This window comes from Oryzias melastigma, linkage group LG9 (assembly GCF_002922805.2).
Source record: "Oryzias melastigma strain HK-1 linkage group LG9, ASM292280v2, whole genome shotgun sequence".
In the NCBI taxonomy this organism is placed as follows: Eukaryota; Metazoa; Chordata; class Actinopteri; order Beloniformes; family Adrianichthyidae; genus Oryzias; species Oryzias melastigma.
In genome coordinates this window covers 18,246,087-18,298,358 of record NC_050520.1, presented here as the reverse complement: position 1 = coordinate 18,298,358, position 52,272 = coordinate 18,246,087, and the positions used below count along the sequence as shown (strand labels likewise).

The following is a 52,272-nucleotide window of genomic DNA, read 5'->3' as shown; positions in this document are numbered from 1 at the left end:
AGCACTGGACATGAAAAAAAAAAAAAACTAAAGCGCATGGAGGAGAGGGAGGAGAGCTGCTACTCGTTTACAATCTCACTCTCAGTCGCCTTCCTCCTCCCTCGCTACTGTTCAGGCGCTGCAGCAGACAGCTTCGGTACCCGTGCAAAGATGTTGGTGCAGTGTGCCTGTGCACGGTAGACTCAGTCTGGGAGCCAGGGTTACTTCATGTCACTTTCTGACTGTTAGCTGTAAAGTACGATCCAAAAAAATAATTGATATTTATTCAGTCCTTTTTCAAATCATTCATAGTTTTATCCAACAAAAAGAATTTATAAATGCAAATCAAATATAGAATATGGTTACAGATGATACACAATGTGCCAAAAACAAGTACAGCCGAAAACGAGTGCTAATGGAGTCGGCACCTGTTTACTTGCTGTGCCTCCCTCTGGCTCTTGCTCCCTCCCTCCCTCCCCTCCTGCTCTCCTCTCCTCCCTTTGAAAGTGCTGACGCAGGCAAAAAAAAAATCCTTTAACATCTCTGTTTGCCTGGCTCTCCATACATCACACATACAGTTCACACTGTTACTGTAGACATAAAAACACACACATATATTGCACATGCCAGCATGCGCTTCAGTGAGTGCATACATGCATCCAAAAAAAAAGTCATTAAATCACGTAATGTAAGTACTCTACGGTCATGTCACATGTAATTACTTTGCAGCAGTCTCATTTAAAGATCTTAAAGTCCCACTCTGACCTTCCTTTGATCTATCAATTTTGATTATGTCGTCCTGAGGCAAAACCAAAAAACCTTTTTGTTTTCTATGACAGTTTCTGCAGTAGGTCATTAAAAATTTGCCTCCAAGTTGTGGGCAGAGTAAGCTCGCCGCTGCTTCCCAACATCTTTTCATTTCCACTCTCTCCCACTAGCTTACAGCCCCTCACAACTCCAATCTAATATTAGTGAGGCAACGACTATGGTTAGCAATATATCCAGCCGTACAATTGAGTAAGGAAAAATTGATTTGGCGATATATCACAATATTTTGCATTCCAATACTTGTGTCAATTTAAAATGCTGAAGATGATATTTAATTAAATATTTATAAGCGTCCTTTAGAGTTAAACTTTTGTTTCGCACCTAAACCCCCGGTCGCTAGTTGGCAGCTCAGCACACTGAGCCTCCATGAGCAGCTCTACACCGCGACCAAAACAACTACGAGATCTCGAGAGAACCAGCTTGTTGTGTTAAATGTTCAGTCAGCCATTAAACACCCCTAGTTGTCAGCTAGATGCCAGCCCAGACGAAGAAAACAAAGCATGGATTGATCACAAAACACTCTTCTTCCAATGGAATTTTTTTCATTTCATTCATCATGGTTTGAAAAAAAAAACTGAAAAAGTTGTTTTTCTTTATGCATGTCCTCCATCATTTTCCTATATTTACAATATTATTTTTAATCAGCTAACTGATTTAAATCAATAACATATAGTTAAACAAGCTCACGTGTTCTTTTTCTCTAATGATGAACTTGAATGCATTTTTAGAAAAACAACTGAATTTTACTTCTTATCTGGAACTGCCTTCTGCTCAAAAATCATTTTTTCCTCTGCACCAGCATCAAGGCTTCCCCTGATCTGATAGCAGCCTTCTGTATACTGCAGAATACTAATGAATTTTAGTGGTGAAATAGCCTTCTGTCTGCCTTTTGCTACTATACAAATCACTTGTTCAAGTGGTCTGGCAATGACACAAACCAACACAAATACTTATGGTCTGACAGCTCTTTGGCAGTAGATTTGTCACAGTATGGAACCCCCTAGGGAAAGTGTCAAAATGAATCACCATAAAAGCATACTGCAAAGTTTAAGAGAATTTTTGCTAAGGTCTTGTGGCCATTGGAAGTTACCGAGGGACCAATAAAGGGTCATCTTATATTATTTTATAGGAGTGCAACAATTAATTGATGAAGCGTTTTTTTTTTCCCCATGATCCAACCAGATCAATCTGTTTGAGCCAGAATCAAATCAGCCTATGCCATTTTGAGAATTGATCCAAAATGAAATAAATCGAATCGATATTGGAAAATACCACATGGAATAGGTGGTCACATAGATCCTGTGATCTTTGTACACAGTGAAGTCTTTTGCAGAACTAACAGACAGGAGTATTTGGATCAAAAAGCTTTTCAAAGTCTTTCCACAAATACAAAGTATTTTGTTTTTTGTTGAACTTATTTAAAGGAAGTTTCTTTTGGGCTTTATTGTCGATCTTCTTCAAGTCCAACTCAGAAAAAGGTTGGCAAAATCTCATTAAATTACATCACTTAAGGTTACTGTCATGCTGCAACCAAGCATGAAGGAGACAGCAGCCAAGGCCACTTTGAAGAAGAGAAGCTCTTCAACTTTGGCTGCGTAGAAATTACTTCAGGTAGGAACTCTCCATAAGTGTGCACATAAACCAGATAAAGAAGAAACAACTTTGGAGTTCATACTGGAATTCTAAGACAAACAAGTCAGCTTCTTCTTTTTAGCATATGTGAAACTCCATTTAAGCTCGTTTCTGTTCATCTAATAATGGAAGTCCTAAGCTTTGTCGGGTTAGTTCACTTTTCAAATTTCATATTTTATTTATTTTTGATTTTATGTACACATTTCAGCTAAAGTGGGAGGATAAACCCCTAGAGATGGAACATCTTATTTTTAAGGGGGTCCTTCATTTCAAGAAGTAATAATAAAAAATGACAGAGTAGGAACCAAACAAAATAGTACAAAGATTAAATACACATAACAAACACTCACTCACACACACATAGAAGTACAGGCTCTCTATATCCACCAATATGCATTTCAGAAAGTTTAAAAAAAATCTTACAAAAACTGAGCTGGAAAAAAAAAATTCCGACCAATTTTGAACTTCTCTATCAATGTCAGCTGTAACATTTTTTACTGCTACTGGTACTGCAGAGACATGCAGCAAGGCGGTTAGTGAGGTGACAGCTAAGTAGTCATGTTGACGAGTGATTATGACATGTAGTTGCGTGACCCCAGGTCCCACTGCAAGCGTTACAGCGCCGATGCGACTGCTGGAGACTTTAAGTAACTTTAAAAGCGCGAGAGGAACCCTCACTGCATTCTATCACACCTGACCTCTGCCAACTTTTTGCATATAGTTTTTTTAAACAAAGTCTTCTGGCTTTTAGCATAAATTGTTGTACTTCTTATGCAAGTTTTAGGTGTCTTCTAACAAGCAATGGTGTAATTATATTAAAATATACTGATCATGTAATAATGATTTAGTATAAAAGGACAAAACGATATGCAAATGTTGAGTATGTTCTTATTTAAATTGTTACCGTTGACATTAAATTTCTATTTGCTGCTAAATCTCATTGTTCTCAGCTACACTGAAGGCTTAAATCTTCTAAATTATTATTCTTACAATTAGAAAACCCACTAGAATGTTTATCCACCAACTACAAGATTAGTTTTCCGTAAAATCTCCCCATTCCAACTCCTGATAGAGGAGGTTCCAGTTGACACCTCAGCCAGTTTCTCTCAATAGGGGAGCAGCAGATTCACTTCAGGCTCCACTTATCTGGTTGAACTTCACATATAAACCTAAAGGAAACTCCAACTACCCAGTAAAAGAAGCCTCTCACCTGTGAACAGAACTTCAATCTGCACTTTTAAGATGTCTTGTATTACTCCTGAGACTAGAGCATGACATAGGGATCAGGGGATCTGCCCTCCAGTGGTTTGAATCCTATTTATCTGATAGATACCAGTTTGTTAATGTAAATGGACAGTCCTCTCATTGTACTAGAGTTACCTACGGAGTCCCTCAGGGCTCAGTTCTAGGGCCCATCCTGTTCATGCTTTACATGCTTTCCTTAGGAAACATAATCAGGAAACATAACATTCATTTTCACTGTTATGCAGATGATACACAGTTGTATTTATCCATTAAACCAGACCAGAATGACCACCTAGAGAAACTGAATTCATGTATGAGAGACATTAAGACCTGGATGACAATTAATTACCTCCGCCTAAACCCGGAAAAAAACTGAGATCATGATACCGGGTCCTAAACACCTGAGAGATGCTCTCTCAGATCAGATAGTCTCCCTGGATGGTGTAAATGTTGCCTCCAATTCTTCAGTCAGAAACTTAGAGGTTTTATTTGACCAGGATTTATCATTTGAGGCTCACATATCTCAAGCTTGTAAAACTGTATTTTTTCACTTACGCAATATAGCTAGGATCAGAAATATGTTATCTAAAAGTGATGCTGAAAAACTCATCCATGCATTTGCTACGTCCAGACTGGATACTGTAACTCTTTACTAACAGCATGCCCGAAAAGGTTCTTTAAAAAGTTTTCAGCTTGTCTAGAATGCAGCAGCAACATTATTAGCAGGAACTAGAAAGAAAATCACTCCTGATTTTCTTTCAGAATAACCTCTTTATATTGTGCATTTGTTTGTTGTGGTGACAAAATACTCCTTTCTTAAAGGAATAAACCCAGCAGAACCAGAAATTAGAGCTTACAGGATCTGGCATTCCCTCCTGACCTCTCATTCAAACTTGGACTCAAAGCTCAAGTAAGAATTGGCATGTTTTCTTATTTTTATACGTCTTGTAAGTTCAACTCCCTCCTGACATAGGTGGTCCTGCCCAGGACACAACGGGGTAAACTGTGTAGACCTGATGGGGGGGGGCTAATGCCTGAACTCTTTTTAGCGTGACGGCCAGCAGCACATTAACCGCTCCAATGCTCTTCTAAAATCAGTGGATGGAACATGGCAGACCTCCCACCTCAACCAAACACACACAGACATGAGATGTTACAGTAACCTTTGAGACCTAATTCTAGCCCATAAAACAACAACAATATATTATAACTAATCCAGCTTAACTACTCATTTACTTCTTTTACTGGTTAGTTTAAATTACAATCCTTTGCATTAGCACTTTCTTTGGTGCACAGTCGCTGCTTCCATTGAAGTCCCACTCCAATCATCTTTGATTTATTTTTAAAGCATTCCCAATGGTCTTTTAATTGTGATTATGTCAGTTTAAGGCAAAAATCAGAAAACCTGTGTTGCTTTCTAGAACATAGTATCTGCAGAGCGGCAGTAGTACATCAGAAATTCACCTCTAAGTTGTAGGCGGGACTGTTGGTGCAGAGTAAACCTGCACTCATTTCCTATCATCCCTTTGCTTAGACTCTCTAGCTTACAACCCTTCAAACACCCAACCTAACTTTAGCGGTGCAACAAAAATGGCAATTAATACTGGAGCTGTACAGTTTTGAGCCAAATTTCAGCTTGGATGAGGAAAACAAGGATAAACATGGATCTATTTGTCTGCAAGTGGATAAATCAGAATGGAACGGAGCAGTGCGTGACCCACTAATTGTAGTTTCTTTCATAACAACTAAAAGCACTTTCAAATAGTTTTTTTTCATCTGCTACTGATACAAAATTATTTGAATAAAATAAAAACTCAGAAATTTAGTTTTAAGATTAACTTTCTTCATTTATCCAATCCATTATAAGAAAAATGGAACAAGATCATGCAAAAACAACAAAAACACAATTTTCATTAGAGTGAATCTTTAAACCTTATGAAGGTTTCAGAAAAAGTCCTGTCCAGGTAAAAATGAAACGTCACAATTGAAAGTCTAGATTAATTTAACACTATGTACTCCTGACATTTAGTGAAACACTTGAGCATAAGAACGTTTGTTGGAACTGCAATAATGCTGAAGTCATGCAAACACAACGGCAAAAGCATCAGGCACAACCACTGGTGCTGCAGCATTTAACCGTGCTGCTCATGTTGAAAACTGCCCATCATTTCCAACAGATTCCAGTGTGCTTGCTGGCATTGGTCCACACCCTAGAGTGAGATACAGTATTCTGCAAACCCATGCAATCCTCTGCACTTTACACTGAAGCTTCCAGCAGAGTTATTTTAGCATCCGTGTTAGTCACTACAAGCCAAAATTGAACCAGGGGATGAACAAAAATGTTCTATCACAAAGAGGCAAGAAATATCCCCCTTTACAATTGCACAAGTTAAAATGAACAAATAATTTTCCTTCTGGGGCTAAAGCATGTATTATAGATGACTATCAAAGGTAAAATACCCATTAATAAAATAGTGAAGCTCTGAGAGAAAAGCAAAATTGCACCCTCTACTGATGAAAAAGTCCCACTGTAACCTGAAGGGGAAAAAGAAATTCATTTTACAGGTTTAATGTTCAAAATGGAAGATCCAGATTATAGTGTTCTGTTTAAATGTATTTGATTGAAAGGTTCTTTTCATACAAAACACAATAATTGGTATTCAGAGAAACAAGCTTCAGTGAAATCTTAAAAAAAAATAATATTCACGATTGTTGAGGCAGATAGGAGACGTGCGGCAGAGCCTACAGCAATCCATACAAGTGATTACACAATGGATCTTCCCACCCAGCGTGGATGACAATTTTGTGAGGAAAAACACACACACACACACACACACACATTCTCACGTGTACACATAAAGCTCAACCCTGCACTGCACCACGCAGCCAACTCAGAGCAACTCCACAGGACTGCACAGCTCACTGCTGCTCTGGTGTGAAAACAATGCATTCAGACACGTTCCACTTCACAAACAACAGGAGCATTTCATAATTTAGCAATTATTATATTAGTGTAAACATCTTTTTACTGATTTATGCCTTTCATCTTGACTAAACCAGAAAAAAAATGCATCCCTAGATGTTAAATCTCTCTTGCAAAAATGTCTCCAGCAGGTCAATCAATAACAGTTATACAACAATAGAAAAAAATCCATGCAGCCTTTTAAACAAGGTAAATATATATACTACACTGGAGAATGAAACAGAAGTAAAAATGAAAAATAGTTGAGGAAGCAGTATGAACAAAAACATTTTCAAAAACAGGACTCTAAAAGGACAGACTTAAAGATAAATGAATATTGGAAACAGAGAAAAATCCTATTCCATCTGTTAAATAATTTTAGTCCTCAGGTAAGAAAGGAACACAGGGAAAGGGTGTAATGCTGTTGAATCCAGTGGAGCAAGTTTATGAGGTTTCTCTGTGCTCCACCCTCCAGGAAGACAGTTAAATCTCAACTCTGCAATGCCTGCTTGAACTGCAAAACCATTAACATGTGCATGAAAGGTACGCGTCTGTTTTCCCTACAGGGAAAAGCAAAGCTAAGTTGGAAATTATTTCTGTAAAAATTTCAGCTTTTGCTCACATTTCACCACTTGCTGAATAATGAGCAGATCTATCATAACACACTGACTCAGCCTGAAAGCTTTGGAAGGTAAAAAATGAACTCGTTTCATCCATATGCATTAAGCCTTAAATCACAAAATAAGTTTTAAATCACACAAAGCAATTGCAGAGTGATAATAAAAGCTAACGACAGATGACAGAGAGCCAACTAAGAAGCTGCCAAAGATTAGACAGGTCACTCACTTTGCAGAAATTTGGCATGACAAATAAAATCACAGTTTGCAATTTTTAAAACAAATATTTGTGGTGAATTTTCTTAAATTATAACACTGATTTAAAGTAGGGGTAGGAAAAAATTCAGATGTGGCAACAGATCATCTTGCTACTTTGTGCAACAGCAGAGTTGGTAAGATACAGCCAGACATCTGTCACAAATGTGTTTGTTGAAGGATCTTAATTTTGGAGACCGGATGGAGGAAACCATTCTGTAAAAAAATTCAATAAAAACAAACCAGAATAAAACGCCAAAAACAAATGAATCAGAACTTGACAGTAAAAAAACTAAAATAGAACCAAATGAAACCGAGGTCAATAAAGTAATATGACAATCTGATTGTAAACAGTTGAAACCACAGGCCTTGATAAACTGAAACTGCAATGAAACAATAGGAAGCAGCTGTGGAAATAACTTTACTCCAGATGTCAACAATTAAACGCATGAGGAGGAACAAAACAAGAAACCACAAGGAAACTAAACGCAGAAACTCTTACACAGTAAACATAGAAAAAAATAAAACCATGAAAAAAACAGACTAACAAGTCTGCATCTGTGTTTAGAGAAACACGAAAAAAATGCAATATATATTACTTTCCAGCATCACTTGTATTAGTTTGAAGAAAGTTCAAGTATAAGTTGACAAAAAACAGAAATCAAAAGTTTGTAGTAGTATTGTTGTCCCACTCCTATGCTCTTCTGATCTATTGTAACAGTGTTTTCTGTGGTCTTAATTATGATTATGCCATTTTTAGCCAAAATCAAAAAACTTGTGTTGTAGTCGCAAGTGGATGCATCAGAACGGAGCGGAACAAGGAGTTTGTGGCCTGCTGATAGCAGCTTTGACATCCCAACTACAAGCTTTTTTATTCGTCTGGTTCCGATTCACAGCAATGTGTATAAAAAAATACTTAGAAATGCAATTTTTGGTTTAATTTTTATTCTATATATCCTCCATCATCAGAAAAAATACCATCAGAACATGTTAAAAACAACAAAACACAATTTTAATTAGAGTGGGTTTATAATTACTGCAGAATGACTGATGGTCACATGATAGTTTGCTGTGAAGTGAACTTTATTTCCCATCACTAATTACTACCAAGCACAAAATAAAGTGAGTTTTAACAGAAGAAAATCATTGATGTAGGATTCCTTCAAAAAAAAAAAAAAGTCCAGTTTTTAAGGGAAGTTTTGTCATCAAAACCTAAAGAAAAACTAAAGTTACTCAAAAAGAACTTAACATCACAACCAGCTGTCATAGTTTATTGTTTCACCAAATGTATTAGCTACTGAACATTTAGCTCCCCAAACATTTGCATTGAGGATCATGAAGGAAGGACATTAAATCAAAGATTTTTCTTTTCTTTTCTGGCTCTCTCACACACACTCTTCCTCTCTGCTGGATCTGCACCAGCAGAGACAGGACTGATTGGGAAAGCCATATGGCAGGTAACAAACCAAGGGCAGGCTTTATGACAACACTGTGCCGTGCAGGCTCTCTGCTGCTTCATCCAAAGGCTAATCTGACTTAGCTGTGCCTTCTAGGGATGAATGTGGATCAGCGTAAATATGCTGTAAGAGTTAGTAAAGCTGCAGCGTCATCACCTCAACGGTGTGAACAGATTCTGAGTGGGAATATGATCACACCAGCGGGGAAACTCACTGAGTTCAGACTGAATGACAATCACCGCTCTAGCACATTCACCAAAACATTGAATAGCAGGCAAAACAAACAGAAATAGATGCAAATTTTCTCTTAGGGGATGCAACAAGAACACAACTCCTGCTTCAAAATAAGGGTCTCTTTGATTAAATCCTTTGTTTTTGTAAAGAATCCAGAAGAAATCCTGAAAGTGCTGTTGGTAGAAGCAGGATAAAAATGTCACATGCAAGCAAAAATAATTTTAATAAGAAGGAATTGTCTAAATATCTTATTTACAAACACCAGTGGGTAATCAAGATCTCATCTGATAGTAGCCAGATCATAAAAAAAGACTGTTTCTAAAATACGAAGTGCTGCATGTTTTCATAACGGTCTCTCTTTAATTACTAAATACAGGCAAGATAAGCAGAGAGGCTGCAGTGTGAGCCTAAAAAGGGGATGAGGGGTAGGAGTTTATACAGGGAACTTCTGCCATCTAGTGGCATCACGGTACATATGAAGTCCTGCTGAGCAAAGAGACTCACACATCATGTATTCTTTAAAAAGTAATTAGGTGTATGTAGTAAACAATCTAACAAGCACTAATGTTAGAGAACAGTCCCCTTCTCTCCTCATTAGTACACAATCGAAAATAAATGTTGCCTTACAAAACTTAGTAACTTGAATAATCTCCATTATTTTATATTGAAATATTTTTGCTTTAATCCAGGTTGTTCAGTAGTGAGCCGTCATAAATGAGTGAAGAGTCAGTCAGCAATTTGTTTTAGAATACACTCTATGACCTGAACAGCAAGGGATGGGAATGTGGATTTGAAACAGTTATAAACAGTGTTAGGTAAAGATAATACTAAATGAAAACTATTATATTAGTATTTTAAGTTAAATCAGTTTATTAATATGAAGCTTTATCATGACCACATTCTAACATGGCACCAAACATTAAAAGCTCAAACAAAACAAAAGCAATTAACCCTGGTGCTATCTTAGGCATGTTTACTTTCATTCTTAGACTCTTAGACATTTTCTTTCTATATCCTAGATTTGACACAGATTGTTTAAAATGTGGAGCCAGGGAGCTCTGATTAACTATGGAGGAGTCACAGGAGGTGCTCAGAGCAAACACCACCACCTTAATGATATCCAAATTTAAAAAGCTCAGAGCTGTTCAGTCTTTGATGTCTTAGCCCAATGAGGCAAATTGAATTTGTGATATTGGGCTATATAAATAAAATTGAATTGAATTGAATTGAATTAGAAATGACTAAAAATTGAGGGACAAACCAACATTTTTAAATTGGTAAATACAACTGCTGTCGTCAGCATAACAATAAGGAAAATGTGTTTTCTCAGGATGAATACAAATGGAAAAAAATGGTTTGGATAGAACAAAAGAGGTCCTTAAATAGAGCCCTGTGTAACCCCAAACAACAGTGGAGCAGTGGAAGAAAAACATCCTGAAATTCACACAAGTTTAGTGTATCTGTGCTTAAAACAAATGTCATTTCATAACTTTTCTGGTATCAGAAAGACCTTTTCAAGTGTGGCTGATTGGTGGGGGAGCAGTTAATGTCTCATAAGTCTCTTCTTGGTTCAGATTTCTAAGGAAAAGTAAGGCTCTGCTTGTGTGCAATAGCTTTTCAAAACTCAAAAGCAGAGGTCTACTTTGGGGCTGTGGGAGAAGAGAAGCAGTACTCTGAAATAACCCATGACTCAACACAGAGAGTCCCCAACAGGCAGGAACATAAACCAGGACCTTCAGTCTGTCAGACAACAGCATCAACCACTAACCTGAGTAGATTTTCTTTGCAAAATCTTTCTATTCACAATAGAGCTAAATGAAGTTGATTGCAGTCAGTGAAAACTTGACACAGATGTATCCAGTCTACATGCTTTTGAAAATTACCACTCCTCCTCTTGCTAAACAAATGGGATTTGCAATGACTAGCTGAAATTGTGATGTAAGTTTGTTAAGTAACCACTAGGTGTCAGAATTGAGTAACAGATTAAAACTTCAAGGCTGACAGACTGAGAATAAAAGACAAAGTATACAAATACAAAATCTTCATTCAGAGAATTAATAAAGTTTCACTTTGTAGCTTTTAATATAATGTCAACAGGAAAGGAAACAACATAAGTCAATGATCTCATAAATATATAAACAAAAAAACAATTAAATTCCTATGGGGGGGAAATATTGACACAAAAATAAAATATAAGAAATTCAAACCGATAATAACTAATAATTTAATTTTTACAGTGTTCAATGAAAATCGATGACAATTTTCTGTATTAATGCAGTAATTAGAGATTTTATCACTTAGAAAAGATCTTCTGAAGCTATTTTGATCCAGAAAACCTAAAGAAGCCTCTGTTACAATCATTATGGCCTAAAACTGGGATAAGCAACAGTCCTTACGTGTCAATATCAGCGATATTTTTCTTTCAAAAAAGAAAAAAAAAACTTGCACTGTATATTAGCTAAACCTACTTTTCTATATCTTAATGTTTCACAGTTCCAATATTTTGACTTTAGTTGAGTACATTTAAACTTTTTATAAACAACTTTGTAAACATAGGAACAATTTCTAACAATGTGACAATTTCTCAGAAGAACTTATTTTCACTTTTGATAAAGAACAGATTATTCTCATACTCTTTCTTCCTCTCTATTATACATTTTATCTCAGGTTCTTAAAAAAAACTAGAAAAACAGAAGAAAAAAAACAATTAAATACAGTTGGAAAACAGTTTGGTTAATAGTAAATTACTTTTTTATTGCAACTTTCACCAAATACAATAATTTAGACAAATATTTCAGGTTATAAATTTGGGCATCTGAATAAATCACTAAAACATTTGCTGGACCAAACAAGTTTAACTGAGAAGACTCGGAGATCTCGCTTTGAGCAAAAAAAAAAAAAAAAAACAACAAGAATGAGAGGCGCAAAGACAGAAAATTAAGAGAAGGAAGGAAATAGAGTAGGAAGTGCAGAGGAGGAGGAGGCCGGAGGCTGGTGTCCCCCCAGCAGTCAAGACACGTCCCTGTGGGTCCAATTCCCTTCCTCTCAATTCTCCCTCCTGTCATTCCTCATCTCCTCCTGAAACCCACATCTCATATGTCTGTGGGTTTTTCTTCCAGAGATTCCTTGAACATGGCCCCTTCCAACCCTTCTTTAAGGAAATTATTCCACCCTCCCTTCATGTCTGTCCGTCTTATCCTCACAGGTGGCAAAAGAACACACAAAGCGAAAACGTCTTCAGCTTCTGGAGCCGCTAAAGTTGACCCGCCAACAGTTTGGTGAACATAAAGCCAAAGACAAGAGCATCTGGTGATGTTGTTTACAACTTAAAAAAACTCCAGATTGTGACACTATACCCTCTGTGAGACGTTAATGTAATTACTGGTTATCTTTTACAAGGTGTAACTGAGCCAAAAAAGAACGAGTCCCCACTTTGTCCCAATCTGCTCCTTTGGATGTACGGCCCGCCTCTTTCCACCTGTCTCCTATTCTTCCTTTCTAATCAGGCGTCCCTGCCAATCAATTTGATTGCCATGACAACATTTCATGCAACGCCCCCTCCAAACACTGCCGCCACCAACCCCTATAAACAAAAACAAAACAAAAAAACCAAGCTAAATTCCGACAGCTCAGGATTGATGAGGGGGAGTGCTGTCAAAGGCCAGAAATTAGATTAGGATAAAGCATGTGCACGTGCACACACACATACACACAAACACGCACGCGCACACACACATACCCATCACAGCTCTGAGGCAGCAGGTGCTTTTGGGTAAACCTTAATTACATGATCTCTGATTTCTCTAATTGATATGGTAATGACTATGTAATTAATGCAAAAGCAGAAATACCAGCAGCTCCCTTAATTAATGGATTTATTTGATTAGATATCCTGCAAATTTATGCAGACTGGTATACAGCAAGGCAAAAATAGTTGTTTGTTAGTGTTGCTACTACTGACACACCATGACAAGCCTTACTCAAACACAAACTTACGTGAAGTTGATGAAAACATTCACCAACTGAAAATACATGAAACTTAACCGTTTTTTAACATCAGCTCTGAGCAGATAGGTGGCACTATTGTGCTACTTGCTAACTAGCTGACATATAATTTCAAATTATTATTGATAAAAACAAAAAATGTAAAAGCTTTAGTTTAAAAAATGGTTTAGGAAAATCTGAAGTCATCGCCGCACATAAAGGAACAGGAAAAGTTAAACCCTAGGAGATTGCGGATGCTAAAGATTAATTGTGTCAACTATAGGTTAACTACTCAAGTCAAGTGAAAACATGTGTGGAGACAAGAATAAATGTGGAAATTTGAGCTCTGAGCATTAATAATAATCACTGCCAAATCTGTAATATTGTTTAAAAGGGTCAACAAAAGAATGACTTGAAAAATATAAATTAAATCTAATTTTAAAGAATTCAGATGATCATATAGAAAAAGTCACAAAAATCTCAAATAAGAACATTTAAAATCTCAGCTACAGTTAGAGAGTATGTGCTTAGTGATCAATTGACTATCAATTAATTGATTTCTATTCCTACGATCCGATTGATCTGCCTATAAATAAAATCCACCTTTTACATTATAAATTTGTTTTAAAATGATAAATAATATTTGTATAGAGACATGGAAGGCTTATTTTACTATAATATAAAATCAAACCAAGTACCATCACAGCACACAACCCAAAAATGAAGCATCATACTTTGAATTTATGTGGCTATAAAGTCTTGTTTAATGTTCTAATAATGTTCCGTTGATGTGGAAAAAAACAACAGTGGGCTGAACTTAGTGAAACTAAAATGTGAATGGATTTGCTATCAACTTGTTTGCACACATATTACTTGATTATCTTAGAAGAAATAAAAGGAATGTGGAAAACTTCACTTGCACTGTTCCGTATCAGGTCTTTATCTCTGAGTCACACCAGTTGAATTTTTGGCAAAAAAAAGGCCTGAATGTCCTCAAAATTGGATCAATCAAAAAGAATCAAGAATGTATCAACAACCACAAATTATGATATAAATCGAAAAATGAATTCTTACACCTTTATTAAGTAATGATACTTAGGGAAAGCAATTATCTAATACACAAAATCAGCCAATTTAGTCTTTTTCTAAGACTTACTGTGTGAACCACTAATTAAATCAAGTGAAAACACGTGTGGAGACAAGACACACGTGCAAACACGCTGTAAAAATGTAAATATAATTAATAAGTTTTGTTGTTAGTTTTCTACCCTCCAAAGCTGAATTTTATAGTTTTATTTAAAATAAAATAGGGAAAAAAAACACTCCTTAAATAGTGACACCTGAAAGTCACGTTTGGAGACCATTGAAGAGGCTCCTGGACAGCACAGCAGTAATGAATGGTGGAGAGTTAGTCGGTTAACTAACTTACCTCTGAATAATGTGTTTCTTACGGGGCCGCTCAGGCCACGCTTGATGGATGGCCTTACAGAAGCCGGGTCAATTAGCCAGCCTGCATTTGCCTTCATGTAGCTGCAGACAGCATTGGGAGAGCTCCCACCTCTGTCACGCGGCCTGGCTGTAATTAATCACCAGCGCGAGGCCTTCTCACCTCACGCAGCCGCGCGCTCAAACAAGCGATACATACATTTGGCCTAAATTACATCTGTATTCCTCTAATCCGGCTAATTGTCAGTATATAGAAGACATAAAACGCTCCCTGCCAACAGATCTGCTCCACTTTACTACCCTCAACGTGGGTAAGTGCTGTGAACATCTCAGCTAACTCCTGTTCAGCCAGAATTTTCAAAATAAAATCCCAACATTTAAAATTGAGGGTTCTTTTTAAATATAGGCCTAAGATAAAGCTTTTTCAAATGATTAGTTTGTTTGATGGGATGTCTGTGTAATGAAAAATTATTTAAAAAACACAAAAAGTCATGTTTTATTTAGGGGTAAAAATGTTTTTCATCCATGAACTTGTTTCTAATGCTCTTCATCCTCAAAGAATTGAATGATTTGGAGTCTGAATGCATCCCTGTGTAAGCAAAACTCACTCCTGTGGTCTGGACCAAAGTAGCAGGATGACAGATAATGTTTGGGTTGTGGATATATGAGTTGTTACTGTATTGTGTGTGGCGCTCATGCACTAGGTTTGAGCCCATGTGTGTGCATTAATTGTGAATGCTCTGTGTGTTTGTGCACATGTGTATTTTCTGTTAGTGGTGGTCTCCTGGGGCAGCTCTGTGTCTGTCCCATCTGCCACCCCACTCTACTGACACCCAAGGGAATGGCAGGGAGAGGGAGGGGGGTTCATTTTGGGGAGGGAGAAAAAAGAAAATAATCGGGCTCCATTGGTCTAATGGGCAACAATGCAGCTTTTACTGATGGGCCAAAGGCAAAGGACACTGGCTGCGTTTGTGGAAGCCAATCTACCAATCTATCTGACAAAACAGCAGGCCACCCCTGTCAAGCTCTGCTTCAGTATACCTAATAAGGCAGCACACCCCTAAAATTATGCCTCAAATAAGAAAGGGGGTGTCTTTTAAGCACATGCATGCAGACACCACACACACACTCGGGGCTAATGTCAGCCTAATGCCTGGCCATGCTGTGGCCGCAGGGCTAATTGGGTATATAAACACAAACACATCCCTTGAGAGGGAAGAAGGGAAGGACTATTTTATGCACCTTCCATCGTGTGGGGGGGAAACACAATGCTTCAACTCCAAGAAAAAACTCATCATATTTTAGCAGTTGCTATTATGAAAGATGACACGCTTGTGCTCTCGTACACCCGGCAGCTGGATGCTCTGATGTGAATGTGTGATGTGGAATGACTCGGTGGCAGGTGGCATCTCATGCTGTCTTTATACAAACTGTGATCAGAAAAACGGTAAATGGCACCGCTGCGCTCGCGAGAACGGCAACAAACAAAACAGTCATGTGAAAGTGGAGCATATGGCTCCTGCACCACTGGGCAGAAGGAGCACTCAGCAAGACGAATGCTTGGGTGCTGGCAACAAAGCTGACTTTAACTTGTCAAATTAACAGCATATCAAAGGAGAGACAAGAAGGAGGATGCAGGTGCCAAGTGTTCCTTGCGGTGACACCGAGAGAAGCTGCGACCAACGCAGCCGAGGTCAGATCAGACTCCCGAAATACAGTTTGCACACTTACAAACACTCAGAGTTTGAGTCGGTGCAGACATGTGTCCACCGGGTACCACCCAACCCCCGCACTGCTTTGAGGGCTATGTTAATGAAACAGTTGCTGTTTCCTGGCATAACATTAATTACCCGATCAAAATAGAGTGGGTAATTAACTGCCCTTCTTTAGCAGTGCTAATTACATTAACAGAGAAGGGCCACAGCAAGAGAAAGGAGAGGAAGAAAAGAAGGGATGAAGCGGTACCTAACAAAGACGGAGAAAAAAAAAAGCCCCTCCAAGTGTGTGGGTGAGTTTTTAAAGGAGAGGAAGGGGCCGTGATGGAGGGAGACTCGCGGTTCTCACTTGGGCCCCCAGAGGCTCGGTCCTCCGAGAGAAGCAGGCTTATTGGAGAGGAGCGAGATGGGAAGGAGGGGGGGAGTTGTTTATCTTGACATGCTCTACTCAGTCTTTAACGCTCGCATCACAATTAAGATGCTGCAGCTCATCAACTATGTGTACAAAACAAAGTAACAGTCTGCACGAGCACACAGGTGATGGGCACAGTCAAAAATAGATCCAGCCACACCTTGAGATATGGAGTGAACCTTGCAGGAGCATCTTGATGTACAGAAAATGTAGCATAAAAACACAACAGCATTTGCTCTTTAAATAATTAACAGATTTTTCGTTTGTTGTTTTTTTCATGTTTTATTTCGACCACAAAATATAGTTACACCTTAAAATTTACAAATCACATTTGCACCAATAGTTTGTACTGTTGCTTAAAGAAGGATGGCTTTAAAAAATAATAATAATAATAATAAATTGCTAATAATTATTTAAATAAATAACCGTGTTCTACAAAAAAAGAAAATTTGCACATGTCATCTACTCTTTGTTTTTGTGTCCTGAGAAAGCAGTTTGTGTTGTGATGACAAAATGAATAATAACGGTAAGAACAGGCTAATAAGGGTCAGAGATCACCTTATGCACCTGCGTCTTTTCTTTCAAGCTGCTGTGCTTATAGTTTCCATACTGCATAGTGACTTCTCTCCTTGTAATGGTTTGTGATGTTGTGAAGAAATCCTGAAAAATCTATAACTAATTGTGAATAAATTGGAAATGTTGGTGTACAAAGCATGCATTTTAAGTAAACTTTAAAAGGATAAGGCAAACTAACATTTTCTTTCACACAAAGGGCCACAATTTTTGTAATTGTGGGCGTAAAGTATGTATTTTGCTACAAGGAAAACCTAAAATTTAGGATGTTTTTCTTTCATTACTGGAAAAAGAAAATTTCAATGATCATTTATCAAACTTGCTGCCAATTTCTGAAAAACTTTGTGTCAATAATAACTGGAAAAAGAACCACTTTGTAAAAACACATTTATATTATTCCCTAAACTAACTATAATAAGTTAAATTGCTTGTTTTTAAATAAATCAATATATGAATTTCTTTAGTAATAACCCATGAGAGAAAGGTTTTACCCTCGACAAACCATGGAGATTAGAAAAGAAAAAATAAAGGGACTATTCTTCTGGAATGTAAATTGACTTAGAAAAGTCTAATACAAAAAAAAATCTGTCACTAGCTCACAGACAGTGGTACACACATGCCTTTTCAGGTGTCCGTCCTCTAACAAAATAGCACCCTGCTTATTGGAGTGGTTGTCTGCCACCTGTCAACTCTCAGTGCGCCTGTTCAGCGCATCTTCTAAGTCTGATCGAGGTTAGTGTAGATCCTGAAGCTCCAGGTAAGATCGGAAGTCTCTCTCCTTTTTGTTTCCTTTCCGATGCTGCACAGAAACAGCTGTTTTCCGGTCCAGTCTGATGCGGTTTGCTGAGAAGTGTCTCTGAAATTGTTGGTTCTGCTCTTCCTCTGGAGAAGAAGGCTCCTCTTTGGACTTTTTTATTCCTCGTTCTGTTTATTGGTCTGGATGACGACAGGACTGAGTTTGACAGCTGGAGGAGGAAAGTTATACAAGAGCGCTAGGGATGAAATTCCCATTTTTCCCTGCCCCCACAGCGGCAAAAGAAGGGCTAAATCAAGCAGCGGTCTGGGGCAGAATGGGGTAGCTACATCGGGGGGACAACCAGGCCCGTCATCGCTGGAGAGAAAAACATATACAAAAGCTATCATTCTAGCCTGGCAGGTCTTTCGTTAATGTACATCCAGCAAGCGTTTTCTGTCTGGTTCAGTCATAGCTTTCCAGTTTGTTAGTAGAGGGGGTTAGACTGCATTCGTGAGTTCAGACAGCGGCGTCAGATAGTGAGTTGGATGGCTACCTCTGAAGGTGTTCCCCGCTGAAGCGGGACAGGCAGGGGAGGGAGAACCTTGGGGTCTGAGGACAGGAGCAAAAGCGCTTTTCTGTTTAGCAGCTGACGGGAAGGAGGAGAAAGGCAAAAGAGAGGATGAGGAGCTGGAGCTTCCTGGTATGGTGGGGCTGGAGGGCATTACTGTGGAACAAAGGTCAAATGTTAAACCGGAATTTCACAGAAGAAGCAGAATCAGCCAAGAGATGAGGAGGTTCTTACTGTATGGAGAGCTTGTAGGAGAAGCACTGCTGAAGCCAGGAGATCCTGGAACTCCTAAACTTGTCATGGGGACAGTCCCATATCCTCCAGTCATCCCCCCACTGCTGCCATAGCTTGACTGCTGGGGGGTGGAAGCAGATGGGTAACCCCTGGGAGACAAACTGCTGGGGTTTCGGATGTAACCTGGAAGAGTAATTCAGATTCAGTTACATTCTTCAAAATGAACAGAACTATTTTTGGGATTCGCTCATTCACCTTGACTGCTCTGTCCTGGCTCTCCGATGCTAACACCGAGCTGAGAGGGATAGGAGCCCAGACCCATGACGCTGCCATGTGCTGGGGAGCTGGGAAGAGCCTGCAGCTGGCTGTGAGGACGGGGGACGCTGTAGAGAGCCTCAGCGATGTCAGCGGCTCGTTTCAGCAGCATGTCCTACAGGAAGTCAAGTACAGTGATCAGCAACGTAAAACTCTCATGGAATATGAAAGCATTCCCAGCTTCTGATGGGCTGACAGTGTCGTTCTTGCTGGCAAACAGGACAGCGGACAGCTCTAATTATTCTCTAAAAATGAGGATGTGTAAGCAACACCCAATTAGGCCATTAAGTACAAGTTACTCATACAGTTCTGCTGACAATTTTCTGACTCATTCTGTTGCACTCAAGTGTTTTCATTTCATTGGCGGAGTGAGAACCTGCTGCCAAACAACCAGGTGTCTGCCACAAACTAAAAGTGCAGTGTCGTGTTTCCATATTGTTTTATTTAATGAGCTTTATCCTGACAACACAGCATCACCATAAACTGGTCTGACAAAGCGTCTCGACTACAAACCTTTACAAAACTAAATTAACTAAGAAAGTGTACAAACACAGGCTACAAATGCAATCTTTTTTTTTTTTTCAACACGTCAGGAAATTTGTGTCAATCCAGAAATGTACCTGATTACTGTGTGGATTTCCATACAGAGCCTCCACCAGATCTGCCGCTCTTTTCAGGAGAATCTCCTGTGAAGTAAATATTCTGTTTAATTTATTCCATGACAATGTAAGCTTGACAAGCGTTTAAGAATTTCTCACCTTTGCAAGTTTCTCTGGATCGCCTGGATGTCGAGGAATCACTTTCTGAAGGCGCTGGAAACCGTAGTCTATGGTTGGCTCATTAAGTGCTGAAAAAGTATTCAGCGTGTCAATCATAAAAACATCCCAAACTTCAAATCTGTAAAATTTCTCAAAAAGGAGGACAACAAAGCAATGTAATTAATACCTGTGTAGATGAAGCGCCCGGGTGCTCCCTTACAGAACTGCTTGGATTTGTAAGACAGCGTGACCTCCACGACCCCCGGGATGTGGCGAGGAGGCGTTTGGACTCGTATGGCATGAGGAGTGATCAGCTGAGTACAAAAAAAAGCGAAGCAGTGTCACAAACCGCCCTCCGCAGACCCTGTAAATATTTACGCTCACAAAACACTTTGGTGAGATTAATGTGCCCGTAAATCATCCCGACGGTGAGACAAAGCATATGTTGTGTATTTCATTTCAAAATATGTACCCTATATGTAGTCGAGATGTGAGATAACTCTTACCTCACTCCACACTAGCATGCTTCCAAACACCACCTGCAGCCCGTCGAAGAAGTTCTCCCCGATGACTATGACCATGGCCCCGCCGGTGGTCCAGCCCTCGCTGGGACTGATGGCTTTGATACATGGCGTAGCTTAAAAGGACAGCAGAGCGTGATTTACTCGAAACAAGATGTGCCTCGGTTAGAAAAACATCAGGTCAAGGCTTGTTGTGAGGCTGATACGAAAAGTTTGAAAAGCAAAGTTAGTGTTTACATTTGTGGCACTTAAAGGTTATTTTGGCACTGATCCTTGAAATGACTCAAAACCTTAAGGCAGTAGGAAAGTAAAATACAGGACACAAATGGAACTATCCGAGGAAAAACAAGAATAAACTGAGTTTTTGTAACTTTAGCTCAAAGATGGATGTTCACCAAATCATTCACCTTTACCTTTAATTTTTGTTCACATGCAGTTTAAATAAAGAGACAAGTGCTAAATCTTCGTTGTCTTCCCTAAACGTCCCCCCAGCACCACTGATGATGCCTGGAATAGCTATTAACGGGACTATGAATGGACATTATGCAGCTCAGGTACATTCTTTGGATGAATTTGCCCCATGTTCCTAGGTGTGAGTGACGGCAGAGACATGTAATAAAAAGAAATCAGATGAATGAGGTGTTGCTGTACAGCAGTAGAGAGTAGCCTTACCGTATTCCATAGAATTCTCCACAGACTCTCCTGGCTCCAGTCTTCTGGCTCTCCGACCGTGTTTTGAGTTGTTGTGGACAAACATGTTGTCCGACACGGCGAGAACGTGTCCATCTACGCTAACGGTGCTTGATAAGACCACCTGGGCGAGAGAAGAGCAAAGAGGAAGCACACGTTAGACTGCAAACTGTGTCCAAAGCTCTGGTTACTCTTTGGGAATCCCTAAGAAACTATTTGTTTCAGGGATTACGTTTCTGAGACACATTTTCTGAATCATTTCTCTCCATGGTTAATGTTGGGATTTCCATACTATGTCTGCATTCCGGGGATGACACAGAACATCCATCCCTCAACTCCTCCTTTAGCTTTCCATATGGCCCGTCCACTGCCTCTTGCCTAACATTTGATTCACACAGCATGCTGCAAACTAGTTGTTGTCTCCTACAAATCCCGCAGTGACACTAAACATATGGAACAAATCCACTATTTAAGCCAACCGTTAAAGTAGTAAATGATTTATGGTGTCTCTAATTTGATTTTGTGGCTGTTGTATGTGTGAGTTCCTCAGCAGTTATTAAGAGGAAACATGAATGTAATGATACTTGTTCTTTTATGCATGCACATACTTCATATATACATGTGTGTTTAGGGCAGAAATGCAGTTTGTGGCAAAAGCAAAATATTAAAATATTCAAAAAAGGAACCGATCACCTTTTAACCTTCAGATGAAAGTCTTAGGCCCCCGGGTTCATAACTTCTCAGCATGTGTCACAAGAGTTAAAACAAACATGGTGGGAGATAGAAGGAGCAAGAAAGAGGAGAAAAGACGGAGAGAAAATGCCAGACTGAGGCCTCTGGTGCTGAAAGACGGTAGAGGAAGTAAGGCGGGAGTGTCCCCTGTGACCACTTCCTGGGTCATAGAGCATGACCTCCTTCATCTGGAGCCAATCACTCAATTCTTGACAACTTCCTGAAACACCTCAGCCCATTTCCTGTTCCCCAGCAACCCCAAAGATCATGTCTCCCACATATCTAACCCTTTTCGTTTGTCTTTCCATCGCTTTGACTTCTCATTGATTTCCGACTTTCACCTTTAACTCCCTCCTCTAGGATCCCTTTTCCAGGAATATTTTTCCAAAGGAAAAATAAGAAAAAGGTGCAGATTTGTGATTGAATGCTGTTGTGATGTTTACCAACTTATTTTAATTTATTTTATTCCTACTGCCATATTTATCATGCTGCTTTTTTTCCGGCATTGTACTTGCTCACATTCACAAACATGTTCTGCTTTTTTGTACCTGAAATCTCCTCATATCCCTTGGGTTTCCGGCTGTCTTCAGACAATTCTGGTTACATTTCAGGAAAAACTTCAAGAAGAACCTGAGAGGGCAAACAAAAGGGCGTACATTAAACATCAGAAACAAATGTTACACAAGCAAAATAAAATCCCATGAGTGATTATTTGCCGTCCTGGAAAATAACAACATTCTAGGGAGATGTTGTTTTCCCACATAGTCTGTGTTCATGTTGGCAGGTGTGTTGTGATGCTATGGCTCTGCCAACAGTCAGAGCTTTTTATCTGTAATAGACTTCAAATCAAGTAATGAGATTTTGAAACACAGAAGTATGAAAAGTGCTGCAATATTTCAAAGTAAAGTAGCGACAGTGATGTAGGCCAGCAGACTCAAGGGATCCCCCAACAATGTTTTCAACCCCCACCTGGGAATGGGGAGGGAACCGAGGCAGGGACAGCCGCAGAGAATGAGGAAGTAAGGAGGTGGAGGGACGGAGGTACTTATAAAAATACTTACACACTTCTATGGATGTGAATTTTGTTTTCTGGTTAGAGGAGTCTCACCGCATATTTAAATTTGCATTTCATTGGAGCTGACTGTGATTGCGATAGCCTCTGCTGTACGGTAGAAAACCTGAAAAGCTAGAATAAAAAGGAGGAAGGGAGACTACGGGGAGAGACTCCAAGTCCCAGGTGTACGGAGTTCGGAAACACAGCCAGCTGCCATGGCAACACAGCTCTGCCGCAATCCCAAAGTCCCAATGCTGAGAGGCAAAGACAGGAATGGGGAAAAGAAGGCAACAACAAGAGCACATTCCATCAGTGAAATCCAGCAAGAACGTAGAAGGAGGCTTTGCACTCTGAGAGCTTCTCCAGCAGGTGTGGATGAGAGCAGCAGGGAAATTTAGCAGATTTGAATTTAAAATAAATTATTATAGTCTGCTTTGTGATATAATTATGGAAGATGTGTTACGCTTTTTCCAATTCTCCACTCCCCTTCCACAAAACACTCCTGATTTATCTAAAACTCCCCTATAAATCAGCAGTGAAGTGGAACAGAGTACAGAGTACTCTTGTACTCATTAAAGTACTTGCAGCATATGCTAAGTCACTGTTAAATATTTAGGTTACACTTCTCATGGAGATGAATAATTACTTGTTGATGTTTCAGGTTTTATGTTGATGTTGCAAAACTGAGCAATGAATCAGAATAATCCTCCACTCTTGACGCTGCATTCACAGATTTTCATTTTACATTTTTGCTTCCAGTCCGTTTATCTCAGAAGAAAACATGTAGCAGCTGCAGTCACATTTTTAGATGCTTTCAAAATTTAGTTTTAAACACTTATTTGCTCAAATTTAACACATTTTCCAAAACTCCAAAGACAAAAACAAAGAATCATTAAATTTAGTCATCTTTCTATCATTGATATTACATAAACCTGTAAACGAAAGCAAACAGATCCAATGACAGGGTAAACACACATCATTTTATTTTTTTACATTAAAAAATGTACAAATACCCATTCCAATCATCTTTTAATCTATTGTTTTATCATGATTCAAATTCAATTTTTAGCTGAGTTTTCTTAATATATGTTCTCCATCGTCAAAAAAACACAATTTTCACTAAAGTGTGTCTCATATTATTTGTCAGAATTTAAATTTCCGTAGGTAACAGATCTGTTCTTAAGTCACGCCAGTCAAGCACACAGTTTGTGTGCTTGAACCTGTAGTTTTAGGTCATGCAGAATGAGGTCTAACATCATCCTGCTGAAACAGCTAAGGACCTCCTGGGACAAGAATTAGCTTAAAAAGTAACATGTGTACAGCTGCAAACACACTTGTGCATTATTTTTGTCATAGTACAGATACAACCTTGCATCACCAAGTCATACTGACCTTAGTAATACTTTCTCAGAGAAGGGCACAATAGTGTCCACTCCTGAGTATTTTTACAAGTTAGCACTTCAAGTTAATGTCTTATTAACTACTTCCATCACTCACATTTTTCCACAAATGCTAACACTAAAGAGAAAAAAGCCGCAAAAGATGGTTAGAACTTTTTTTGGCAAGTCTCAATCCCACCCACATTGTGCTCTCAATAAGTCATCTTAATGTAGTTTTTTTTCAATGGGGAACTTCAAATTGCACCCAAAGCAATGAATCCTCCCAACAAATTCTAATCTCTCTCTCATTTTTCTTCAGCTTTTACTCATTTTTCTTTCATCCCGTGTGAAAAGGACTTAGCTTTAAACTGGTTCGGTTCCAAGAGCCTTTCAATGTTTTCCCTTTAAAATATGTGGTCAGTGGACAATCAATATTATTGTTGGCATAAAAGTATTACGATTTATCAGTGGGAACCTGGAAGCCTTAAAACGACCATACATCCCAGTTTTAAATGAAACCATATGAGAGGACACATCCATGTCTTTAATCTTTCTGACTTTTTTTACCTTCTTCATTGTCATAAATGTGGGAGTCATGACTAAGGCTTGTTAGGATTAAAATTCCTGACATAACAAATTCCTCTCACAATGTTTTTGATTTTTTTTTATCCTACGTGCAAAATATACTTTAAGTTATAGAATACAATATTGTGTGACATTTCAAAGATCTTCCAATTCGTATTTATAACACAATGGAAACTAAACCTTTACTGACGACTTGTTTTCTATCACAGTTAGCTGTGACAGGACAAATGCCAATAACATGCCGATAAAATCAAACCTAGGAATACAATGTACAGCACTAACTTAAAGAGTGTCTACATTTAAAAGAGCGTCCATCTAACCATCCATGCCATCACCCACCCTCGCCAACATCCATCCCATTTTTCATTTTTAGATAACCCAATGATCCATCCAGATATCATCATGTCATAAATTTAACCATCCATCCCATCATCTCCATCATCCATCCCAACATCCATCCTAACATAATTTCCAGCATCCATCCCATCATCTCCATCCTCCATCCCAGCATTATCTCCATTAATCCATCCCAGCATCCATCCTAACATCATCTTCATCATCCATCCCAACATCATCTCCATTAATCCATCCCAGCATCCATCCCAACATCCATCCTAACATCCTCTTCATCATCCATACCAACATCATCTTCATTAATCCATCCCAACATCCATCCTAACATCATCTTCATCATCCATCCCATCATCATCTCCATTGATCTATCCCAACATCCATCCCAACATCCATCCTAACATCATCTTCATCATCCATCCCAACATCATCTCCATTAATCCATCCCAACATCCATCCTAACATCATCTTCATCATCCATCCTAACATCATCTCCATTAATCCATGCAAACATCCACCCCAACATCCATCCTAATATCATCTCCAATAATCCATCCCAACATCCATCCCAACTTCCATCCTACCATCATCTCCATTAATCCATCCCAGTATCATCTCCATCATCCATCCCATCATCCATCCCAGCATCCATCCTAACATCATCTCCATCATCCATCTCAACATCCCCATCATCCATTCAACATCCACTCACAATCTCCATCCTCCATTTAAGCATCCATCCCTGCATCTCAATCCTCTATCTTAGCATCCATCCCAGCATCTCCATCATCCATTTCAGCATCCATTCCAGCTTCTTCATTGTCCATTTCAGCATCCATCCCTGCATCTCCAGGATGCATCCCAGTATCTCCATCATCCATTTCAGCATCCCCATCATCGGTTTCAGCATCCATCCAAGCATCTCTATTATCAATTTTAGCATCCATCCCAGCATCTCTATTGTCTATGTCAGCATCGTCCCAGCTTCTCATTGTCCATTTCGGTATCCATCCCAGCATCTTTGTCATCTATCCCAGCATCTCTGTCACTCATTTCAGCACCCATCATAGCTTCTTCATTGTCCATTTCAGCATCCATCCCAGCATCTCTATCAGCAATTTATCATCCATTCAAGCATCTCCATCATCCATCTCAGCATCCATTCCTTCATCCATCTCTGGCATTGTGGACTTTATCAGGGTTCTTGACTTTGTTGACTTGGTCTTATCATTTACTGTCCACATGATCTTTTCTGCATACATGCACACTTAAATGTCCACATATGTGCATACACTTTTATTGTAATGACAACAACCCTCCCCTGATTTTAGTCAACTTTTCACCCCCCCTCTTAGTTAGTTCGGACGCATACAGCTGCAAATGCTGAAATTAAAGCGAGACATTGATGCATACATTTGCATGTATTAGCTGGTTCCCCCTGCCCACTTAACATGCAAATCTCCCAGCCCCGTCGCCTCACACCTTCTGCCACACATTCATTTGCTGAATTATAATTAGACTAATCTTGCATAATTAATAAGAAGTCGAGGACCCTCTGTTTTTTATCCCCCCTTCTCTATTGTGGTTGCAAAAGTTGAATATTGCCGTTGTTTGTTTTTGTTGTTTGGGTAAAGTAACACACCCACACATCCTCATCCAGTGAGGGGAACATGCAAAGAACCCATTTGATCCTGGTGTCAGCATGAGGTTGAAGATAAAGGCTGTTTTTAGAGAACTCTGCTGGTACAACTGTATCTATGGTTTAAGAATTGGTGGTTAAACAGTCATTCATTGTATAATTTCTCAAAACAAGTAGTAAATTTGTCAGGGATGGTGAAAATGTGAATCATGAAGTTATGAATAAACTTTTGTACCAACTGCAAAAAAAATGTAAAAACGTGTTGTTAGAAATAAGAATTTCCACATGACTTTCTATTTTCCATTTTTTTCAATAAATAAAAATATTGTTTTTAGTATGTTGCATGTGGTCATTGATGTAAGCTAAGCTTTGTAAAATTTTCACATTTAAATCAGGAAAAACAAATAAACACCCAAACCTAGAGATCATTTTACACCGTGGCACCACAGGGAGTATGTTTTTTTTTCCTTTTCTGTCTTCACTTCAACAGCTCTGTCAGAGCCTTCAATCCCTTTTGTCTGCATATGCATCAGTTCCCAAGACAAAACACAGGCCTCGCAGCAGGAGCCCAGCATCCCAGTTGCAACAACTTGCTTAACTAAAACTAGTTCAATAACCTAACAGAGAGTCGTGACACTCAAAACAAAGGGCTAGTAGTTATTTTTTTTAAAGCTTCGCTCTTTAAAGCGAGTGATGGGTTTCACATTTCTCAGAACACGGGGCATCTGTTACACATAAGTGTTTCTCACTCTGCTTTACATATGGCACTAATCATGCTGTGAGCACCTAAGCTGGACAAAAAATTTCATTGGCATTCATCAGCACTAATCACTGTTGACTTAAACTGCCTTTTCACATAGTCATAAAACACATCGCCCTCTGTGCTGATTGTAAATACAGGTTTACTGTTGGTGGCCGCTCTTGATGTGGTGTTAAAGGTCTAATGCAGAGTGTGGGTTAGCAGCAGAACGACATTTCTGAAGAAAGAAATTTTATTTTTGAGCTAAAGTGAGCATTGAAGTTGAATTTGGTCATCAAAGATACATACGTTCTGACTTCAGAATGAATTAATGTAAAGTAAAAAAATAAAAAGTCAGATTTTTCAATGGGGACTTGCCTCTATTGCCTTATATGTGTAAAAAAAATAACAAAATAAAAGAAAAATGAAGAAGAAGAGACAAAGGAAGAGAGGGGGTATGTGGATGTCCTGTATGCTGGGCCATCACTCATCAGACATCCCCTCTATCTCAGCACACCCCCCTACAGCCGCCACCCTGAAAAAACAAAACAGTGTCCTGACATGGTGGTGGAAGGGAGCTGGAGGGAGGGCTGGAAAATTAAGAAACCAGATGTGAGGCATTAAAACATACTGACATGCTAAGGGGCTTGCTCTGCCACGCTCACACAATGAGAGCACTAACTCATCCAGCAGGCCGAGATACATGTGTCGCACAAACCCCATGCACATGCATGAGCTCAGAGCCCGGTGTACCTAGGCCGGCAGCTATTTGTGCACAACTTTTCTATAAAAGCATATACAAAAATGTTACTCAGCAATATCTAAATGCTGCACGTGTAAGCTGACTTTAATAAAATATGTCTGCAGTGGGTGAAAGCAGCCTGCTTAGTTAGTGTAAATGCAAATAAATACATATATCATCATATATAACGGTATGGATGTGAATTTACATACCCAGGTTGAGGAGTGACAGAGGGTGATTTGTTTACCTCCATGAGGAGAATTGTGTTTGGGGGGTTGTGCATAAGTGTGTTTGTGGGATGGGGGTAGGGGTGGAGGTAGGTAATAAATACCCCTGGACCAGGGTCTCCTGGCAGACTGGAAGCTAGACTGGTCACCAGGGTTAACACCCGGGGCACATGACCTCTGACACTGCTAATGGGGCACAGAGAACCCTCCACGAACTGATACCCCCGCTGTCGCATACCACCACGGGACCTTTCACACCGGCCCTCCAAGTCCACACTCCCCTCCTCCTCCGAAAACATACAGGGATATCTGTGGCATCAGCTTCACTCCTCCAAGCAAACATCCCACGGAGAAACCAATGTTTCTGCCTCTTTCCGCGTAATGTCTTTACCATCAGTCACCCAAAACTGCATTTTTATTTATTTTTTATTCATCTCAACTCATTTCGACTGATAAATCTGTTTCTCAGTAGGAGTTGTGCATCACCTGAATAAACTGGACGAGTTCCAAAATCATTAATGCACACTATATGGCAAACTGTATCATGACAAATTTAATTTTACATCTTAAAAGGATTAATTTCTTCCAAATATGGTCGGTTTAGCAAAGCAACTGTAACTACAGCCATGTGAAATGGATAAAAGGGCAACACTTTTATATTTCAATGACTATTATAGTTGAAGCAAAAGCATAAAAAATATTATAAAAAATATTTTTAATGTTTCTTTATAATGATCATAAGGGTGATAGTTTTAGTCATGTTATGCTTCTGCAATGTGAGATCAGCTCTTGTTAACTGGGCCTACAGTGCCTTGCTCCTTGTATTCTCCTCTCCGTTGCCTCCCAGGCTGGCTTCACCTCTGCAACCTCCGGCCAATATCCCCCTCCACACACCTCTAAACCTGAGAACTGTGATAAAGCCAAACATTTTCACCACCAGCACTGATTTATTGAGCTTGGTAGTGCTGTAAAACCGGCAGGCATGCCACCACAAAGCAGAACAGGCTCGCGCAGGACGAGCATGCTAATAGAAAAAGGTGCACGGGCATTACAGCGAGGCATCTCCTGGGTGCAAAAAGTGTTTCCCTGCATAACCTCTTACCCGCTGCTAAATGTGCATTTCAACTATTTTAAATGAATTAATGCTTCAGTCTACAGACTTGAGCCAAAAGCTTAGATTGCCTCCAGAGCGTTGCCACATGGGACTGCATTCGCTCTGCCAAATAGATGGATATGGATGGGTATTCAGTCTGGAGAACATGAATTCACAACCAGGACAGGGAATAGAAGTCCCATCAGAGGCCTGACCTCTCCCAGCATGCTTGGTGCGTCCTGTGGGACGAGGACTCAAATTTACTCTCACAACTGTCAGACGGAGACACGCAGCACCCTCAACAAATGAGTAGATTTCAAACACACCGGGTCGTCCGCAATAAAACAGCCGCCTTGTTACCTTTTCAGTACCCTTTCAATCAATCAGCCACTAATCAGTCTTAACAATAACGTGTGTATCAAACCCCGACCCAAACCTTCCTGTAAGAAGAACAATGAATGTGGGATGGATGCCACCGAGAGGGAGATGAGAGGAAAGAGAAGCAACAACAGAAGGAGAAGAGATGTCTTCTTAATTAGCCAGTAATGATAAGATCTGACAAACAACATCTGTTTCCTGAATGGGGATGGGGAGGGGGGTTGGCAAAGAAGAGGTTTCTGAGAGAGAGCTAGAGAGAGGTAGCAGGGAGGACAGGAGTGAGAGAAGCGGCTAAGAAAACTGTGAAGCCTAGACAACAGGGACCTGCTTGTAAGAAAGTAAATGGGGAGTGGAGGGGATGTGTGTGAGGGAAGGAACGCCGTGTAGCGTGACACAATAGAAGGACGGAGGATGAGAAGTATTACAGAAGTGAGAAAAAGACAGACAGGGGAGGGAAATCTGACAGGGTTGAGGGAGTCGAAGAGCCAGGACGAGTATGACAGACAGAGGAAGGAAAACAGATCAAACTGAGAGAAAACAAGGAGGATAGACAGACGCAGAGAAGGTGAGCTGGATAATAGTCCTGCAGGAGGAGGAGAGAAGGGAAACACGAAGAAACAGGAATGGAATCACTCAGAGGTCCAGGGTGCGGTAATTTACTGCCCGTAGCTAATACACAGCAAATGTGTGGGAGCCGAGGAGTGTGAGAGGAGAAGGGGAGCCGGGCGGTTGAGGGGAGCTGAAGGGAGGCCAGGCGCGCTATCGGGGCTCTCAGCATGCATGCTGGGAGCCTGTCAGCAGTCACATCACCCCCTGCCCTCAGACCTGACAGATTCATCAGGACCATTACACACACATACTCACACACACTGGCACTCACACAATTGTTCAGTCACTGTTGTCCTTAAGCTTTTCATGTGGTAAAACACTCCACCCTTGAAACTCGCCCATTCTTCAAAAAGTTTACAGTCAGAACAGTTTTAACCAGTTTGATACACAACTTAAAACATTTAACATTTTCATTAAATACTTTATTTTAGTCAGAAAATGTAGAAATCTCTCATCAGTGTGTAAATTATAAAAACATCTGCTTCTGAAAAATGTGTTTAAACTGAAAACAGCATATAATATCTGGTATTTTCTAAGTAATTCAGGGAAAAAGTTTGTTTTTAAAATTGCAAAAAGACAAGTAAACTATGTATTAAAAAAACAGTTAAATGTAAAAAACTTAAAATCAGAAAAATACACAACCTATTAAAAAATGACTTTGACTAAAATAGTGTTTTATTTGCTTCTACCCACAGAAAAACATACATTTCCCAAATGGTACAACAATTCTTGGAATTCTTCCAAAAATATAGTTCTCTTGCTTTTTAAAAATACAAGTTGCAAAGACTTGATTAAATAAAATCAAGTCAAAAATTATATTTTAGTGAAGAAAACTCTTGATTTTTAGGAGAAACTGTTACCTTAAATATGAGCCATCAGTGGCACTTCACTGGATTTTATACATCACAGTTAAAAATAAAAGGGTTGGAAATGTTTTAAGAAAAATAATATTTTTTTAGAGAATTCAGCCTGAGGAAAGACATCCTGTCTGCGTCCAAGACCAAAAAAATAACACATAAGGTGACTTACGGGGGCTGCTCCGGCACCAGGGGGCATTGTTAAGTCATTAGTGAAACTTAAGACCATAATGGAGGAGTTTGACCAAGCCCAATCACACACACACATTCACACACAACTTCCTAGCTCCTCCCCCAAGCAGCAGCATCCAGCCAAAGAAAACAGCCCTTGTTCCTAAATACAACCACTAATTGGCCTCTGACTCCAGGCCCACCCACCAACACACACTGGCACTCATACAAACAAGAGCCCAACTACTCTAATACAAAGCCCTCTTTAAAAACAAATAACAAAATCAGTAACTTTATGAAAATAAACTTATTTAAATTTGAAGTGCTCCTACAGTAAATCACAGCAATCTTCCCTCTTCTGATCCGCTGAGTGCCCCTACTTAATCCCTTCGCTGCTCAACCAGAGGTGAACCCTATTAGCGGTCAGACAAATGGGAGGTTTTGCCCCAGCAGCTCTGAGAGAGCAAGACCGTTCAAAGTGCCATTGAGCAGCAACTCAAGACTTCTAATTCCCCCCATCCTACCCTCTCTACAGGTCCCCCCCCCTGCTGTTTCTCCACATCAGACCTGTGGTGGTTCGTTCCCATTTCCTGTCAAAACAGATCTCTGCTCTTTCTGCTCTCTGCCTCTCACTGGCCCTTTCTCAAACTCTCTAGAAAAAACAAACCAGCTGGACTCCTCGTGGTGAGGTCTGAAGCCACAACGGCCGGCGCTGGCTGAAGAAGAGCAAAGGTGACTAAACACAAACTAAGCTCATAACCTGCTACACATTTTACACTTCCTGTGTACACAGGAGTTCAGGATCCCACAAGTCCACCCAAGACCACACTCCAGAAAGCAGCTTGTTGAAAGGCCCCTGAACCTCTCCGGTCTTAGTCAGGCTCTTGACATTTGAAACGGTACCTGTCAGGGAAATCGATATTCAAGACATCGCATTCTGTCTCCCTGTCTGTCTTTGAGTCATTGTGCTGCTTCTGTTGCCCCAAGGGAAGAGCATCCCCATGCCTCCATGCCAGCTGCTCAGTGGTCCAGCCTGTGTGCCCCTCCAGAGTGTGAGGCGCTGTGTCGCCCCGCTGCCTGAGGGGTTCGCTGACAGGGGGTCTAGCGGGACTGGACAGTACCACCCCACGGGGGAGAGACCTGTGACAACAGACTGAGCAGAGCCGTTTGTGTTTGTACACAAGAGTGACAGACAGGTTATTGAGGTGGTTTATATTGAAATCCACATCGTTACAGTGAATATTGATGTGATCTCCAAAGGAAGGGTTTCAATTAAACACGTGGAAACTAAAAAAAATGAGACATCAACTTCTGTCTCATCCAACTTTTAAAGATCAAGATTCTGTTTATCGTCTTTTCACACTTAGTATTTATAGAAGAATACACACGTGAGATGAGATGTTGTTCTTCACTAGTATAACAGTGAAAAGAAAAATATAGCAATAACTATATAAAAATATATAATAGTAAAAATGAAAGAGCTATGGATAAATACAGAAAAAAATAAACTTTCCAAAAATGTTTGTTTTTTGTTAACTTTAATTTAATTTAGCAGTAAGCGCAGCAGCTTTGAAGTCCTAATCTGATTAACTTTTGATCTGTTGTAAAAGTAATCAAAGAGGTCCTTCAATTATGATTATGTAGTTTTTTTTTTTGGCAAAATAAAAAAAAAACTGTGTCTAGGACATAGTTTCTGCAGAGCGGCAGCAGTTTATCAGAAATTCACCTCTGTGTTGTGGGCGGGATTATTGGAGCAAAGTAAGCTTTCCATGACTTCCCATCATCCCTTTGTTTACACTCTCTCCCACTAGCTTACAGACCCTCACAACCCCAAACTAAAAATTCTGGTGCAACAAAAATGGCGATAAATATTGTACATATATAATATAATACAGGATTTTTCAAATGACATTTTTTTATTTGCTCCTGACTCATGACAGTTTGAACCAATAAATACTCAATAATACATTTTTAACTCCAAATGTATATGTATATATTCTCCGTCATGGGAAAACGCTACATGAAAATGTTTAAAACACCCAAAACATGATTTTCCTTGGAGTGGGTCTTTAAGTTTAAAATTTTTGACACGTGACCGAGCGACTTGTGCCACATAAGTTTGATGTGATCTATTAGTTGTCCAAAATAAGACTTTCTTTAAAATCAGATTATAAATAGAATGGAAAAAAAATTATTATGTTTTTTTTTTTCTGACCCAACTGTCCCACAGACCAGCACCAGGCTACGCCATCAAAATTCTATATATATTTGACTGGATTAGGTCTGATGGCCACAACAGTCCTATTCTTGAAAACACTTGAATCCTGTCCAATAATACGTTAGTTTTCTATGGTCTCTTTGTTTTAATATAGATATGCTCTCCAGCTGCTCTAAAATATTCATTTGTAGAAAAGTTTGTTTAAAAAAACACCCATATAGCAGTTCATTCAGCTTTTGTGTCTTTAGTTTTGTCATATCACACAATGGGTGTAACTGACTAAAAGGTTGAAGAATAAAATTGAAGTGAGGTCAAAAAGCTCAGAAAAGTTTTTTTTATTTTTTTTTATTTATTGAAAGCCCAAAATCTGTTTATAAAACTGATTAGTCAAAAACAGGGACATAGGAAGATGAGTCTAAAGTTGCAGCTAAAAATCAAACAGTTCAAAACTCCTCCACTGAGGTTATGGGAAAAAGACTAGAAAAATCACATCAATGTCTTACACATAAAACTCTGAAATGTGTATATATGACCACATAACGGGTGACTTGGCGGCAGAATTTAAGTATGCATCTGGGAGAGGAGAGGAATTCGACCCCTGACATGGCCAAAAAACATGTTACTGCATTTATTCCTCGGTTGATAGTTTAATGTTCTTTTCCCAAAGATTTTCAGCTTCTATTTTCTCTCTGATTGAAGCAGAAGGATATAGAGGCAGCTGTTCTCCGCCATTAGCGGGACGGGAACAAAATAAATTTAGCTTGCTGCTGGGGCAGGTACAGAAGAATCATCACTCATCGCTTGTTGAACTTGAGGATGATTATGAACGAGGGGAAAAAAGTAAAGGAGACACAGGTTTGATCATGGATAGCAATAAATATGGTGAGTTTGATACATTTATTGCCAAGCAAAGGCAGGTTCATGATAGAAAAGAATAAGCAGAATTTCCTAGTAAAAAAAAAAGGCATGTGGCAGTATACACACACAACTAAAATCAAGACTACAAACAAAATCAATACAACCCACAACCTGAGATTAAGAGTAATGGATTCCTGTTGGAGCTGAGCTTTGGAAGTCTTTGCTCTGGACGACTAATCGCTGTTTGAATAGTTACAGAAAAAAACATCATTAGGATATTTGGAAAACACATGAATACTAAAGTAAGTTCTTTACGCCACAAGTGCATTTTTTTCATAATCAAATGAATACGAGAGTTTTGTTGAGCTCATTCTGAGCACCAGGAAGGAACCATATTGACAGAATTGGAAAATTCTCATTGATTATTCGTTTTTTTCTCGGAGCACCGGCTTGTTAAAAGAAAAGAACCCTCTTAGAAACACGATCAATTAGTGAGATAGTGCTCGCCATTGATCACCAGACTGCCCCTCACAAGGCCCCGGCCTTACGATGGATCCCTCCCCACACTCCTTATGACCAACTATTGATCTCAGCTTCTTAGCCAAATTTAAAAGCACACACTGAGGGCCGAGCCCAACCATGCAAGCCACACGCTCTAATACTAATACTGACATCTGCTTGTCTCTATTGTAAAACCCGTGGTTTGCTCATAAATACTGAGGCCAGCTTTGCCCCAGAACCAATATATTTTCTCAGAGGTCAGAGGTCAAAATGCTAATAACGCCCTCATGAAGAGATCTGCCATGAAGAATGCTACTTTTATGAACCACGCTACTTTATAACTTTCGTTAATTTCTTAAAACTGAATTATTAAGCTCACAGTTTAACTACAAGCAGGTTTTTTGCTGAAAATAGTCATCTTATAAATGATGATTCAACTTTAAGAATAAGAGAGACCTTTTTTCTATTATCCTTATTGAATACAGCAATGTATGTTTAGCTGTTGTAGCTGACATTTATGATAATAAGCTCAGATTTATTCATCTGGAATCTGATTGACCTCTCTATTGATCAAAACCAATCAGTGAGCTGGTCCCTCCATCATTTAAAGATAAGTGGTCCTCTGCAAAAACTCACCTCTCGTCTAAAATAACACTTCAGCGGAGCAAAGATCTGACAGATATAAAACTATTACACACAGCAGGCATTAGATAATTTTCTTCAATGAGCATCTTGACTTATCTCTTTGTCAGCAGCCGCTCTTGCCCTCTTCATCCCTCGGTCCCTCCACCCTCTGTCCCTTCACCCCTCCCTACGGATCAGCCATGATCTCCTCTCTTTCTCTTTTCACTCAAATCAGGATTAGGGTGGAGGGGGGGTGGAGGGGATGCTGCTGCGCTGGCAGCAGAAGGAGAAAGGGGGAGAGAAAACTGAAACAATATGGAAAGGAGATTAGAAAAGTGGGGGTTCGGGCCGTTTGGGGAATTGAAAACTCCCTTGTGCTTGGGTAGGTGTCCTAATGACACAGCCTAATTATGGCAAAATTAGACAGGGTACAGGGAATTGGGGGTGGTGGTGGTGAAAAAGCGAAAGGGGATATAAAAAAAAGAGAGAGAGAAGCGAGGGAATAAGGCAGTGAAAATAGTAAGCTCAAAGGAGCATGTGAGAGCAAATGAAAAGACCTAGAGGGGTGTGCCGAGGTGCAGATACAAACCCGCGGAAGGGAGCGCAGGGCCCAGAGTGTGAGAATAAAGAGAAAAGAGGGAGGAAAAGGGGTGGAAAGCAGGGCGACAGGAGCGAGTGGGCCCCAGCACGCTGAATGTTAATTGGAGAACAGGTGTTGGGGCTGGGAGCAGGAGGCTGATTACTGGAGCCACAGAAACAGACCGTCTCCCTCATACACACACACACACAACTGCACTCTCAGACACACATCCTTCTACACATGAATAATTGAAGCTCCAAGAGGCGACTGGAAACAAAGGTCAGAGTCGGGGTCATGCAGACACATAGACAATTCAACATACATCCATATACATGCATAAATAAAGATCCAAAAACAAATATAGATCCTTCTATTTGCACACAATGGTGTTCACATATCACTCTACTTTCCCTCCACTTTCACTCCAGAACCAAACAGCCTTTGCAGATATTAACTAATAGGTTCCTCCCTCAGGACGGGATTTCTCAGGACCATCAAGAGGGAGACACCCTCATCAAGTCGGGATATGCCCAGTGTGATTAGAGTCAATGATTTCATTTGAATCAATCCTTGAGTGTCACACACACATCTATAAACGCGCCACCAACAATCAGGCTGAGAACGGTTGTGTCCGGGAGAGATATGAAAGGGGGCGGAGAGGGTTATTGTCAGACGAAGGGTGAATGAGAAAAGCAGCTGCTCTGACGAATTCTGGGAAAATTTTAAAGACAACAATTTTTTTTTTTTTTAGATATATGAAAAGTATCTTCAGCTGAGATCCTTGGAGACACACTGTCAACAGGCAGCCAGCTTGAACTGAGGAGGGGAAAGAAAAGGATGCTTGATGTGTGTGAAGTGTTTCCTACACAGACAGCTGCAGGGAAGGAGAGAAGGAAGAGGAGCGGTACAGGTGGAAGAGGTGAGGAAAGGCGCCGCTCTGACATCACAGAGAAACTATTCTCACATGCGGTCAGCTCGTGAGCATTCATCACAAGGGCTAATGCCAGGCAGACAGTGCGAGGCCTCCAGAAGACGTGGAAGCTCTCACACACGCTGATTACACAGGGGGGGTGCATCTGGCTTTGAGCTTGATAACTGGCTGTCAGGGTGAGAATTTATTATAAATGTGTGCCTGTCCAGAGGAATGGAAGATACACATGCTTCTCATGAAAAGAAATCTGTGCTTGTGTCAGGTTTCAGGTGCAAACCGAAACAGATCCCTGAGGGCCCAAAGGAGACCAACAGATAAACGGAAAGCTGAAAGGTGGGCAAACAAGCAAGAATACATCTCAAAGTAGATGTTTATCAATCACTTTTTATGAGAAGCTGTGTGCTGTTTTTGGTATCATCTCATTACCTGTCGATGATGACTGGATCAGAGGGGGTCTCATTTCGGTTGCCACAACTTTTCTTCTCGCAGCAGCGACTGAGAAAAAGAAAGAAAGAAAAAGTCAGAACTGGAGAGAAGAAATTAAACATTTGTCTGGCCCATCCGCATGCACGGGCCGGGACAATTCTGCCTCACAGTTGGCCGAAGAGGGAACAGACAAAAGAGGCATGAGAGGGGTGGAGGAGAAGAGACAAAAGAATTTTAAAAAAGGAAGAAAAGGTACAACAGCACACCCTACAAAACAGTGAGAGAGCATTCAAAAGTGAAAAGCCAGCCGGGCAATCTGTCACATTGATTCCGAAATCAAACGCAGCCCCCATGCAGCCTCATTCTTGCGTGTGCACACACACACGGTCCCACAACATCCTACCATTCGTCAGTTGTCCTGTCCAGGGAGCCTGCTGGCCAGCCATCCACTTCCCCCTCCTTCCCAAAGTCCCCTTTACTGCATAACAAAAGTGCCCCCACCCCTAACCATCTGCCACCCCTACACCTCGCCTCAAACCTCTCGTGTCCCAGCTTGGCCCTGCCCTTCCCCCCTCCGCCCCCCTGTCAGACGGCCTCACTCCCCAGCTGTGCCGCTTGCCCTCTGCCTCCTCGGCTCTGTTATTAGCCAGCTGTGAGTCACATTCGGGCATCTGCTGGCTGCACAATGGCAGAGCCCGGTCCATCTCAGCGTCTCTCCCCGGGTCCCGGCTCTCCATCCTTTCCCCTACTGCCCTTCAATCTCGGGTCACTGCCCCGCTTCCACACCACTCTCCTCATCCACAACCCTCTTTTCATAAGTTTGCTTTCCTGCTTCAAAAGAAAAAACAACTCTTCTCCAGATTTATTTTAACACAGACACACAATCCTGATCCTGTGAGAATATTTGTGGGATTGTTCCTCTGCAAGTGTGGAGTTGTTTTGCGGAAGTCTGGCTGTAAAACCACAGGCCAAAAAGGAAGAGGGTCCAGCATGAAACGGGAGCTGGTCCAACAGCACGCTGCAGTACAGCAAAAAGCAGCAGGGGGTTACCACTGTTACAAGAATGATGACAGCCTGCCTAGAATTATAGTTCAGCAGCAGGAAAGTTTCTCGAAAAAAAAAGTTGAGCCTCAAGTGTCGTCCTGAAACCACATTTCAAGCTGACTGAGTGAAAACAGAGTGAATAAAAGTAATGGATATTTGGATGTAGTCCCTGCGGGGAAAAGTTTAAGACAGTTTGTGTGTGTGTGTTAGTGTCACTCACCTGCACATGACCTCGTGTGTGAGCAGAACTCGGCACATTTCTGGATTCTTGTTTTGTCCTTCATAGGATATGGGCTGACAGAGAGCAATGGGAAAGATTCAGTTTCAGGGAAAAACCAATGAACTGGTATTTATTCAGCTGAGAGTGCAGTCATCTTGAAGAGGACTTGGAGAGAGTTGACCAACCTGTTTGGTGACAGAGTCGATGAGACGTGCATAGAGATCTTGCTCTGTGCGAACCCCTGTGCAAAAACGACAAATTGTCAATAATTACTTTAAAAATCAAGATTATATGTTTAAAAAATGCATACATGTATATCTTTGCATTTACTTATTATTTCAATTTTTGATTTATAAGTTATAAAACTTCGTGCTGTTTCCCAGCAGAAATTTGCAGTATTTGTTACAATCCCTGATCAATTTTATTGAAAACATCTGATAACAAAACTGGTTTCCCACCTTTAATATTTATGTATAAAAATGATTTTTGTTTGCTTTTGTGTTTTCTTTTCTTTTCTTTTGCCAATATTTCCAGAAACCAACTAAAAAGCACCTTTTAAATCTATTTGACTGATTAATCCCATTAATAATTGTAAAATAACTGCTGGTCTGCTAACATAGAATGAACTTTGTACAGACTTTGTGCAAAGAGAACACGACTGGCATTTCTACGATGGTTTCTGAGGGAATTCAAAGTTATTTGATGTTTGATCAAAATTTTTCATGTTCTGGTTTGAGGTCACAACTTCTCGAGCTTTCTCACGACTCAAACACATTTCTTTTTTTATTTTGTGTTTTGGTCGTTTATGTGTTAGGATGGAAATAACTCCAAACTTTGGTTACTGATAGTGGAAGACATGACAGATCAACTAGCAAAATCAGATCTGTGGATTATTTTTTATGGCTTTTAAGTTCATAAACAAGTTCTCCAGAGGCACCTGGACCTCCAGATGCTTTTATCTCTTTATTGCAAATAAAAACAAAGAAATAAGAATGTTTGATAAGTTGGTTCATGAGGGAAAACCCATAGATTTTCTTATGGAGACTTTGGAGAAAACTGCTTTTAAAATATGTTTCTCTCATCAAAGTTTGGATCGAGATGCCTTTGATATATCTTGGGGGAAGATGACGATGGGAGAGGATGTAGAGGAAGTGCTTAGAGTGTGCTTGTGTTTATGGATGAGGGAGCCGCTGTAGCACACATCTTTTATCTTCTCTCCCAGGGGTGCTGATGATGGCAGAGAAGGGGCAGCGGTGGCTCATGGGAACCGATTTTCTCAGTGATCTTGTGTTGAGGATACAGGGGTGCGGAGGTGAGTTTGGGGATTCTGGTGAAACTTGTAGCTCATTTGAACATTTCAGAAAAGTGAGGGCGTGTAGGTGTGTTTCACGCTCAAATGCTGGTTTCTGATGAGCCACTTTTGACCCAGCTGTAACTCTTTTGGGTCAAGTTTTACTGGCAAAGATCAGCGTTCTGTTTGAACCAACTCACCATTGCTGTAGAGGAGCTGGAGCTTGTAGTGAGTGCCGTTGTTGGTCTTCTCTCCCGTCTGTTCTTTGCAAAACAGATAACACAGACACACAAGCGCATGAATTTGTGTGCAGATGGGCACAAAGGGGCATGAAGCACAAACCTGCAGTTCGCACTCTCCATGGATCAGCTTCAAGATCACTTAAGCTGAGTACTTAACCTTGATTTGGACGCTCTTTGTAGAGTTCCAGCTCTCGTGTTGGAAACAAAGGTCCTTAAACCCTCGGATCAAATGCCACGGTTGTATGTGTGAGTCTCTGCAACCTGTGTGTGTGAAACTAAGCAGCAGTCGACCTTGACAGAAAAACTTCCTTTTCGCTTTTCTTCCATCCCCTATGCTCTGCCTCCACTAACCTCTCACTTCTTCCCACTTTTCCCCCTTTCTCGCCATGTTCCAACGCTTTCCTTCTCTTCTTCTACCTCTACTGGTCTTTCTAAGTGGTCTCTGAGGAATGCTCTCTGGTCCAGTAACCCAGGAGGCTGGCATCACAGAGATGAGCGCAGGAGGGGAGGAGAAAAGAACAAGCGCACTGAAAAAGTAGCCGGGAAAGTAGACAGTGAGAAAGAAGCCGTGCGGAAATTAAGATGCGTGAAGATTATCTGGAAAGTAACAGACTCCAAGTTTAACGCGCAGTGTGAGACTGAAGCTCCTCAGGTGATTGATAGATGGCTGGCTTCATAACTTCTAGGAATGCACACAGAGGTGCATTTATTTTCGCCACGCCGTCGTTTTACAGCTGCATAATTACGAGGCAAAAACAGATGCCAGGGTAACCATGCAGAAAATGAACTTCTCCACTACCACCACATGAGTCAGCGCTGGCCTGTGTGCCACTAAAGATCCACAGAGTGAAACTGCTGCCTCTGTGAACTGAAGCCGGGAAACTGGGCTTCAGCTTCCCTCACAGACCACAGGTGTTGCCCCTCCGAGAGGATGTGACCGCCCTCAACAAACCTAAAGAATCCTTCAACATCTAACTCCACACTGAGTTTGGTTTTCTACAACCTGAGGAATCCAGCTGCCAACTGTTTAAAAGTATGGGAGGGGGGCATGAAAGAACAGACTTTGATGAGTTCACTGTATAACTTAATGGGAGCAAGCATCATTTGCATTTTTTAAAAAGTAGTGATGTCCGCCTAATGAGGCAAGCTGCTAATTAGTCATATTCTTTTTGAATCCCACTTCATCAGCTCATTGAGGGTAAACCTTGTGTAAACACGCGGCCGTCAGCTGTTTCAGATGTTTCGCTCTCTGGGTGAGACCAATCCCAGCTGAAAATCTGTCAGTCTGATTCTGGAGACCATGTTGAGCCTCTCAAAAGAAGTGCAGAGATTAAATCTGTATGCACTGATGACTGGGTGATGAGCAGGTACAGTATAGGAGAGTGTGGCGCACCTTTTCATGCTCAACAAAATCCGCAAAGGCCGTCCTCTCCACCTCCACGGGCTGGCCGTGTCTGTCGTACAGAGCCAGGACGAAGTGGAAGAAGTTGGACTTGCGCAGATTTGAAGGCGGCTGCTTCTCAAAATGAGCTCTTGACAGAGCAACTCCGCTGAGGGAACAACAGGAAGAGACATCAGCTCTCAGAAACCGTTATGAGCAACAACACTCTGTTCAAAGACTCACAGCCTGCAGCTCATCTCAGTTTTTGAGTTTTTTTATTTTTTCTAATGGAAATCACTTAAGATGGAAAAATATCTCATAGAAAAGAAGAAAGCCATGAATAAATAAAGTTTTTAAAATGTGCTAAAGAATATGAAAACCACATTTAAAAATGTTCACTGAGATCATTTATTTACTGATACGATAAATATAAGGATTTAAAAAAATAAATACACATTTTTAATTTTTTTTATAAATCTTAATTTTTCTCCTTACATATTAAACACTGAAGAGTACAACAAATATGAGTGATATTCAAGAAAGAAGAGGAAAAATACCTTTGATGGTCACATGTTTTTTATTTCTTTTATTTATTTAACCTTTATTTTACAAGTGAATTCCATTGAGATTAGATCTCTTTTTCAGGTGGTTGATATGCGCATCACGTAGAATACGAGAAATGTAGCATTTTTATATGCTGACTGTTGATCTTGGATATGTTTAAACTGGGAAAAATAACTTCAGATCGAGAGAAAACGAATAAAAAAACAACAACAATTTGACCGAAAAGGCCCTTTCAGAACTCCTGTAAATGCTCATGCAAGTGTTATGTGTTTTTCATGCTAAAAATGTTTTTAACATCCGAAAATCCCCTTTTAACGCTTTCAATAAAATATTAATAAATTACTAAATTAAAACAATCGAAAACCATTGTGATTTAGTCTCGTCAAATATTTAATGTCGCACATCTAGAAAATTAATAAGTATATAAATATTTGTAATTAAAACTAAATAATTTAAATGCCTGAAATGTATTTTGTTTGTCTGTTTTGTGGAAGATGGTGGTGCGTTTCGTGAATCTTTACGCTGTTGCAGCAACTTTGTTTTCAGTGAGTTTGGAGCAGCTGAGCGCAAGCGCTTTACGCACAAATGCAGGTAAATACTTCATGGTTTAGTTAAATATCTAATGTTTAATTTTTTTTTAAAAAAGTACATCCAAAGATATTTCGATCCCATTTTATGTTGGGACTGCAAACTTTTATTTTCTGACAGTAAATCCAAATTTTCTGTGATCCCCAAAACTTTACAGAACTCTGACATTTTATTTATCTGGAAAATCTTTGTAAAAGTCTTGATTTTTATAAAAGGTTAAATAACTTCAGCATAAAGTATTTCGTTTTTTTCTTTTATCCTTGCATTATCAAAAGTTTTTATAGATTTCGGAGCAGATGTTTTTTTAGGAAAATTCTTGACGCATTTTGCAACAAGTAGTTTAGATTGTTTTGATTTTAATCTCAGCTCCTGTGCGACATTATGTCAAGACAACAAAACACATTCAATAATTTATATATATTAAAATAAGAGCAGTTCATCAAATAAAGTCAATGGATTAGCAGAGTTTAGACTGTACCTTTGTGCTGCAACGTTCGCATCCACAACTCCAACATTACGCACCCACGACCGGACTGAATCCATCTCCTCTCCAAGACTTCTCTCTTTTAATCCGCTAACTTCTCGTATCAGATGCTCCTGGATACCGAACATTTAAGCCTTGTCCGGATGCTTCAGTGAACTTGAGTAACTTAAAAGGTAAAAATGTGCGCTGGACATGCAGCTACAGCACTTTAACAACAGAAGGTTCCCCTTGAGGCGCCGCGCTTCTCCAGAGCGCTCTGGGATGGAAATGATAGAATTTTTTTAAAGAAAAGACGAATGATGCCGTGTGGAAACTAAAAAATAAAATCCTTCACTGAAACCCAAACAGATTTCCTGTCAATGTTCACTCGGCGATTGTAAACAGATTTCTCCACGGAGTGCGAGCATCCTCCACGAGCGTGCCTCAGCCTGCGCGCAGCTGTTCGTGTGCTGGGTTCAACTGCAAAGACAGATGAGACCGAACTGGACTCGAAATATTTCTAAATACTTTTTGTGCAGAAAGTCTTCCTTTGTCACGAGGCTAGATCGGATCAAAAACAGCTGATCCGACAGCCATGGGGCTCGTAGTGATTTGAAGCATCAATGAGTGCCGGGATGGAGCGTGGAGGAGGGGCCTTGGTGCCATATGGGGGACTGATTGTTGAAATGGATGCTCTCATTGGTGTAAAGTGCATCCCTTGTTTGGACTTGTGCCAGATTCAGCATCCAACCCGTGACTTATACTGCAAACTTTTTACACAAGAGTTCCACCGTTTTTGGTTGTTTTAAAAAGTTACATTTTGATTTTTTTTAACAAGTAAACCTGCATTTTTCTTAAAATGCCAAAAGAATTTAATGACTTATTTGTATTTAGGGGCGTAAAATTCCCATATTTGTATTTTAAAATAACTTTTTTTCAAGTGATCTTTACTTTTTGTGTGTCATAAGTGTCTTTGCGCTGCGCAGCTTATGCCCCCCGTAGCCTGTAGCTGCAGCAAATCCTGTTTGCTTCATTAATTCAAGTCAGCATCTGAAACAAGTGCGCTCTCGACAGGCGCGCATTCACGGCTCCACCGTCTGCTCCTTTGAACGAAGCGATTCTGCTGAGGACGCATCGCATCAGTGTCAGCCGCAACAATAGCCGTCTGGTTGGTCCATCAATCTCCAGCGGCAGCCGACAGAGCTGCGCTCTGATTGGCGTCTGGACCGATGTGTGACGGAGCCCGAAATGAGTTCTTAATCAGAAGAGACCATAATCTCGAGTTCTGACTGGTTTGGGAAAAACAGGTGGGTCTAAAAATCACATATACAAGCATCACTGTGAGCCAAAACCTCGTGCGTAAAATAAAAAAAAACTTGATTAAGTTTGTCAAGTTTGGAAGTTAAAATTGTAATTTAGTTTGTCTGTGACTTTTAACAAATGTTTTCCTTTTTGTTCTGCTATTATATTTTTAAAATGCTCTAATATCTTTACCGTCTCACTCAAAATCAACAGTTTCAGAAATAATTCCTGCATGTGGGCTAAAAAATAATTTCTAATCTCATTTGTTTACCCGTGAAAAGGAAAGTTTTTTTTTTTTTTTCTTTCTCTCAATCCTGGTTTCTTGCCCCTTACCGAGTCTATTGTCTCTGCGTGAAGTTGGTGCGCCTGGACAATGAATGTAAATCTCCCCCCTTGGATCCCGCCTCAATCCGCCATCTGCCAGCGCGGGACAAAGTCAGATGTTCCCCCAATTAGGAGAAAGGTCTTGGGGAATCCTGCTGCCGAGTCTCCGCCCATGTCGCCGTGTCCCTCACACACTTCTGATGGGATGACTGACAGCTGTACTTAACCTGAGAGCCATGAAAAATCCATACATCATCACGCACCACATTCCTTCACCAGGTTCCTAAAAACGAGAGAAAATTACAGTTTCAGCAGTGAGTTTATTTGATTAAGCCTACAATGGCTCTTTAAATAGATTTTTTTCTAGAATTGAAGCTGTGTTTGTAATTTCATGAGAGGGACTGACATCTCCATCTTTACGCATCACCAGAACGTGAGAAATCCTTTTTACGCGCATCAGACTTATAGTTCAGCTCTTTAACAAGAAAACAGGAGTTTGGAAGTTCAGAATTGAGCTCTTTTTTAATGGCATTGATTTATTCTCCAAAATATTGAAAGCTTAATAGAGTCTGTATTTCGATTTTTTTCTTTTTTTTTTTAATTCGCAATTATAGCAGCTTACATTGTGACCGGTATTGTTTCTCATAGATGATCTTGAAATGAAAACTTTATTTGTCTTAAGAAGTAAGCATCCCTCTACATTCAGACCCACTTGTGCGCCTTTTTGTAGGATGAAGCCACAGATTATGCAAAAATAAATAAATAAAATACAAAATAAATAAAAGAACTTAACCAAACTCGTGTCTTTCTGTTTAATTGAACTCACTGAGGCGATCAGCCCGTGTTTTTTTGGGGAGGTGGGGGGTGAATGATGGGGGTGTACGGGATCAGTGACTGCTAAACTAAACAATGGGGTATCGTGTGCCGCTCGTCGTCTTCAGCATTCCCCTGCTCCCATGGGACACGCAGAGCCACTCTGTGGATGGCACTGAGTCCACGGAGGTCAGGAGGGGGCGTGGCCTGTGTGTGCCCGTGCATGTTTGCCTACGCGTGTGTGCGTGCGTGTGCGTAAAAAGAGGGAGGCGGATGGCGACGCAGCAGCTGGTTTCCGTCCCTTCCTCCGCGCTGTGTGGAAGCGACAGCGGAGTCAATGCGACCCACCACGTCACCTATTGATCGTCATATATTGCTTTTTTCCCTATATGTTAAGGGAAGGATGTAGATATACCCCATGGGACTGTCTGAAGGAGCAATTAAAGCTGGACGACTGCTCTTTTTAAGTATCAAACCACTGCTTCTGGTAAACATTTAGGTTCAATTTTAGCTTACAATTATGAGGGGAGGAAAATCCATGTAAAAACAAGTTTATATTTCCTGTCCATACAAACTCCACTTTAGTGGATTTACCAATTCTTGCCAGAAAACCTCACACTCATGCAACAAATTCATGTTTTCAGGCCAGTTACTGTACCCTGACTTAACAATAAATAAGCTTGATCATGTGTATGGTTTATAGTTTGCCTATATGTCTGGAGTTACACAAAAATATATCTTTTAAACATGAGATGATGAAATATAAACTTTTGATGACCATGATGATTTCCCTTTCTGTTATCTGATGAGGTCATTTCATTAAAAAAATCAACTCAATTAATATTATAATGAATTAAACTTTCTGTATTTATGCCAATAATGTAACAGTTGCTCAATCACTTTCTATAGTCAGAATTTGTTACAATCATTTGTGTTTTTCAGGATTTCTGAATGCTTTACCCTATTTTTTGAAGATGCAGCACAAAGTTATGATATATTTTTTGAAGATCAACGATCAAAGTACTGGATTTTTTCTTTTACTTTAGTGTTCTTGTTGTATCTTGAAAGGTAAATCTCATTGTTACCATGTATTGTGACGGGGAAAAAAGTGAAAATTAGGTATACATTGATAAACACAGAGATTTTGTGTAGTTAATTCTTTATTCGTTTACCCACGAAAAAAATACTTAGTTAATTGGAGCTTAAACTGTCTTTTCAAAATGAGTCTGTCAACATTTAACAATTTAACATTTACAATATTTACATTCAAATCTACACTTTCATTTTAAGAATAAGTTAGAGTGGAAACTCTGAACAGCGTTAGGGTTTAAAATTGGTACACTCGCGCCACCTGCTGGTCAGGTCAGTTCAGTTCTAAACCTGAAAACGGGTTTTCTGTGAGTCTGTTTGGGTGTTTTTGTCATTACGCATTGAACTCATGAACGCGCATTAACTCAAAGTATGAATCGACCCTAAATTTGAGGAAAGTTAGAAAAAAAGAGGAGGTAAGAATAAAAAAAAGGGTTTAAAAAATCCCACAGAACAAATTTAATGGTTACCTTATTGTATTTATTGGTTTGACATAGTTGTTAATACAATAGTAATTACTAGTAATAGTTATTTTAGTCTCTAGATAATATATTTATTCATATAGTTTTTAATTAATAGAAAATGTATGGGAAAAAAAAAACTTTATCTCATAAGTCCAGCTACAGAACAATCCAGATGTAAAACTGTGTCTATATGGCTTTAATTCAATGTGAGCAATGATAAATATATAACTGAATGGCTTATTAAACGCTAGGATACATATCTAAATGTATTCAGACTATTGACTCGTTCAGGGTGTACTACCTTCACTTAACAGTGGCTGGGATAGGCTCCAGCAACCCCGTGACCCCAAAAGGAATGAAGCGGGTTCAGAAGATGAAGGAATGGATCGAAATTCACTTTATGTTTATGGATCAGATGCAGAATGGACAACATGATAAAGTAGGGCCTGGAGGCACAAAGTGTAAAAATAAGATGCTTCTTATTTTGTGGATACTTTTAAAATTGCTGTAAATTCAACAGTCAACTGAATAAATTATGTAGAAATTTGTTGCTATAAAAGTTTCTATTTACCTGATGGTTTTTGGGGTTCTTGGACAGGCCCAAATCAGCCATCTCCTGGAGAGAAAGAGAAAAAAAACCTTCTCTATATGCAAGTAATGAGTGTCTTTTGATTGTTTTGTCACCAGAGTTAAACAGCATGACTGTGTGAACAAACCCTCTAAAGAATGTGATTATTATTTTAAAGTACAACTACTTTTTTTTCCATTTCATGAACCAAATTTGCTGAAATTTTGCTTCAAATTGCAAAGATTTTTTTCCTATTTCACTTGAATTTGCAACATATTTTATTAGTAATCATGGACAAATTACTATTGTCGGGGGATGTTATGTTTCTATGATTCAGTCTCTGTCATTATGGACTCCCAAACTTCTTGTGGCCTTCAGAATAGTTCAAGACAATTTCCACTCCAGAACTTTGAGAAGAAGTCAGACCACAGACAGCAGGCCGGTCATCTTGCCCAACATCACTGCCTGATCTCACAATTGTGCTTCTGAAAGAATAGTCAGAGATGTCTTAACCTTGTTGAAAGATTTCCCTGAACTGTTCAAATTCAAAAGGTGGGGTAACGATATATAAAACCCCACAGACCACAAATCATGTTACTTAAGCACCTTTTTCCACCTTTACTACTTGTTTTAGGTGTATTTTCTAATCAACCTGTAGGGTATCCTTGAGTCTTGTGGAATTCACAGATAAATTAAATGCATTATTATGTAAAAATAATATCCCTCTGCGTATCCATGAGTTAAAACTTTTACAAAAACAGTGCATACAGGATACATTCAGACAGGAAGAAGCAGGCATTAAGTTATAAATATTCATGCTAAGAAAACAAGGAACAAAAGAAAAAAATAATAGTTTAGAAAAACCTGTTTAAAATTGGTTGCTACTTCCTGGAGAAAAAAAAATTCCATATTTTTTAGACCAGTCACTCAGTAGTTTCAGACATTGTGTTACGCACTACTTCAACCTATGCTGAATGTCTTTGACTGGGTTTGGCACAACAGAAATACATTTCCCAAATCTGTCATCCCCAAGGCTGCATTTTACCTTTTGTCAAACTCAGTGAAAACAAGTTTACACATCAGAATGGGGAAGAAGGTAATTTAAATGGCTTAAAACTTGACAAACCTCAGAAATACTTTATGACGGAACAAGGTTAATACACACCCATGGCATTTCTCAACCAAGAGTGAATGCTTTTTCTTGCTTTATTGAACAAAAGAGGTGTAACTGATGTAACTGAATAAGAACTAAATTCAGACTTCAATACTTGGCATTTCCAGAATGCTACTAAACGATAGTTATTGTATATTAATGGCTTTAATCCTAAAGTATAATCTGCGGCCTCCATTTTTTAATGTTTGATTTTTAAAATGTGTTTCCCAATCAGGTATTATGTGGTATTTAACCAGACCTCTAGTTGTTGGCAGATCAGTTTTGTCCTCATTTGTAATCCACAGTCTTGAAGCAGTTTCATTGCAGTGACTGTTAAGTCAGCGAGATGGAGATTGTTTGAGAAATCTTAATACAATTATCCACAGTAGTTTTTTTTAACTTTGTTAGTTTGAAACTTGTACATAATAGAAATGTTGACTGTTTCTGACGTTTTCTTTGACACATCGTTTTTAGCTTATGGAACTGTTACACACTACATTATTTTTGTTTATGATGCAAATTTCCTGTTTAAAATGTGCACCATCTGGAAAAAAACCCCAGATCTCACACCAGCTCCTGGACACTCCAGGTTGCAGACATGCAGTTAGGGAGACACACGCTAAAGAACACACTAAACACAGTATAGCATGGTGGAAAAAGGGATTTAGCCCATGGTGTTCACACTGGACAACCAGGGAGGGGCTTCCTCTTCCTCGTCCTTTCCTTTTTTTTTTTTTTTTTTACTATTTTCGAGCTCAGCATGTCCAAATCTTCCAGTTGGAAGAGATTTGGTGTGAAATACTAAAGTGGTGCAAATCTCATAAATCTTGCTCCCTGCTTTTTTGTCCACAGCTCTATTCCAATATATGAAAGACTTGATGTTGTGTTTTCTGGTGACGCATGATTACTAATTTCTCTTCTATAATCACTTTTCAAACAGTCGACACTTCTGTGAATTACAGGGGACGTCATCCACGTGTCACTGCCAGATCTGAGTTCCTGATTGGTCAAAGTATAACCTGGTTTCACTTTCAATGCAGGTTCAATGGCCACATTTTGTACATAGACCCTGAAAGCAGTCATAGAAACTTGTGACTATATGTCAACGTAGCGCACATTTATATGACTTTCTATTGGAAGTAGTCGACTGAACACGCATTTCTTGAGGCAAACTTAGCTCAATATAAGTCTGACTCCTGAGTCTTGTTGAAATCAATTTTCTATGTATTTTGTATGCATTAAAACAGCCTTTCTTTAACAGCTGTTTTACAGAAAAGTTTACTGAATAAGGAGGTATAATAAGACACGGTGGGAGGTAGCGCCTCACCTGTCATAAAATGTCATAAAATGTATACAAATAATCAAATACATTTGTTTTCTAATCTTTGCTATAAGCTAAATTTATAGTTATGATTCCAATAATTCTAATCATTTTATCCTCAAAATTGCTGTATTTTGTGTATTTCCTGTTCAATTACAGCGCAGGTTGTAAGGAGAGACAGCGTTGATCTGTGCCTCACGGCGGATTGCGCAATCCCATGCAAATTGGGTTAAATGTGTTTGCTCAGTGAACACTAAAAATCTAATGCTTTATTTAAAACTGTACACAGTTTTAATACATTTCATCATTTTACATTTAAAATTGAATGTATTTCATCAAATAAATGTGACATAAAACTGCAGTGAAAAAACAGAAGCATGCAGTAGCACTGTCTCAACAGAGAGGGCGCTCGTGAGCATATATTTGTTTTTCATTTGTTACTAATAAAGTTTTTTTTAAAGAAGGGCCGTATTTTATGTTTTGTTTTGACTGGCTGCAAAAATGGCGGTCATAATCTAATTAAAAACGATTCAAAGCTGAACTTTAACTCAAATCATGAAGTTATGATTAATGGATGACGAATGGTGGACCAAAATGTCTACATTGAGACAGAGAGACTTCTAAAACTAGTGAGGAGGACTTTTACGACAAATTCGGCGAATGGAGTTCCTCTGCAAGTAAGGTTGTGTGTGTGCACACAAAAAAAATATTTTATTTTAACTTTTATTTAAAATGTAATTTTGTCATTGTAGGGGGAGGGGGAGGGAGGGGATTTTAGAGTATTCCACACTGATTTGGTATTTTCAAAATTGTATTCAAGCATTCTTTTCTCCTAGTTTCGGTAGATTTTATCTAAATTAAAATTAGTCAGAAACTACTATTACTTTTAGCATTTTTATTGTGGATATTGTACATAAAATGTTCTCCAATTTTAGAATTACCATACTGGCCCCTCATTGGTTTTTAAGTCTGACTCTGAAAGAGTCAGTGCCTCACCAGCTAAAACCTTCAACACACCTTACTTACTCTCTTCACATGTGGTGTTGTCACTTAGCAGGCTGTTCATTTTGCTTTCATAGTTCATTCTTCCCTAATCTACATTTCAGCTTTGCAAAGATTGTCCTCTTCTGAAATCAGATTATATAAATCTGGTTTGGCACAAGACAGAGTGACACCACCATTCAATATTACATTAGATTTTTTGGTTATCAGGAACCAATATAAATATAGAAGACACCAAAAACGTAATAACTTTGATCAAGTGTTTTGTGGCTTAAAATGTCCTCCCTGCATTTTACAGATGATACCTGAAACCTTTTATTTAATTGTAAATAATCTGTTTTGCATCAAGACAACATCATCAGAAAGTCAAACCACTAAAAATGTTTAACTGAAATGCTTCGTTAACAAGTTCCTATTGTTTTGTCCATCATTATAGGATGAGAGCCAACATCAGGTGAACTTTCTGTTAAATGCAGATGCTATTGGTAGTACTTTGGTTACAGTCACTGGAATCAAGTTTCTTCCTTGTTCCTTATTCTGTGTGAAGCTGTGCTCTAATAGTTCTTGGAAAGTAAATTGATAAATATA

At 39.5% G+C, this 52,272-nt stretch overlaps 1 protein-coding gene across 2 annotated transcripts; it reads right to left on the bottom strand.

Moving 5' to 3' along the window:
• Positions 1–15,966: 15,966 nt before the first annotated feature.
• On the bottom strand, positions 15,967–44,420 carry ebf2 (EBF transcription factor 2). Of its 2 annotated transcripts, XM_024274948.2 has the most exons (16): positions 43,664–43,797; positions 42,046–42,202; positions 40,611–40,668; positions 39,305–39,360; positions 39,120–39,193; positions 37,856–37,924; positions 22,442–22,523; positions 21,144–21,285; positions 20,457–20,587; positions 20,138–20,264; positions 19,951–20,039; positions 19,813–19,878; positions 19,133–19,307; positions 18,878–19,060; positions 18,629–18,799; positions 15,967–18,450 (listed from the first exon to the last, which is right to left on the bottom strand). In XM_024274948.2, exons 1-16 carry the CDS (start codon positions 43,795–43,797, stop codon positions 18,419–18,421), a joined length of 1,746 nt encoding a protein of 581 aa, XP_024130716.1. In that variant the 3' UTR covers positions 15,967–18,418. The 2 variants fall into 2 exon arrangements, with proteins under 2 accessions (XP_024130716.1, XP_024130715.1); XM_024274947.2 differs by having other exon boundaries at positions 15,967–18,799; positions 43,664–44,420.
• Positions 44,421–52,272: the final 7,852 nt, after the last annotated feature.

What these genes read in the sequence shown, in the direction of transcription:
- ebf2 (XM_024274947.2), bottom strand. Translation starts at nt 43,797, where the DNA reads ATGTTCGGTATCCAGGAGCATCTGATACGAGAAGTTAGCGGATTAAAA. An exon ending in ACACACGAGGTCATGTGCAG is followed by an intron (nt 37,925 to 39,119) that starts GTGAGTGACACT and finishes TCTTTTTCTCAG; the next exon opens with TCGCTGCTGCGAGAAGAAAA. An exon ending in GAAATCCACACAGTAATCAG is followed by an intron (nt 19,308 to 19,812) that starts GTACATTTCTGG and finishes GACTTCCTGTAG; the next exon opens with GACATGCTGCTGAAACGAGC.